Below are 72,089 nucleotides of genomic sequence, written 5' to 3'. Positions count from 1 at the left end.
TTAGTGACTACTTTACTGTGTTGCAAGCAAGTAGTACCTCCTCCATTTGTTCAGGTGCATCCTTTGGAACTACTCCTTTCTTCCACAGGTTCAAGAAGAATGTTTAATGGTGATTTCCTCTTTTGGCGACCAGGTGTCACAATTTTAGGCAAAATTCCCGCCCAGGCAAGATTTGGCACGACCAGGTGTCACAATTTTAGGTAAAATTCCCAGGTGTTTCAACTACTTGGAATGTAGTCCGTAAAATAAACAAGTTTTAATAATAAGTGAAGTTCCTAGCCTCTTGCACCTGTTTCTTGGCGAGATTCTCGCACAGGCAAGATTTGTCATGTCCAGGCAAGATTAGGCAGGTACAGGCAAGATTCGACATGTCTAGCCAAGATTTCAAGGACGCACCCTTTTCCCTGTTACTAGGGAAAATTGTGTTTCTAGGCAAAATCATGTCTATACATGTTCCCAGGTGGCAAAACTCCCCGGCATTGTTTTTAGACAAAGTTCCCAGGTTGCCGAAATCCCCCGCAAGCTTTTCTATTAAAAGCCATAGAGAACTTCCACCCTTCAAAATATGCTATATATGTTTTTGATGGTTATGTTGATTATGTTATGTTATGCTGTTTCATGGATATGTTATGTTGGATAGTTATGTTGTTATTTTGATGGTAATGTGGTTTGATCTTATGTTTTATTGATGTTATTTTATGCTGTTATGCTATGTTGATGTTGTTTGATGGTTATTGTTGGTTATGTTATGTTGATGTTGTTTCATGGTTATAGTGTTTCTTGGTTTTGTTTTTATGTTGATGGTTATGTGGTTTGATGTTATGTTATGTTGATGTTATGTTATGTTGTTAGATGGTTATGTTGATGTTGTCGGATGGTTATTGTTGGTTATGTTATGTTGATGTTGTTTCATGGTCATGTTGTTTCTTGGTTATGTTTGTTGGTTATGTTTTTATGTTGATGGTTATGTTTTTAGATGTTATGTTATGTTGATTTTGTTTCATGGCTATGTTGTTTCTTGGTTGTGTTATGTTTGTTGGTTATGATGTTTGATGGCTATGTTGTTATGTTGTTGTTATATTATGTTGCAATGTTATGCTGATGGTGTTTCTTGGTTATGTTATGTTGATGTTGTTTAAAGGTTATGCTGTTCGATGGTTGTGTTGTTATGTTGATATTTGTTATGTTTGCAGGATATATTTGAAATAAATTGTGTTACTAGACTAGATTTCTAGCGCCATGTCATGTTTCTAGACAAAAAATGTCTCCCACCTGCCTGAACTCCCCTGCGTTGTTTCTAGACAAATCCCCAGTTGGCTGAAATTCCCTACAACGCTTTTCCAGACTGAATTCCTAGGTGACTGAAACCCCCCGCGATGTTTTCTAGGCAAAAACATACCTCCCCAAGGCTTACTGAATATAGCAATGTCACGCTGCAGGAGCCTTCTGATAATAACTTTAGCTATTAACTTCATGATTTTCATTAACTCTCTATTAACGTTTTCTAAAAAAATTCTAAAAATTATTTCAAAGCATTTTTTATTTTCAAAAATGCTATAATATTAATAACGAGGTTTTCTAAATATTTTTACATAATGATTCAAATTGCTGTCGCTAATATATTTCACAGTTTCCTTTAAAAGTTCTTGTAGTGTACGTATATCTGTACTCAGACTGTATACTTGCTCAAGATTATCCTTAATATACGAGTAGAATTCAATAAAGCGAAGTGGGAAAGGCAAACTCCTCTCTGTGTAAGAAGGTTCACCAAATTCTAGCAAAAAGGTTGGACTATTTTCTTCCTGAAATGTAGATTGAACCATGATTTCCAATAATTCTATCAATGTTTTCTGTACAATTTAAAAAAAGTAATCCGCAAATGATTTAGACATTAGATAGTTCTGAATGTAACTCACAAACCCCCTCCCCCTGTCAGTGTTACATAAGAGACCTTTTTTAATACCCGACACTGATTGAAGGGCAAGTAACCCCCCTCTCACGCTCACCTTAGGTTCATTTAACACATCATAGCCATGAGCATGTGGTTAGAAGCTAAAGTTAACAGTTAAAAAAAAGTTTCTTAGTTTAGTTTTTACGGAAATGACTCTGTTTTTTGATCAAAAACTAGGGTTTTTACTAACCAAAGATTCCTATTTGAAAAAGAGAAATGTATTTTCTATAATTTTCTTACAAAAGCTCGAGTTCACAGTTTTAAAAATAGCTTTATTATTTCAGTTTTACGGAAATGGCTCAGTTTCGCTCCAAAGCTAGGCTTTTTCTAGCCAAAGATTCACATTTGATCCAGAGAAATGTATTTTCTATAATTTTGTTACAAAAGTTGAATTCACAGCCAAAAAAAGGCTTTATTAGCTCGGTTTTACGGAAATGGCCCAGTTTAGATCCAAAGCTAGGTTTTTTCTAGCCAAAGATTCACATTTGACCCAGAGAAATGTATTTTATATAATTTTGCTACAAAAGTGTAGTTCACAGTTTAAAAAAGAGCTTTATTAGTTAAGTTTTACGGAAATGGCTCAGTTTCGATCCAAAGCTAGGCTTTTTCTAGCCAAAGATTCACATTTGATCCAGAGAAATGTATTTTCTATAATTTTGTTACAAAAGTGGAATTCACAGCCAAAAAAAGGCTTTATTAGCTCGGTTTTACGGAAATGGCCCAGTTTAGATCCAAAGCTAGGTTTTTTCTAGCCAAAGATTCACATTTGACCCAGAGAAATGTATTTTATATAATTTTGCTACAAAAGTGGAGTTCACAGTTTAAAAAAGAGCTTTATTTGATAAGTTTTAAGGAAATGGCTCAGTTTCGATCCAAAGATAGGCTTTTTCTAGCCAAAGATTCACATTTGTTCCAGAGAAATGTATTTTCTATAATTTTGTTACCAATGCGATTTTTTTTTATCCAATGCGATCGAATCATAAAATTTTAATTTGTTGTCCCGTATTCTACAGTTTCTTTGCAAAAAATTGGAGATTACAATGAAATGTTCGCTTAGAAGCTAGTTGAATTTGTCACGGAAATAGGTCGTTTCTAATCAATAACATCTATAGAGAAAACCACGAATCATAAAATTCTATTTTTTTTCCTGTATTCTACAGTTTCTGTTCAAAAATTGGAGATTACAATGAAATTTTCGCCTAGAAGCTAGTTTTCTGAATTTTTCATGGAAATAGGTCGTTTATGTTCAACAACATCTATAGAGAAAACCTCAAATCATAAAATTCTATTTTTCCCCCATATTCTACAGTTTCTTTGCAAAAAATTGGAGATTGCAGTGAAATGTCCACTTAGAAGCTAGTTTTCTGAATTTTTCATGGAAATAGGTCGTTTCTGTTCAACAACATCTATAGAGAAAACCACGAATCATAAAACTCTATTTTTTCCCGTATTCTACAGTTTCCTTACAAAAATTGGAGGTTACAATGAAATGTGCACTTAGAAGCTAGTTTTCTGAATTTTTCATGGAAATAGGTCGCTTCTGATCAACAACATATATAGAGAAGAAATATTATCATAAAAATCTATTTTTACCCGTATTCTACAGTTTTTTTTTGCAAAAACTTGGAGATTACAATGAAATGTTTACTTAGAAGCTAGTTTTCTGAATTTTTCATGGAAATAGGTTAGATATGACTCATCAAATACAAAAGTAGATAAAACCTAGAGTTTACAGTTAAAAAGTTTATTAGTTTAGTTTTTACGGAAATGACTCCGTTTTTGATCCAAAACTAGATTTTTTTTCTAGCCAAAGATACACATTTGAACCAGAGAAATGTATTTTCTATAATTTTGTTACAAAAGTGGAATTCAGAGTTGAAAAAAAATTATTAGTTCAGTTTTTACGGAAATGACTCATTTTTAATCTAAAATTAAGCTTCGGTTTGAAATATAAAACATGTCAATTGCGAGGGGTTATTATAAAACCTCTTATTCACTAGATATGACTCTTTAAATACAAAAAGTAGATAAAACCTATAAAAAGTTTATTAGTTCAATTTCTACAGAAATAGATTATTTTTCGATCCAAAGCTAGGCTTTTCTAGCCAAAGATTCAAATTTGATCCAGAGAAATGTATTTTCTATAATTTTGTCACAAAAGTGGAATTCACAGTTTAAAAAAGGCTTTATTAGTTAACTTTTACGGAAATAGCTCAGTTTCGATTCAAAGCTAGGCTTTTTCTAGCCAAAGATTAACACATGATCCAGCGAAGTGTATTCTCTATAATTTTGCTACAAAAGTCAAATTCACAGCCAAAAAAAGCTTTATTAGTTCAGTTTTACGGAAATGGCTCAGTTTAGATCCAAAGCTAGGCTTTCTCTAGCCAAAGATTCACATTTGATCCAGAGAAATGTATTTTCTATAATTTTGTTATAAAAATTGAATTCACAGTTTAAAAAAAGCATTATTAATTAAGTTTTACGGAAATGGCTCAGTTTCGATCCAAAGCTAAGCTTTTTCTAGCCAAAAATTCACATTTGATCCACAGAAATGTATTTTCTATAATTTAGTTACAAAAGTGGAATTCACAGTTTAAAAAAGAGCTTTATTAGTTCAGTTTTACGGAAAAGGCTCAGTTTCGATCCGATGCTAGGCTTTTTCTACCCCAAGATTCACATTGGATCCAGAGAAATGCATTTTCTATAATTTTGTTACAGAGTGGAATTCACAGTTAAAAAAAAGCTTTAATAGTTAAGTTTTATGGAAATGGGTCAGTTTTGATCCAAAGCCAGGCTTTTTCTAACCAAAGATTCACATTTGATCCAGGGAAATTTATTTTATATAATTGTTTTTTTTAAGTGGAATTCACAGTTTAAAACAAACAACTTTATTAGTTAAGTTTTACGGAAAAGGCTCAGTTTCCATCCAAAACTAGGCTTTTTCTCGCCAAAGATTCACATTTTATCCAGAGAAATGTAGTTGCCCTCTAATCACTTTCGACTATTAAAAAGGGTACTAGTCCTTTGAATTTCCAATCGAATGAGCCTGTTTTGAAGTTTCTACGACAACGCCTTCTATTAAAACCTTATATGCCCCCGGGGTATAAATTAAAACGCTTGCCCTGAGGGTTGTGAGAGAGTGTCCTCCTCAAAAACACATTTTCTATCTGGAAATCAGCTACTCTGAACGAAATGGCTATCTCGAAATTTTGATTGGATGTGTTTGGGGGAATGATGGGCGTGAGCGGGCCTAGGTGCCCTCCAATCACTTTCGACTATTAAAAAGGGCACTAAAACTCTCGATTTCCCATCTAATGAGCCCATTTTGAAGTCTCTAGGACGACCCCTTTCATATGAAGTGCCCTGCTCTAAAGAAAAAAATTATATGATACATTGTGCCAACATTGTTCTTATATGCCCTCAGGGCATAACTTAAAAGCCTTGCCCTGAGGGTTGTGGGGGAGTGTCCTCCTCAGAAATATATTTCCTCTTTGTAAATCAATTACGTTGAAAAAATGGCTATCTAAAAATTTTGATTGGATGTGTTTGGGGTATTGATGGGCGTCGGGGGGGGGGGGCTAGTTACCCTCAAAACACTTTTGACTATTCAAAAGGGCAATATACCTTTGAATTTCCAATCGAATGAGCCTTTTTTGAAGTTTCTACGACAACGCGTTCTACAAAAACCTTATATGCCCCCAGGTCATAACTTAAAACCCTTGCCCTGATGGTAGTGAGGGAGTGTCCTCCTTAAAAACATATTTTCTATATGGAAATCAACTACGCTGAATAAAATGGCTATCTCAAAATTCTGATTGGATGTGTTTGGGGGAATAATGGGCGTGGGGGGGGGGCTATTTGCCCTCCAGTCCATTTCGACAATTCAAAAGGGCACCAGCCCTTTGAATTTCCAATCGAATGAGCCTTTTTTGAAGTTTCTACGACAACGCCTTATATAAAAACCTTATATGCCCCTAGGGCATAACTTAAAAGCCTTGCCTTGAGGGTTTTGGGGGAGTTTCTTTCTAGTCCTTCGAATTTCCAATCGAATTAGCCTGTTTTGAAGTGTCTACAACAACGCATTCTATTAAGACCTTATATGCCCCCAGGGCATAACTTAAAACCCTTGCCCTGAGGGTTGTGGGAGAGTGTCCTCCTCAAAAACACATTTTCTATCATGAAATCAGTTACGCTGAACAAAATGGCTATCTCAAAATTTTGATTGGATGTGTTTGGGGGAATGATGGGCGTGGGACGGGGCTAGCTGCCCTCCAATCATTTTCGACTATTAAAAAGGGCCCTACAACACTCAATTTCCAATCGAATGAGCCCCTTTTGAAGTCTCGACGACGACCCCTTCCATATAAAGTGCCCTGCTTTAAAGTAAAAAAATAATATATTGTACGTTGTGCCAACATTGTTCTTATATGCCCTCAGGGCATAACTTAGAACCCTTGCCCCGAGGGTTGTGGGGGAGTGTCCTCCTCAAAAAGATACTTTCTATCTGGAAATTAACTACGCTGAACAAAATGGCTGTCTTGGAATTTTGATTGGATGTGTTTGGGGTAATGATTGGCGTGGGGGGACTAGTTGCCCCCCAATTCTTTTCGACTGTTAAAAAGGGCACTACCCACCTCATTTTCCAATTGAATGAGCCCTTTTCGAAGTTTCTACGACAAATCCTTCAATACGAAGTGCCTTTCGAAGAAAGAAGATAAAAACACATTGTGGACGCATCGTTTATTACTTAGGCAGCACTAGCGCGCTGCCTATGATAGTAAAAGTCACGACTAACATATCCACATCATTCTCATATTGTATTTCGAATTTATTAAATGCGATTTTTTTTGTTTTAAGTATATTTCATGTCATTCTAAGACATGTAAGAAAAAGTTAAAAAAATTTTCTATGTTTAAAATTTTTTTTAAATAAAATAAAAGTTTAAAAAGTTTAAACAAAATCAAACTTTCAAAAAAGTAAAAAAATGGGAGATGGGGCCAAAAAGTGGGAAGGAGGAGTATTGAGACCCTTAGAGGTTGGGGCATGGACGACTAATGGCTGGCGTATCCTTGCCTAAAATGAATACAGTTTATTAATATCAACTTTATGTAAATTCCCACTACTATACAATATTTTATATTAACGACACTCCTCATTTGCTACTTGTGTATTATACCGACCACAGTTTTGCATTTAAAATTCACGCGTTAAATGTATTCGGAAATTTAAAGTAATTATTCTCAAGACATCCTTCCAAAATAAAAAATAATATGTATCCCTTAATGGAGTTACCATTCCCTGAGATTTATCCCTTAGTTGACAAACAATTAATATTCAAACCTTTCTCTGTTTAAATAATTGTTTTTGTGATATCCATGTGCATGCAAGAATCTCGTGTCAATTTCCAGAAGAAACAATTTGATGTTCACCCATTGTCACAGACTATTTTTAGATCTAGTTCTCTTGTACGAGTATCTGTAATCTGACAATTTAATTCTAACGGATTTATCCCTAAAATAGGTCAAATTCCTTCTCTTGGTGTTCTGGCTGGAGTCCAATTGTCTTCCATATCTGGTATTCCAGTCGGACCTTTAACCTTTTTACTACTAACACTATCCAAAGTATTATTTAATTCTTTACCTTTGTAAAGAACTTCTCTGTTTATACTATCGGAGCCAATTGTTGCCGAGTTGCTTGAGGAAATCCCACAATTTGTATTAAAATTACCGAACTATGGGATTAATCACTTCTGGTTGAGTAGTACCCCCTCCATTGGTTCAAGCGCATCCCTAGAGATTGCTCTTTTCTTCCATAGGTTCAAGAACAATGTTTAACGGTGATTACCTCTTTTGGCCCAGGCAAGATTTGGCACGAATAGGTGTCACGATTTTAGGTAAAATTCTCAGGTGTTTCAACTACTTGGAATGTAGTCCGTATAATACACAAAATTTAATGTGAAGCTCCTATCCACTTGCACCTGTTTCTAAACGAGATTATCGCCCAGGAAAGATTGGGCATGTCCAGGCAAGATTAGGCAGGTTCAGGCAAGTTTCGGCATGTCTAGCCAAGATTTCAAGGACAAACCCTTTTCCCTGTTACTAGGCAAAATTGTGTTTCTATGTAAAATCATGTCTAGACCTGTTACCAGGTGGCCGAACTCCCCGGTGTTGTTTTTAGACAAAATTCCCAGGTGGCCGAAATCCCTAGCAAGCTTTGTTATTAAAAGCCATAGAGAACTTCCCAACTTCAAAATATGCTATATATGATTTTTGATGGTTATGTTGATTATGTTATGCTATGCTGTTTCTTGGTTATGTTATGTTTGTTGGTTATCTTGTTTGAATGTTCTGTTGTTATGTTGATGATAGAATTGTTTAATGTTACGCTATCTTCATATTATTTTATGTTGTAATGTAATGCTGATGTTGTTTCAGGGCTATTGTTGGTTATGTTGTGTTGATGTCGTTACATGGTCATGTTGTTTCTTCGTTATGTTTTTATGATGATTTTTATCTTGTTATGTTGATGGTTATATGGTTTGATATTATGTTATGTTAAAGTTGTGTTATGTAGTTTGATGGTTATGTTGATGTTGCTTGCTGATTATTGGTGGTTATGTTATTTTGTTGTTGTTTCATGGTTATGTTGTTTCTTGGTTATGTTTGTTGTATATATTTTTATGTTTATGGTTATGCTGTTAGATGTTATTTTATGTTGATGTTGTTTCATTGTTATGTTGTTTCTTGGTTATGTTATGTTTGTTGGTTATGATGTTTGATGGCTATGTTGTTATGTTGTTCGATGTTTTGTTGATGTTTTGTTATGTTGCTATGTTATGTTGATTCTGTTTTTTAGTTATGTTATGTTGATGATGTTTAATGGTTATATTGTTTGATGGTTACGTTGTTATGTTGATGTTTTTTATGTTTGCAGGACATATTTGAAATAAATTGTGTTACTAGACTAGATTTCTAGCGCATGTCAAGTTTTTTTACAAATACATGTCTCCCATCTGCTTGAACTCCCCTGCGTTGTTTCTAGACACACCCCCAGGTGGCTGAAATAACCTACGATGCTTTTCCAGACTGAATTCCCAGGTGACTGAAACCCCCCGTGATGTTTTTCTAGGCAAAAACATACCTCCCTAAGGATTACTGAATATAGCAGTGTCACGCTGCAGGAGCCTTCTGGTGTTAACTTTAGCTATTAACTTCATGATTTTATTAACTGTCTATTAGCTTTTTCTATAAAAATTTTTAAAAATTACTTCAAGACATTTTTTATTTTCAAAAATACAGTAACATTAATAACCGGGTTTTCTCACTATTTTTACATAATGATTCAAATCATTATTGCTAATATATTTCACAGTTTCCTTAAAAAGTTCTTGTAGTGTACGTATATCTGTACTCACACTATATACTTGGTCAAGATTATCCTTAATACACTTGTAGAATTCAATGAAATGAAGAGGGGAGGAAAAACTCCTCTCGATGTAAGAAGGTTCACCAAATTCTAGCCAAAATGTTGGACTATTTTCTTCCTGAAATATAGATTAAATCATCATTTCCATTAACTCTATGAATGTTTTCTATAAAATTAAAAAAAAGTAATCCGCAAATGAATTAGACATTATAGAGCTCTGAATGTAACTTCAGAACCCCCCCCCCCATGTCAGGGTTACATCAGAGACCTTTTTTAAAACCCGACACTGACTGAAGGACAAGTAACCCCTCTCTCACGCTCAAGGTTCATTTAACATATTACACCCGTGAGCCTGTGGTTAGAACCTAAGGTTTGCAGTTAAAAACAAGTTTATTAGTTTAGTTTAGCCCCCCCATGCCCATCATTTCCCAAATACATCCAATCAAATTTTAAGATAGCCATTTTGTTCAGCATAGTTGATTTTTATATAGAAAATATGTTTTTGAGGAGGACGATCCCCCACTACCCTCAGGGCAAGGGTTTTAAGTTATGCCCTGGGGGCATATAAGGTTTTTATAGAACGCGTTGTCGTAAAAACTTCAAAAAAGGCTCATTCGATTGGAAATTCAAAAGGCTAGTGCCCTTTTTAATAGCCGAAAGTGACTGGAGGGCAACTAACCCCCCTCTCATGCCCACTGTTTCCCCAAACACATCCCATAAAAATTTTGAGATAGCCATTTTATTCAACGTAGTTTTAAGTTCTGTAAATTAGGTTTTTGAGGATGACAACCACCTCACAGCCCTCAGGGCAAGGGTTGTAAGTTATGCACTGGGGGCATATAAGGTTTTTATAGAACGCGTTATCGTAGAAACTTCAAAAAGGGCTTATTCGATTAGAAATTGAAATGGCTATTGCCCTTTTTTATAGTCGAAAGTAATTGGAAGGCAACTAACAACCATTCCACACCCACCATTTTCCCAAATATATCCAATCAAAATTTTGAGATAGGTATTTTGTTCAAAGCAGTTTAAAGTTCAGGAAATTAAACCTTTGAGCAGGGCACTCCCCCCACAGTCTTCAACACAAGGGTTATAAATTATGCCCTGAGGGCATATAAGTTTTTATTGAAATCTTTGTCGTAGAAACTTGAAAAAGGGATCTTTCGATTGGAAATTCAAAGGTCTAGTGTCCTTTTTAATAGTCGAATGTGATTTGAAAGCAACTATACTCCCTCTCTCGCCCACCCTTTCTCCAAACACATCCAATCAAAATTTTTAGATAGCCATTTTGTTCAGCGTTGTTGATTTCCAGATAGAAATTATGTTTTTGAGGAGTACACTCCCCCACAGCCCTCAGGGCAGGGGTTATAAGTTATGCCCTGGGGGTATATAAGGTTTATATAGAACGCGTTGTCGTAGACACTTCAAAAATGGTTCATTAAATTGGAAATTGAAATGACTAGTGTCCTTTTTAATAGTCGAAAGTGATTAAAAGCCAACTAACACCCTTTCCACGTCCACCATTTCCCCAAACTCATCCAATCAAAATTTTGAGATAGCCATTTTGTTCCAAGCAGCTTATAGTTCAGGAAATAATAATTTTGAGCAGGACACTCCCCCCACAGTTTTCAGGGCAACCGTTATAAGTTATGCCCTGAAACATATAAGGTTTTTATTGAAATCTTTGTCGTACAAACTTGAAAAAAGGCTCATTCGATTGAAAATTCAAAGGGCTAGTGCCCTTTTGATAGTCAAAAGTTTTGGAAACTAGGTTTTTAAGAGCAACGTCCATTGACTCAGTGAAAGACTGGGTATGGCTTCTGTACGAACTTGCCAAAGATCCTGAATCAATTGGACATTTCTTTCCAATTCCATATATTAGCAGGGTTTTAAGTCGGGGTTCAAAACCAAACAACGTGCTATTACTGCCCAATTGGTCTTTCTAGATTTTATACCGAATTAAAATTAAAAAATCACTTGAGACACTGCAAGCGTCATCGGTACCAGTCTGTGGAAACCGTTTCAGGGGAAAATGCAACCTTGCAGTTCGAAAGCTTTCAGCAAACGATTTTGCACAGCAACAAGGTGTCATTGGACATTGAGGATGCTCTCATGGATGTGTCGAATCCGTCAAATTTGAATCATGTGAAAAAACATGAAGCCATTGCGGTCTCTCCTGCGCGCGCGCGGAGAGATTCAAGTAATACCATGCAATTGTTAGATTTTTGTGAGATGTTGGGTGTAAAAGATTGTGTTGGCACAGCTATGGTCGCTCTCATTAAAACAGCAAATGAGGCAATTTCACGGCTGTGTCATATGCTCTAACCAATGAATCTGTCACCAGAAGACGAGCTAGCTATAAAAAATCAAGACTTTTGTTTGGTTTGCAAGAAAAAATAAATGAGGGGGATGCGAAAACCCGCAGTCATGATCATTTATACCAAGATATTTCATCCAGTGGAATTAACTTGCGGGGGGCTGCGCATAAATCGTGTAATTTAAATGTTAGGTAACAATAATTTTTAACGGTTCACATGCACGATTCCAACTATGATTTGAAGTTTATATTACCAGCGTTGGCACGACTGCAGAAAGGTGAATTTGTAGATGGCGCATGTGCAGATGGTTCTTTTTTATATAACATCATACCGAAATCATCTGAAAAGCTGCTAGTCTCAGAATTTAAATTGCAAGCAATTGCTAATGGTAATACTTGCTTAAATAAAATCCGTTTCCTTGATTCTTTTAGTTTCTTCCCTAAATCGTAAAGTCAATTAATTCAAGTACAGAAAAGTGACGATTTTAATAGTTTCTCCCTCCTCAAATCGCACTTTCCAGATGAGGAACTGTATGATTTATTAAAGTGTAAGGGCATATAACAGTACGTGTACTACAGCTCCGCCTCGAAGCCAAGTGAGAAAAATCTCCACCCATCGCACAGTTTCATGATTCGCTTCACGATCGTCAATGTAACACTGCAGATTAGCAATTGACCAAGAGGGTTTGGGCCAAGGGAGGTTGTAAAAGTGGGTGGGATGATTGTAAAGTGCACCTGGCGAGTGATGTATTGACGCAGTTGGATATTGTCTGTAAAAACACGGGTAAAATTCATGAAGAATTCGGGTTGGATTTGGGTTATTATTTTTCCTCTCCTCCTTTGGTGATGGATTTAATTCTTAAAATTATTGGAGCAAAAATAGGTCTGATCACCGACATGGATCAGCACCTGTTTGTAGAGAGATTAATGCAGGGAGGGTATGTTTTTCAGGGTGACCGTATCCTTGAAATCGACCCGACTGGACAACGCACCGGTGAAAAGTCGGATGCCGTTTTCTTGGATATGAATTCCCTTTATTTTTCGGCAATGTCTCATTTTATTTGCTGTGTGGCAATTACAAGTGGCTTGACAGACCTTCTGCTCCAGATTTATCCAATGTTCACACTGTTGAGGGAAATGGACCAAAAGGATGTTTTTTTGAAATTGATGGTGAAATTCCTCTGGATCTTCATGGCTCGAAAAAAGATTTTGTTTTTCTGTGCATAGACCGGTGCATAGGGACTCACTAAGTGCCTACAATTTATCATTAGTAGAGAATAAAGGCATGGATTGGACACCTTCAAAACAAAAGCTTATTGCCGACCTGGAGCCAAAACGGAATATTGTTGCACACCACGTTCATTTGCGGTGGATGTTTGCCAACGGTTTCAATGTCACACGGATTCATAGAGTTCTCCAATTCGACCAAAAACCTTACTTGAAGACGTTTGTTGACACTTTTGTCAACAACTGGTCTCAAGCAAGAACGAAAGTCGAAAAAGAGATCTTTAAACTCATTTTGAATTCGGCCTTTGGTAAGATGTGTGAGATTGTACGAAACAGGAGTCGTTGTGACGTTGTGACCGACCCAAAAAAATGTGCCTGAATCATTGCGGATCCAAAATTCACATAATTCATGATCATAGACTCCAATATTGTCCTCTTAGATAGGAAAAAAAGAAATATAGTTTTAAATAAAAACATTGCCACTGGCAGTGCCATTCTAGAAATATCTAAGAAACTCTTGTTGGAGTTTTATTACGATGTATGTAAGCGCCAATGGCCGAGGGAGGGACAAGTTCATGTTTATTATGGGTATACAGATTCTTTATTAGTAAAAGTAAAAACAGATAATTTATTGGAAGATTTGGAAAATGGAGAGTACATGAGCTCTCGAATGGACTCCGCTATACGGGGCTGGTGAAACGCAAGGCCCCAAATCTATTATTAAAATTAAAATCAGAAACAGGAAGTGATTTTGTATCGCATGGTGTATTTGCCGGTCCAAAGCTGTACTGCGTGGAAACGCACAATAAGACTACCAAAAAAGTCTGCAAAAGGGTGCCTACATACTATATAAAGGAAAATTTCAACATGAGTATTTGTAGGAATCATATAGAAAAAAATTTAGTTCCAAGAACGAGTGTCATGGCCATTCGCTCTTTAAAATATAAAAACTATACAGTTCGAGTCGAAAAAAATGCCACGTCCACCATATCAGACAAAGTCTATGCACTCGAGGGTGGTGTGAGAGTACTACCACATGGCCATTATCTTACTTCAGATCGAGTTGAAGGTGTAGGTAATAAAAGAAACTTGGCCTGGAAAAAGCTCTATAATTGTGAGAAGGGGGAGGGGGCCATTTTTCTGTCACCAGCCCAGCACTGCCTTTTTTATATATCTAGTCGTTTTTCCGTCACAAGCTCGGCACTACCTAATTTGTTTTAAATTTCATTGCGCAAAGCGGTAATTTTCAAGTGTTTATCTTGTTGCTAACCCGCCCGCACTCAGTGCGGGTGCCAGTCCGGTCGCCGTTATCGTTGGTCACCCGATCGTCGTGTGTTTTAAAATGTTTATGTTGTAAATATATTTTTATATTGATGTATATATGTGAATTAAAGAAACTATTTATATATCCTTTGAATATTTATTCAACAGATTGAGGTTGGGATGGGTTAGTTGAATTTTGGCATTGGAAGAGTATGTATCCATTTATAACACCTTTAAGATCGTTTCTTTGCGGGCCGTCCATGTCTGGCAAAACGGCACTTTTAACAAAATTCATTCTAAACCGTGATAAAATGTTTTTAGAGAACCCGAAAAATATCTATTATTGCTATAGTATATGGCAAGAATCCTATGATAAAATCAAGAAGATTGATCGAAGCATAAAATTTATTGAAGGACTTGACGTTTTTACTAGTATTGCGCCAAACTCGTGGTTGATTATTGACGAGCTAGCTGAATCTATTGAAGAATGGTCCCGGGAAATGTTACAACTGTTTACTGTCCTGTTGCTCTTTCACCCAAAGAGTACTTTGAAGATAATCTTGATAAATTTATTAACAATGAAACAATTGCTGATATTGAAAAATTAATCTTTCTGCAAAATGCTCTTCATCGCGTGGACAAAGTAACAAGATTACCTAAAATTTTCTGTCTGTCCACTTTATTCATTTTAATCCTGACAGTCCTCTCTCACCACTAAACAGAAACTGATCCTCAATAAACATTGGATTCTACCACCTGGGGATGAATGTTCGGACACAATTTTGCCTAGTGACAAGATGTGTCCTTGAAATCTTGGCTAGACATGCCTAATCTTGCTTGGACATGCCTAATCTTGCCTGGACATGCCAAATCTTGCCTGGGAGGAACTTTCGTCTAGAAACAGGTGCGAGGGGGTAGGAGCTTCACATATGATTAAAACTTGTGTATTATATAGACCTCATTCCGAGCATTTATCTTTGAAAAACTTGCCAAGGGTGGGAATTTTACACCTGATCGTGCCAAATCTGTCCTTGGTGGGAATTTCACCTAAAACTGCGACACCTTTCACCAAAAGAAACAATTGCCGTTAAACATTCTTCTTGAACCTATAGAAGAAAGGAGTAGTCCCTATGGATGCGCTTGGACCAATGGAGGGTTTACTACTAAGGTGGGCATGCATTTTTGTAATTGACAATGTAATGATTTGTTCTAGAGTTTTTATTTTCCCGGCCTGGCGGAGAGGAAGGTCTGATAATTTACATGTGGTATCATTAGCATCAATAATGTGAAAATCGAGGGATAAGAGGCTTCCTAAGAATCGTGGTTTCTAGAGGAACCAACCGTTAGAAATGGGAACTTTTCAGGCGACTGAAAGTATGTAAAGTATGATATGCTAAGATATACCGTAGCCACTGTTTCCGCCCCTATCTTATGATTTTTGATGATTTGAAGGTGCTAAATAGTATATTTAGCTCTGAGGAACCATCCGGAACAACTTGAGCTTGGGGTTTCCATTGTCAATTGTAAAATACTATACATTTTGTAGCTAAATTATTAAATTTCCTGTAGCTACAATTAGTAAAATTGACTAAGTTCATAAACCAATTTGTTTTCCCTAGAGTTGAAGTGGATGAATCTACATCCTGTGCACCAAAAACAGCGGGAGATGAGCTCTCTGCAATCATGGAAAAACTAAGTTCACACCCAATTTCAGTGTCACAAGATGTTTAATTTTGCTATTTTTACATATGATACTTCTGACCTGGATGACCTGCCAAGTGGGGATGATGACCCATCTTATCCACAATGTGTCCACCTGATGAAGTTTTAGAAGAACTATTGGGAGCTGATTTAAAAACCAATGAGATGACAAGACATTGCTTAGAAAAGAGAAGATTTTATCTCACCATACACTCTCTGGAAAGATCAGTCCTTTCGTTTACAGGAATAGTGAAAATACCCTCCTATCGCAGCTACTGCTCAAACGAACTTTGTTACTCCATGATAGCCGATGCTATATCACGTGACAGATTTGAACTGATAAAGAAGTATTTGCATTTCAATGAAAATGTATCGCAGTAATATTCCGGAGACCCTAGTTATGACTTGAGTGGTGAGGAAATTTTGAATTCCATGAGGCCCATAGGGGGTATACCAAGGGCACTGGAAGAAAATTTGCCAGGGGGGGGGCAGACGCAAAAATAGCAGTGGGGGTTGGGTGAAAGCTTAGGCGGTTTAGAGCACCAAACTGCGACTTTACCCGGAAGAGGACGAATTTAAAATCAATTTAAAATCCTGAGAAGCTAATTGATTTAAAAGTATCAATAACCATACTTTAGGCCTCTGAGTTGCAAAAGAAGTACTGCCACATGGTGGTAGTGCTTGACTTAACCAAGTTGATTCGCTTTATTTGTAACAAAATTAGGCTACGTTTGGTGATATGTAATTGTTATTCAGCTGTATTGAGGGGGGAGTGAGCCATTGTTTAGGTGGGGGGAGGGTAGATTCCTACAAAAGTGCATTTTAATGGACAAACTGCTTAGTCTTCATGAGGCTTTAGATAAACGTTAAAAGAGGAAGAGGGGAGTAGGAATTAATTAGAATGTTTTTCTGTACAGTTAATATGTTACATTCCCATATCTACCAGCACAGAAGTTGAAAAGGCAAGGAAGGTCATCATCAGCCCCGCCATGAAATTTCCTTGGGGTAGCAAATACTGCTACGAACTTAGTTTCCAGCAATTTTAAATGGCAATATATTTCTTTTTCTATTTATATGAGGTACTTCAATGTATTTAAAAAATGTATGTAATGCTTTTATCGATAAGAAAATCCTATTGTAGAGGTTGTGATGGCTCCAGCTAGTCGGATGATTGAATTAAGTCGAGTTAATCAAAGCTATTGAGGCTTTAGCCTGAATCTGCAATGTACGCAGGTTGAGCCTCACCCCTGTTCGAAATCTTAATTTTTTCGAATGTCTGGGTACTTCTTATTCAAATTATCAAAATGAAAATTATGTTATCCCCCCTCCCTGAAAATTAATGTTTCGTACAGTAAATTTAATAGCGCAGAATAGTGCAATAAGACGAAGCTGTTAATCCCTAATTGATAATCGAAAACCCAACGATGTCAGAAAGATAAGTTTTTTTCGTTTCAATTGTTGTTGCAAAAGCATTTATTCTACTTCTTCTGAAAAGGAATTGCCTTGTTTACAGACAGATAATATTTTGAATAAATAGTTTTAGGTGAGTGAATAAAACCTCGACTCTAGGAACTAGGATTCAAGCCAACCTGTCACAAGGCACTCATTGAGTGATTGTCCATAGGGAAACTTAGTTAATAAATTGACATAGCTTTGCGATGCTGTCTTAGCCTTATGTGGCTTTGTAGGGCAATGATTTTTCTTGGAGCATTTAATCAGTTTAAGCGTTACCTTCTTTAAAGTATCAATAAATCGTGGTAATCACTAATTTCCCTTTTGAAACATCGCTAGAAAGAGTATAAATGCTGAGAAATATTTTTTTTTTAGAAAATTGTCAGTAATTAAATTTTTTTTTTAATTTAAAATAGAATTGAAAAATTTTCCAGAAAATAAACTTAAAAGATAAGTTGAATTAAAACCTATGACTAACAGAAATGAAATCATATAGTAAAGTCCACTTACAACGATAAGCAATTATATATATATTATAAGCATATATATATATATATATATATATATATATATATATATATATATATATATATATATATATATATATATATATATATATATATATATATATATATATATATATATATATATATATATATATATATATATATATATATATATATATATATATATATATATATATATATATATACTTATGTATAGGTAAATTTTCTTCCAGTGCCCTTGGTATACCCCCTATGGGCCTCATGGAATTCAAAATTTCCTCACCACTCAAGTCATAACTAGGGTCTCCGAAATACTATTACGATGCATTTTTGTTGAAGTGCAAATACTTCTTTATCAGTTCAAATCTGTCACGTGATACAGCATAGGCTATCATGGAGTAACGAAGTTCGTTTGACCAGTAGCTGCGATAGGGGGGTATTTTCACCATTCCTGTAAACGAAAGGACTGATCTTGCCAGAGGGTGTATGGTAAGATAAAATCTTCTCTTTTCTAAGCAATGTCTCGTCATCTCATTGGCTTGAAAGTAAGAATACTTGAGGCTTGCGCTCAGATTTCACCACCCCCATTAGCTTGAGATTCATCCTGACTGTCACAGTCGTTGACTTCAATTTGGCTGGTTTCTATTTCAGCTCCAAGTATTTCTTTTAAAACTTCATCAGGTGGACACACTGTGGATAAGATGGATCATCATCCTCACTTGGCAGGTCTTCCAGGTCAGAAGTATCATATGTAAAAATAGCAAAATTAAACAGCCTGTGACACTGAAATTGGGTGTGAACTTAGTTTTTCCATGATTGCAGAGAGCTCATCTCCCGCTGTTTTTGGTGCACAGGATGTAGATTCATCCACTTCAACTCTAGGGAAAACAAACTGGTTTATGAACTTAGTCAATTTTACTAATTGTAGCTACAGGAAATTTAGTAATTCAGCTACAAAATGTATAGTATTTTACAATTGACAATGGAAACCCCAAGCTCAAGTTGTTCCGGATGGTTCCTCAGAGCTAAATATACTATTTAGCACCTAAATACATTCTTAGACCACACTAGCTATACATGACAAATGAAACTCAGAGAGGAAAGAAAATAACAAAATGAAAAATAAAAAGTGTGAGTGTCTGAACACAGAGTGTCTGTTCTGTCTATGTCAGGTAAACTTCGAAAGGTTAGATTTTCGTTTTCTTTTTCTGTTTTGTTTGGCACTGAGAACGACTTGGCGGAAGTCCTTGTCAAAATATTTGCTTATTTCTTCTTCTTCATGGTTTTCCACTGGCTGACAAAATCTTCGTTTTTTCACCTTTTTTGATTTTATTTTTCATTTTGTTATTTTATTTCCTCTCTGAGTTTCATTTATTTAGCACCTTCAAATCATCAAAAATTATAAGACAGTGGCGGAAACAGTGGCTACGGGATATCTTAGCATATCATACTTTACATGCTTTCAGTCGCCTGAAAAGTTCCCATTTCTAACGGTTGGTTCCTCTAGAAACCACGATTCTTAGGGAGCCTCTTATCCCTCTATTTTCACATTATTGATGCTAATGACACCACATGTAAATTGTCAGACCTTCCTCTCTGCCAGGCCAGGAAAATAAAAACTCTAGAACAAATCATTACATTGTCAATTACAAAAATACATACCCACATAAGTAGTAACCCCTCCATTGGTTCAAGCACATCCCAAGGGACTACTCCTTTCTTCTATAGGTTCAAGAAGAATGTTTAACGGCGATTTCCTCTTTTGGCGAAAGGTGTCGCAATTTTAGGTGAAATTCCCGCCCAGGACAGATTTGGCACGATATGGTGTAAAATTTCCACCCTTGGCAAGTTTTTCAAAGATAAATGCTCGGAATGTGGTCCATATAATACACAAGTTTTAATCATAAGTGAAGCTCCTACCCCCTCGCACCTGATTCTAGATGAAATTTCCGCCCAGGCAAGATTAGGCATGTCCAAGCAAGATTAGGCATGTCTAGCCAAGATTTCAAGGACACATCTTGTCACTAGGCAAAATTGTGTCCAAACATGCATCCCCAGGTGGTAGAAGCCATTTTATTGAGGATCAGTTTCTGTTTAGTGGTGAGAGAGGACTGTCAGGATTAAAATGAATAAAGTGGACAGACAGAAAATTTTAGGTAATCTTGTTATTTTGGAGAAATGGTTAATTTTAGATGATAATTTTCAAAAATTATCAGTACAGAAGAAAATCTTCACTACGCAGTTGATTGATAATATAATGAGATATGAGTCTCCATCGCTGGACTCTTGCCTGAGACTTATGTTTCGTGGACCCCAGGTTTTTATTCCATTTATAGAGATATATTGATTGAGACAAAACAAAATGATATTGCACATCTGTCTGAAGATTACACAGAGTTTCAGTTACTCCTCCCATTCCTTTAATGATTCGATAACTTAAAACTGATAGCAAAGAACATTCATTGACCCCAAGTTGTTTGTTTTTGGAAGTGGACCAGTCAACATCAAAAAATGTTTTACACATGCCCATTATGCTTGTACACTTTGGGCAGCTGGTCATCCTGTGACAATTTTACTTTTGCTGATGACTGTAGTGAAAACTGTAAATTATGCAAATTATGGCCTGACTGCAAAAAACCCTAAACGTGAGTTCAGTTTATTTTTAAGAGACTGGTACTGTCGTGGCTTTAAATTATTTTGGGAAGAAGAACTTTGTCTACATTTCAATTGCTGAAATAATAAAAGAGTCTGGTTCTCAAGAAATCGCTGTGAAGAGACTGGCTAATTTGATTATAAACCAACGGGCTTTTATTCGGCTGTTACAGAAAGTGATTCTCCATATGAAAATTTTGTATGTGACATTGCTTCAAATAAGCAATTGACACACGTGAATTTTATCGTATGAATCAGGGTATTATTATTGACTTTACCACGAGATTTAATAAAAATGAAGGTACACTATATTGTAGAAAATGTGACCCCGACTTTGCACATCAAGACGAATAAGAGTTGAATCCTGACGAGCTACCTCCACTTATCGTTTCGGATGATTACCAATACGTAGGAGAAGAAATCTAAAGGACGCAGTGTTTTGTACAAAATTTGATTAATAAACAAATTTACATACATTTTTAAAGAATTGCCCTTTTAGGGTACCGAAATTTATATTATAGAGGTAAGAAAGAGTATTTTCAGCTAGAAAGTCGTTCAATCAAGGATTCTCGCCATAAAATTTAATAAATTCCATGTTAGTATGTCCACGACTTCGAAAAATAAAGTATAATAGGGCTTCAAAACCACAGCTATTTGTCGATAGATCTTGTACCCGCTTCCGATTTTGAATGATAGATTTCCCACTCTGCTCAAGAACATTTCTAATATGAGGTGTGTAGAATGTATATGATAGGCCAAGAGGATCCAAAAATTCTATATTCTTCGCTGCATGAATGATGCATAACCAATGCCCCGTCTTTACACTCGATGGACTGCTATTAAAAATGATTAGGGTATTGTCAATACTTGGAATTTTTCAAGAAAGTCCGATGGTATTCAGTAAAATTTGTATTTTGACTTGCATTGATCCATATTAAATACGCTGATTATTTGATTTGTTTTCATGGTGCTAGGTCTAGTAGAACACTGCCATCAAGGGTGATTTCTCAATAAGTTTCAAATTGATTTAGCGAGATTAATGCGATGCTTTCCTCCAACGGTTTGGCAAAGGTACACTCTAAACATACATTCTCTGTCCGTACAATACTCATATTGAGTGCCAGACAAATCAAATGCAATAATACCATGCGTTTTCGCAAACATTTCTTCACTTATACCATTTTCAAATAATTGAGAATCTCGATCAAGTGATTGCATAGTCAATTCTTAGAGGGCCCTGTAGGATTTATCAAAGGATAAATTGTAGAGTGGGATTCCATTTACTTTACATACAAACGAAGAAAGCCCAAATAATTCAAATTTATGCGTGGAATCTGTCCATGATCCAACAGCGCTAGCACTTTTTACAAAAGTTAATGCCAATTTTAAAGGAATTTCGCCATTGATAAATCACGAATCGGTATAGGTACGCGTACCTGTAGCAATATGACGTTGATTCGTGATTGTATGAAGTATGAGCAATTTGATATTGTTACCACTGGCTCTTAATTTTTCAGATAGCGGTGTTGAACATTTTCGGATAGCGGTTGTTGCGGGTAAAATTGTTCATAGTATCCATGTTTTACACTAGCATCTACATTTTCTGCGTTGTAAAGATTTAGAGATGAGGTGACTGAAGCGTGAGAATCTTTATGTGGTAGATATGCCATCTTAGGAAAAAAAATCCTTCTTGGATCTTTTTACTTTCTTTGATGCTTTACGCTTCGCGGTTGACTTGAGACTGATGAGTGATAAGGTCTTTCTCCTCCTTTTTAAACCTTTTCCGCGATGTTTCAGTTGCTCACCGAGGGATCGTGCCCTCGACCCGAGATTTTGCGAAACACTTTCTTGAATATCTTTCCCAGAGCCCCAATCATGTAAATTTTCTAGCCAAGGGTAGTGCAAAGTGAAAAAGCTTAGCAAACCAACTGCCGAGACCGTACCCAGACATTGAAGAACGACCCCTATAATAGTTCATTCCATGTTCCAACTGGCGTGGTCAAAGAGTAGCAACATAACAATCAATATTAGGATATAAAAACTGAGTTCTGTTAGCCATTTCACTGAATGAGTCGAAAATGAAATGTAATTATAGCCAAACCTTTTGTTATTGCGAGAGGATCACGCAATTCACTTCTTAATGTTGATTACCAGAGCTCCAATTACGAAGTGTTGACTGGAACGTATTGAAGGTGCTTTATATTAAAGTGGTGAATATGGTTATCAGAGGTTTTTCGTTCAAGAACACGTAGGAGGTATTACCTACTCTTCATCTCTCGACAAAGGATGCATAAAGAAATTTACAACTGTTCGAAGAGAAGGTAGAAGGATTCTCTGTGAAAATAACACGATTCATGCCACTAACACTTCCTGCGCTTTTACTGTTGATTACATTATGTTTAAAACCAAGCACTTCTCTTAGATTATCATTGAGAATAACCTTTTCATTGTCAATGGGCGAAGTAATGTAAATTTTCCCCTCTTCCTTTGAATAATTTAATTGAAAGGCACCATTTTTACGAGCGGTAATTTTTGTTGATTGCAAGACACAATTCATTTTACTCCGAAACTCCTTATATGATAATTTGGCAAAGGGGTTTTCAAATGAATTCATATTTTGAATCACATATTGATCGTCAACAATTGGCCAATCATGGGGTCTAATTTTTATCTTACATGTACGATCCTTTCTTAGGATATCATATCTGTTTTTAAGAATGCAATCTAAAAGAGGCACTTAATACCTTCCCTTAAATTTGTTGGCCGGAGAAAGTTTTGTTCAAAAATTGCTCGTTTTATTCAAATCGTTATAAAGAGGATCAAAAACATTGGACATGAATGTCACATAAAAACCTTCAGACGTTATGAATATCTTCAGTGGGTATCCACGAATGAAAATCCGAGTTCTATCCTAGCCAGCGAACAAGCAACTATTGCTTACCCTGATGAGTGCGAGTCTTTAATACCTTTTTAATTTGACACATTCCAGTGTTTTTAACTTTTTGTAATTCATAATCATAAAAACCACCAAGAATCTCTTCATCTTTCATATCACAAACACGATATGCTATAGGTTTAGTGACTAAGATTTTTGACACTTTAAAAAGTGCAGTAGACCTCAAGTAATTTCCCTTTTCAAAAATATTTCTTGTACGATCGATTCGAACAGTAACAACAACATTAAATTTTTTCTGTCCTGCCTTTTCATTAGAATATAGTTCAAAGAAATATGTACTCTGACTATAATGAACTGCATGAGGACTAGTATTGAACAAGGATCGGTGAGGATGTTGGTTGTATATTTGCATAATTTTATCTAAATCATGAAAAAATGCAGCCGTATTTTTAAACGTGCAATATCTTGAAATTAAAAGTCGAATGATTCGTATTAAACGTTCAGCCAATGCTGCCTTTATAGGACTATGACTATGATAGAGCATTCTTTTATATTTCAATAAAATTTTGATTAAATGGGGATTAACCAATTCAGTTCACGGTCTGTTGGAATTTTTGTATATGAATCTCGTTCAAAGATGCATTCAAGGGCTTTAGCAGCTTCATTGCCTCTCTTTGACTGCAATGGAATGCATGTGCAAACAGACTAAAAACACTTATTGCGAGTAAAATATACTAGTAGGGTTTATTATGATGTCTTTGAATCGCGTCTAGAGTCAAAAGATGAGCTTGTAATGTATGCAGAGGGTAAAAGCCTTTAGTTTTTTTTATAGTGATTACCCCTAGTCCTCTGATTTCGATGAAGAGTATAACTGGATTCCTTTTGTAAATACTCTTTTGCCAGCTTCTTTCTAATTCAGGTAACTTTAGAAAGTGTAGTTGGAGAACTACCAGGCAAATCAATACGTCTTCGCTTTTGTCTAGTTAGCGGTGTCAAATCGCCAGTAGGTGTGCTTTCCAACAAAGATTTAAAATTATCTTCTACCTTTAATGGACTATGTTCTCTTAGTTTCTTTCGAATTTTCTTATTACCGATAAGACTTTTAGGAAAATTTGACGACTTTAAAAAATTATATAAATGTCCGCCAAATGATTCGACTCTCTTACGATTTGCAATCAGATCCGATAATAAATCAATTAAATTGTAAGGCTTGCCATGGATTATAACATCATTCTTTTTCTCATCAATTTGTTCATTTGTCAGCGATATGCGTCAAGAGTCTTTTACATTGTTAACGATAGGATTGAGGCATCAAGTCTACAAAAATTTCTATTAAATCTTCCTTTTTCGGTGTTTCACTGTTATCAGAAGGTTGATCAATGACATTGACTTTGAACGGGTTTTCACGATAAGGTTTATGTTTGTCCACGCGACGAAGAGCATTTTGAAGCAAAATTAATTTTTCATCATCAGCAGTTGTTTCAATGGTAATAAATTTATCAAGATTATCTTCAAAGTGCTCTTTGGATGACAGGGAAAGTTCAATTAGTGTAAATTTATAAGGTTTAGCTATTTCTAGAGAACAGTCTTTACAAGTCTGATGATTATCGGTAGTAACACTGAAAAGAAATTACCACCCGCTTGAACAAGACGTTCTCTTTTACAGTTTGCTTTCCTTTTGCAAGCTAGAGCACGTACAAGTGATCGATGTTGCATTCTCTGTTGCTTAACAGGATATAACAGTTGAATATTACCCTCCGTTAAATTTGAAAAAAAGTTCCGACAAGACATTAATAAATTCCTTGTCAACATCATGCTTGAGAATTGCTTTTCTAAGTCGTGGTTTTGAATTAGCTAGCATGGAAAATAAATGTCAGTTTTCATGTAGCTTCTTCAATTTCATGATTGCGTCTAATGACCTTTTTAGCTATTCACAAGTAGATATACAGTAATTTCATTATCAAAAATATCAGCGACTACCCACAACCCTTCGGGTGCGTTTTGATTCAGGTCTATTAATATGTAACCATAAGGATTATTAGTTGCTTGATTGTTTGCAAAAAGTAAAAATTTAGGTTCACCAGGATAAATTTGTTTGTTTAGAGTTATAAAAGAGATTGAATCGCGAACAACTCCATAGGTGATGTAGTAAGTACAATTTAAACCAAGAGTTCGCATACATTTACTCCTGTAAAAAAGATTATAAGGAACAATAGTTACAGAGATTTCTTCGTGATGGGACAGGACAGTAAACAGTTGTAACATTTCCCGTGACCATTCTTCAATAGATTCAGCTAAATCGTCAATAATCAACCACGAGTTTGGCGCAATACTAGTAAACACGTCAAGTCTTTCAATAAATTTTTTGCTTCGATCAATCTTCTTGATTTTATCATAGGATTCTTGCCATATACTATAGCAATAACAGATATTTTTCGGATTCTATAAAAACATTTTATCACGGTTTGCAATGAATTTTGTTAAAAGTGCCGTTTTGCCAGACATGGACAGCCCGCAAAGAAGCGATCTGAAGGGTGTTTTAAATTGATACATACCACTCCAATGCCAAAATTCAACTTACCTATCTTAACCTCAATCAGTTGAATAGATATTCAAAGGATATATACATGGTTTCTTTAATTCATATATATACATCAGTATAGAAATATATTTAGAACATAAACATTTTGAAAAACAGGACGATCGGGCGACCAACGATAACGGCGGCCAGACTGGCACCCGTACTGAGCATGGGCGGGTTAGCAACAAGATAAACACTTGAAAATTACCGCTTTGCGCAATGAAATTTAAAAAAATTAGGTAGTGCCGAGCTTTTGACGGAGAAACGACTAGATATATAAAAAAGACAGTGTTGAGCTGGTGACGGAAAAATGGCCCCCTCCCCCTCCCACAACTATAGATATTTTTCCAGACCGAGTTGCTTTTATAATCTACAAAACAAGAAACAAAAGTAGCAGGACTGAGGAATTTATTTGCAAGTGTTACATGTAAAAAAGATGAAGTTAGTTTAGAGACAGCTGTGCACCTAAAAGCAGATAATGAGGCCTATATAAGGACAATAGTGTACATAGTATCACTTTTTTTGTTATTGCACGTGGAAGCGAAAAGGAAATCAGAAGGAAGGTTATGATGTGCTAAATCGCGTGGAAACAAAGTGGAAAAGGATTATGAAGTGTAAGGAAAGTAAGGACGTGTTTCATATAAAATAGAAGGGAATGGTATTTATGTCTTGGTGGGCTAGGATGTGTTTTAAAAAAGGCTTTTGTAAATATAAATTTATTGATAAAAAAAACGCTATAGAATGATGAAATCACAGAAAAAGCACTTAAACTCAACAAATGGAAAAAACAAATGATTGAATATATTTTTAGGGAATGTAGAAATAGTATAGGATTTTTATGAATTTTTAGATTATGGATGATAGATTTGATGTAATTTTTTTAATGATTGTTTATAATTTATTTTAAATTAGTGAATTTTTTTATATGTTGAGGGGGATACGATTCGCTTGGATTGTGAAATATTTGATTTTTGGAAATTTTTCGAAGATTGTTGTAGCTACCCAAAAACGCAAGGCCCATCGAGAGTAGATTGTGTTGAAATGTGATGTATTAAAAAAAGAAGAAAATAGGGTTATATTTTTTTTATTGATGTAAATTTAGGGAAAAGTTTGTTAAAGTGTTCTAAGAAAAGTGAATGTATTTAAAAGTTCAAAAACGTATATGCATTGTAAATTTGTATTTTACTGTTATATGTCATAGGCCTAATGAATGGGAGCAGCCCCTTGCCACCGTTGGTAGCTAGAATGAGAATTTTGAAATTGTTGTATGGTAAATTAACGGGTGGAGAATCGTTTGAATGAAAAAAAGTTTTTAGGGAAAAGGTAGATAAAATGTATTAGGAGAGAAAAAATTATGTATGTGAGGTATTATAAAAATGGAAAGCTATGGAATGTCAAGTAAAAGGTAAGATAGATAAGTAGTAAAGTGAAGAAATAATAGAGAAATGGGGATGAATTAGATTACAAATAAGCAGGGAGTCTTAGATAAAAAATTTATATATACATATATTCACCAGTTTATTTTCTTTACATTTGAAATGCATCTATTAAAAGGAAAGGATTGTTTTTGAAAAATTACTGCACATAAGACTAATGGAATCTATCGTTTAGAATATAATGATGTACAGAAAAAACAGTTTCTGGAAGTTGGAGCAATTTTTGATTTTTCAATTCTACAGTAGTAGGAAGGGCCAGAAGGCGCGACGGGGCACCTCTGCAGCCATCTATAACCAGCGTAACTGTACAAGATCACGTGTCTCTTTCTATGCCTGTTTAGTGGTTATATTGTTTGTTGGTTATGAGTGTTATGTTATGTTGATGTTGTTTCATGGTTATGTTATGTTTGTTGGTTATGAGTGTTATGTTGATGTTGCTTCATGGTTCAGTTTTGTTGATGGTTATGTGGTTTGATGTTATGTTATATTGATGTTATGTTATGTTGCTATGTTATATTGTTATGTTATGTTATGTTTTGTTGCTGGTTATGTTGTTTCTTGGTTATGTTATGTTTGTTGGTTATGAGTGTTATGTTGATGTTGTTTCATGGTTATGTTTTGTTGATGGTTATGCTTTTTGTTGGTTATGTTGTTTGATGGTTATGTTATCATGTTGATGGTTATGTGGTTTAATGTTATGTTATGTGACGGTTATGTTATGTTATATTATGTTATGTTAATGCTGTTTCTTAGTCATGTTGTTTCTTGGTTCTGTTATGTTTGTTGGTTATGTTATTTTGTTTGTTTTTTTTATGCCTATTGAATACAGACGGGAGTTTACATCATTGCCAGATAAGAGAGAGTCTAACGGGATAGGATCACGTTTATTTTCTAGGCCAATAGAAATTACATTTAGGGGATTATTTGGGCGAAACAAATTAATCGACATTTTAGGGATTATTTTGGCGAAACAGTTTGAGACATTTTAGAGGATGATTTGGGGTGAAACTCTGTGGTCGTTGTGATACACAAGTTCCATTTGAACAGTGTTGTAAGGTCCCCTACCCCGACCCTCAAGGGCCCACCCTCCAATCTTTTTGCCTCCCCCCATTTTTTGTAATACTTTTTTTGCGCGCTTGAGACACAGAAGGGTCCCCCTCCCACCAACTTTTGGCACAGTCACATTCCTTAACGCTTTTTTTGCGCGTTGATGCACAGAAGGCCCCCCCCCACCACCCAACTTTTTGCCCCCCCCCATTTTTTAGACTTTTTTTTGTCCGCTTGAGACACAGAAGGGCCCCCTCCCCCTAACTCTTGCCCCCCCCCCCCAATTTTTTTTAATAATTGTTTTTGCGCACTTGACACACGGAAGGCCCCCCCCCTCTTCCCAACTTTTTGGGACCCATCCCCACATTTCTTAATACTTTTTTTTGCGTGCTTGTGACACAGAAATTAACAAACAGGAAAGATTTTTCAGCTAAAGCAGGGAAAAAGTTTAAAACTTTTCCATTAACACACATACAGCATGAGAAGAAACCTAGCAAAGGAAGCAAGAAACAACAGACTTTCACACAAGTAAAGTCATGAACCAGCATAAGTGAAATACCAAATCAGAAGTTTCCAGCAACACACACACAACATGAGAAGAAACCTAGCAAGGGAAGCAAGAAACAATAGTCTTTCACACAAGTAAGATCAAGAACCAGCATAAGTAAAAATACCAAATAATAAGTTTCAAACAACACACACACAAGACTTGAGAAGAAACCTAGCAAGGGAAGCGAGAAACAACAGACTTGCACACATGTAAAATCATTAACTAGCATAAGTAAAAATACCACATCATAAGTTTCCAACAACACACAGACGACATGAGAAGAAAATTAGCAAGGGAAATAAGAAACAACAGACTTTCACACAAGTAAAATCATGAACCAGCATTAGTAAAATACCAAATCATAAGTTTCCAACAACACACACACAACATGAGAAGAAACCTAGCAAGGGAAGCAAGAAACAACAGACTTTCAAACAAGTAAAATCATCAACCAGCATAAGTCAGTTACGCGCGCGTAACCTAGCCTAATTTAGCCTTAAAAATGAATAAAACCCAACTATATTAGAAAAATATGCAAAAAAAACCCTTAAAAATCAATAAATGTTGTTGGAAACTTATGATTTGGTATTTATATATATATATGCTGGTTCATGGTTTTACTTGTGTGAAAGTCTTCGTCTCTTGCTTCCTGTGCTATGTTTCTTCTCATGTCATGTGTGTATTGTTGGAAACTTATGCAGTGTTATTTTTACTTGGTTGGGGAGTTAAATTTCTTTGGGGATACCCAAGAATTTACAACATTCACATTATTTTAGGATACGTTAGCATGTCAAACGCTTAGAATGTTTATTAAAAAGTCGGAGATTTTTTATTTTCTTTGGAAAAAATTAGAATTGGACTAAATTTTTTTTCTTTTCTTTGAGATAATTCAGATGGTCCATGATTTTACTTGTCTGAATGTCTGTTGTTTCTTGCTTCCCTTGCTAGGTTTCTTCTCATGTTGTCTGTGTGTTGTTGAAAACTTATGATTTGGTATTTTTACTTATGCTGGTTCATGATTTTACTTGTGTGAAAGTCTGTTGTTTCTTGCTTCCCATGCTAGGTTTCTTCTCATTTTATGTGTGTGTTGTTGGAAACTTATGATTTGGTATTTTTACTAAGGCTGGTTCATGATTTTACTTGTGTGAAAGTCTGTTGTTTCTTGCTTCCCTTGCTAGGTTTCTTCTCATGTTGGGTGTGCGTTGTTGGGAACTTAAGATTCGGTATTTTTACTTATGCTGAATCATGATTTTACTTGTGTGAAAGTCTGTTGTTTTACCTTCCCTTGCTAGGTTTCTTCTCATGTTGTGTGTGTGTGTTGTTGGAAACTTATGATTTGGTATATTTACTTATGCTGGTTCATGATTTTACTTGTGTGAAAGTCTGTTGTTTCTTGCTTCCCTTGCTAGGTTTCTTCTCATGTTGTATGTGTGTTGTTGGAAACTTATGATTTGGTATAATTACTTATGCTGGTTCATGATTTTACTTGTGTGAAAGGCTGTTGTTTCTTGCTTCCCTTGCTAGGTTTCTTATCATGTTGTGTGTGTGTGTGTTGTTGGAAAGTTATGATCTGGAATTTTTACTTATGCTGGTTCATGATTTGACTTGTGTGAAAGTCTGTTGTTTCTTGCTTCCCTTGCTAGGTTTCTTCTCATGTTGTGTGTGTGTTGTTGGGACTAATGATTTTGTATTTTTACTTATGCTGGTTCATGATTTTACTTGTGTGAAAGTCTGTTGTTTCTTGCTTCCTTTTCTAGGTTTTTTCTCGAGTTGTGTGTGTTGTTGGAAACTTATGATTTGGTATTTTTACTTATAATGGTTCATGATTTTACTTGTGTGAAAGTTTGTTGTTTCTTGCTTCCCTTGCTAAGTTTCTTCTCATGTTGTGTGTGTGTTGTTGGAAACTTATGATTTGGTATTTTTACTTATCTTTGTTCATGATTTTACTTGTTTGAAAGTCTGTTGTTTTTTGCTTCCCTTGCTAAGTTTCTTCTCAGGTTGTGTTTGTGTTGTTGGAAACTTATGATTTGGTATTTTACTAATGCTGGTTCTTGATTTTACTTGTGTGAAAGTCTGTTGTTTCTTGCTTTCCTTGCTAGGTTTCTTCTAATGTTGTATGTTTGTTGTTGGAAACTTATGATATGGTATTTTTACTTATGCTGGTTCATGATTTTATTTGTGTGAAAGTCTGTTGTTTCTTGCTTACCTTGCTAGGTTTCTTTTCATGTCGTGTGTTTGTTGTTGGAAACTTATGATTTGGTATTTTTACTTATGCTGGTTCTTGATTTTACTTGTGTGAAAGTCTGTTGTTTCTTGCTTCCCTTGCTAGGTTACTTCTAATGTTGTGTGTGTGTTTTTGGAAACTTATGATTTTGTTTTTTGACTTATGCTGTTTCATGATTTTACTTGCTTGAATGTCTGTTGTTTCTTGATTCCCTTGATATTTTTCTTCTCATGTTGTGTGTGTGTTGTTTGAAACTTATGATATGGTATTTTTACTTATGCTTGTTCAGGATTTTACTTGTTTGAAAGTCTGTTGTTTCTTGCTTCCCTTGCTAGGTTTCTTCTAATGTTGTGTGTGTGTTGTTGGAAACTTATGATTTGGTATTTTTTCTTATTATGGTTATTGATTTTACTTGATTGAATGTCTGTTGTTTCTTGATTCCCTTGCTATGTTTCTTCTCATGTTGTGTGTGTGTTGTTGGAAACTTATGATTTGGTATTTTTGCTTATCTTGGTTCATGATTTTACTTGTTTGAAAGTCTGTTGTTTCTTGCTTCCCTTGCTAGGTTTCTTCTCATGTTGTGTTTGTGTTGTTGGAAAATTATGATGTGGTATTTTTACTTATGCTGGTTTTTTATTTTACTTGTGTGAAAGTCAGTTGTTTCTTGCTTCCCTTGCTAGGTTTCTTCTAATGTTGTGTGTGTGTTGTTGGAAACTTATGATTTTGTATTTTTACTTATGCTGGTTCATGATTTTACTTGCTTGAAAGTCTGTTGTTTCTTGCTTAACTTGCTAGGTTTCTTCTCCTGTTGTTTGTGTGTTGTTTGAAACTTATGATTTGGTATTTTAGATTATCAGTGTTCATGATTTTACTTGTGTGAAAGTCTGTTGTTTATTGCTTCCCTTGATATGTTTCTTCTCAAGTCTTGTATGTGTGTTGTTGAAAACTTATGATTTGTTATTTTACTCATGCTAGTTCTTGATTTTACTTGTGTAAAATTCTGTTGTTTCTTGCTTTCCTTGCTAGGTTTCTTCTCATGTTGTATGTTTGGTGTTGGAAACTTATGATTTGGTATTTTTTATTATGCTGGTTCATGATTTTATTTGTGTGAAAGTCTGTTGTTTCTTGCTTCCCTTGCTAGGTTTCTTCTCATGTTGTATGTGCGTTGTTGGAAATTTATGATTTGGTATTTTTGCTTATCCTGGTTCAAGATTTTACTTGTTTAAAAGTCTGTTGTTTCTTGCTTCCCTTGCTAGGTTTCTTCTCATGTTGTGTGTTTGTTGCTGGAAACTTATGATTTGGTATTTTACTTATGCTGGTTCATGATTTTACTTGTGTGAAAGTCTGTTGTTTCTTGCTTTCCTTGCTAGGTTTCTTCTCATCTTGTGTGTTTGTTGTTTGAAACTTGTTATTTGGTATTTTTACTTATGCTGGTTCTTGATTTTACTTGTGTGAAAGTCTGTTGTTTCTTGCTTCCCTTGCTAGGTTTCTTCTCATGTTGTGTGTGTGTTGCTGGAAACTTATGATTTGATATTTTTACTTATGTTGGTTCATAATTTTACTTGTGTGAAAGTCTGTTGTGTTTTGCTTCCTTTGCTAGGTTTCTTCTCATGTCGTGTGCGTGTTGTTGGAATAGTTTTAAACTTGTTCCCTGCTTTAGCTGAAAAACCTTTTCTGTTTGTTAATTTCTGTGTCTCAAGCACGCAAAAAAAGTATTAAAAATTTGGGGAGGGGCCTAAAAAGCTGGGGGAAGGGGGGGGGCTTTCCGTATTTCAAGCACGCAAAAAAAAGTATTAAAAAATGGGGGGGGGGCAAAAAGTCGGAGGAGGGAGGGGGGCCTTCTGTATCTCAAGCAAGCAAAAAAAGTGTAAAAAAAGGGGGGTGGCAAAATGTTGGGTGGAGGGGGGTCCTTCTGTTTCTCAAGCGCGCAAAAAAGTACTATAAAAAATGGGGGGGGGGGCAAAAAAGTTGGGGCGGCCTTGGGGGTTGGGGTAGGGGACCTTACAACACTGTTCAAATGGAAATTGTGTATTATAACGACCACAGAGCTTCACCCCAATCATCCTCTAAAACGTCTCAAACTGTTTCGTTCAAATAATACCCTAAACGTAATTTCTATTGGCCTAGAAAAGACACGTGATCCTGTCCCGTTATACTCGCTCTTATCTGGCAATGATTTAAACTCCTGTCTGTATATAATAGGCATAGAAAACTCAAACAACATAACATGACCAACAAACATAACAGAACCAAGAAACAACATAACTAAGAAACAGCATCAACATAACATAATATAACACAACATAATATTAAACCAAATAACCATCAACATAACAACATAACCATCAAACAACGCAACCAACAAACAGCATAACCATATACAAAACATAACCATGAAATAACATCAACATAACAGTCATAACCAACAAACATAACATAACCAAGAAACAGCATAACCAGCAACATAACATAACATAACAACATAATATAGCAACATAACATAACCTCAATATAACATAATATCAAACCACATAACCATCAACAAAACATAACCATGAAACAACATCAACATAGTTAGACTGGTCATACAGTTAGACTGGTTATAGATGGCAGCAGAGGTGCCCCGTCGCGCCTCCTGACCCTTCCTACTTACAGTGACAAAAGAAAAATTGTTAAGGTACATATGCTTTTAGTAAAGAGCTAATAATACTATCCTTTAAAGTCTTTAAAGGTTCTATGGCCCTATTCTTATGAGTATTATTTTCTGTTTTTTTTTCCATTTTGAATAGATAATTCTTTTTAAACTCTGTTCGTTTTAGGTTTCATGTAATCATCCATTGTAATTTCTTATCGTTTTAAGTTTGACTTTAATATATGATTTCATTTCTGTTAGTCATAGGTTTTAATTTTACTTATCTTTTAAGTTTATTTTTTGGAAAAATTTTCCGTTTCATTATAATTTTTTAAAAGTTTTTTTTTAATTCCTAAAGCACATTTTTATAAAAAAAAAAAATATTTCTTAGCATTGACTACTCTTTCTAGCGACGTGTCAGAAGAAATATTAGTGTTTACCACGATTTATTTACACTTTAAAGAAGAAAACGCTTAAACTGGTTAAACGCTGCAAGATAAATCATTACACTAAAAAGCTACATAAGGCTAACACAGCATCGCAAAGCTATGTGAGTTTCTTAAATACGTTTCCCTATTGATAATCACTCATTGAGTGCTTTGTGACAGGTTGGCTTGAATCCTAGTTCCTAGAGTCGAGGCTTTATTCACTCACCCAAATCAATTTATTCGAAATATTATTTGTCTGTAAACAAGGCAATTCCTTTTCAGAAGAAGTAGAATAAAAGCTTTTGCAACGACAATTGAAACGAAAAAAACTTATCTTTCTGACATCGTTGGGTTTTCGACTATCAATTAGGGATTAAACGCTTCGTCTTATCGCTCTATTCTGGCTAGTACTGTACGAAAGATTATTTTTCAGGGAGGGGGGATAAAATAATTTTCATTTTGATAATTTGAATAAGAAGTACCCAGACATTCGAAAAAATTAAGATTTCGAATAGGGGCGTGGCTCAACCTGCGTACATTGAAGATTCAGGGTAAAGCCTCAATAGCTTTGATTAATTCGACTTAATTCAATCATCCGACTAGATGAAGCCATCAAAACCTCTATAATAGGATTTTCTTATTGATGAATACATTACATATATTTTTTTAAATACATTGAACACTCACATATAAATAGAAAAAGAAAAATATAACCATTTAAAATTGCTGAAAACTAAGTTCCTAGAAGTATTTGCCACCCCAAGGAAATTTCATGGCGGGGCTGATGATGACCTTCCTTGCCTTTTCAACTTTTGTGCTGGTAGATATGGGAATGTAACATATTAGCTGTATAGAGAAACATTTTCATTAATTCCTACTCCCCCTTCCTCTTTCAACGTTTATCTAAAGCCTCATGAAGACTAAGCAGTTTGTCCATTAAAATGCACTTTTGTAGGAATCTACCCTATTCCCACCTAAACAATGACTCACGCCCCCCTCAATATAGCTGATGCACACTTACAGATCACCAAACGTAGCATATTCGTTACAAATAAAGCAAATCAACTTGGGTGAATCCAGCAATACCACCATGTGGCATTACTTCTTTTGCAACTCAGAGGCCTAAAATATGGTTATTGATACTTTTAAATCAATTAGCTTCTCAGGATTTTAAATTGATTTTAAATTCGTCCTCTTCCGGGTAAAGTCGCAGTTTGGTGCTCTAAACCGCCTAAGCTTTCACCCAACCCCCACTGCTATTTTTGCGTCTGCCCCCCCCCCTGGAAAATTTTCTTCCAGTGTCCCTGGTATACCCCCTATGGGCCTCATGGAATCCAAAATTTCCTCACCACTCAAGTCATAACTAGGGTCTCCGGAATATTACTGCGATACATTTTCATTGAAATGCAAATACTTCTTTATCAGTTCAAATCTATCACGTGATATAGCATCGACTATCCTGGAGTAACGAGGCTCGTTTGACCAGTAGCTGCGATAGGAGGGTATTTTCACTATTCATGTAAACGAAAGGACTCCCAGGAAACGCTCAATGCCAGTGGAAGAAGCCCCTAACTGATTACCCTCTTTCTTATGTGCATATATATTCGTCTCACCGAAAATATGGTTTATTACTTCTTTGTCAAAAAACAACCTGCCATATTCCAATGGGGTCTTGCCACTCATTTCGTGGTTAAATCGAAGATGATCTTGCCAGAGAGTGTATGGTGAGATAAAATCTTCTCTTTTCTAAGCAATGTCTGGTCATCTCATTGGCTTGAAAGTAAGGATACTTGAGGCTTGCGCTTGGATTTCTCCACCTCCATTAGCTTGAGATTCATCCTGACTGTCACAGTCATTGACTTCAATTTGGCTGGTATCTATTTCAGCTTCAAGTAGTTCTTCTAAAACTTCATCAGGTAGACACACTGTGGATAAGATGGGTCTTCATCCTCACTTGGCAGGTCTACCAGGTCAGAAGTAGCATATGTAAAAATAGCAAAATTCACAGCTTGTGACACTGAAATTGGGTGTGAACTTAGATTGTTCATGATTGCAGAGAGCTCATTTCCTGCTGTTTTTGGTGCACTGGATGTAGAATGTTGAGCCGGCAATATACGCAGGCTCAACCTGCGTACATTGCAGATTCAGGCTAAAGCCTCAATAGCTTTGATTAATTCGACTTAATTCAATCATCCGACTATGCAGCTGCATGGCCACTTTCAATTCAAACCTACACGTATGAGAAAAGCAAATTTTAAATCAAAAACCAATTTTTTGAATTGGATGAATAAGTAACATTAAATATTTCTGTTAAAAAATTGCCCCCTCCCCATAAAGGGTAATTAACTCCTCTTAAGTCTTTCTGCAATGAAGCAAATCAATGTCGATTTGAATTAAACACTTAATAATGCTCCACGGAAAAACAAGATTTGATTCCTAAACCCGTGCAACTACTACCACATACATACTAACCGTTTCTGTTATCACTGAAAGCCAAAATGCCCTTCCTTATTTCTGTCTATCTGGTAGACTGAAGACTAATTTATGCGTGTTGGGACATACCCAGAGGCGCCATGGGGACCGCGTTCTCCAGAAAATCTAACTTTTTTAATATCTGTACGTTTCTTATTCACTTTATTACGTATTTTTTTTCATTTTGCCGTTTCGTATTAAATCAGGAGTTAAGCAGGGTTGTGTTCTATCTTTATATGGATCATTTTAATGGACTTTGTCTTAAGGAGCTCAGGAAAGGCAATGGGAGACCACGGAGTCAAATGGAGAGGAAAAACTCTCCTTGACTTAGATTATGCTGATGATTTAAGTATCCTTGATGAAAGTGTGAGCAAAATGAATGAACTTTTAGAGGTTTTACGAGTTCAGGGTGCTAGTATTGGTTTGAAAATTAATGTTAGAAAGACTAAGTCATTAAGGCTAGGAATAAGTGAAGATGAAAAGGTGACGTTGGGTAATGAAAAGATTGATCTGGTGGGCAGCTTCACTTATCTTGGTAGTATTATTAGTAAAGACGGTGGGAGCAGTGAAGATGTTAAAAGTAGAATAGCCAAGGCTCAGGGTGTTTTTTCACAGTTAAAAAAAAGTTTGGAAGAATAGGAAGATAAGTCTTCAAACCAAGAATAGAATATTGGAAGCTACAGAGATGACAGTGGTCAAATATCGTTCTGAAGCATGGGTGCTCCAAAAAGCGGATGAAGATATGCTAGATGTTTTCCTAAAAAATTGCCTTCGGATTGCTCTGGGTACCCGGCTGACTGACCGTATTTCAAACTGTAGGCTGTACGAAAAGTGGGGTTCAATCCCGCTTTCTAGGGCTATAATGCAGAAAGGTTGATGGCTAAGGCACGTTCTGCAGATGAAGGATGACAGATTGCCGAAGACTGTCCTTTTCGGCCGACCGTCTAGGGCTAAACAAAAAGCCGGTCGTCCACGATTGGGGTGGGAGGATGTCATAAAGAAAGATTTAAAGGAATTGGGACTTCCAGGGAGGGTGTAAAACTCTGATTAGATTGAAATGTAGGATGAGCGTGAGTAGCTGTGTTGACCTCGGACGGCTTGATGCTGTGGTGAGTTAATGGTAGTAGTAGGTGATGGTGTTCCCTCTTCCAACATTTTTCATTATTTTCCGTACCCAAAAGAAAATCCTGGGTACGTGCCTACATGTGTGTTTTGATTTACAGCTGGAAGGTCAAGCGACCTTTGTTTTCTAGGCTCATCATAAACACCTATTAGAGCTATTCTAGCCGAATCACAACTGCGACCGAGATCCAACTTTAAACTCGATTTGGGAGTATAACAAAGACTGTAACTTCAATTTTTGTCATTGTTTTCAGCCTTAACATATCATATATGAAACAAATGACATATTTCATGTTAATTATCTTTTAACGTTTGTTTGCTGTTCTTTGTTTTTTTTTATTATTTTGTGTTTTTCTTTATTTGACATAAGAAGCGAGTTTGGCTCTATAACAACGAACAATACACTATGAGAAATATAATTTCATCTTTTATATATGTACAGATGTCTACTGAAAAAGTTCATATCTGTTTCCCTAGGATAATAACAACCCCGGCGTTAAACTAACAAACATAAAAACAAAGAACAAAATAAATTTAGAAACAGGTTTATTTAACAGCTTATGGTACATTTTTTGAGCGTGTCTGTGTATATAGATCACGAAAAAATCCATTTTCATAGCAGCCATAGTTCAAGCATTTTCTTTTGTAATACACAGACTTTAACCTAGTTGCATGCATAAGCTGTGCCAACTATAGCAAACTATGGATAGCAATAGCTTTTAAGAAATTTACTAAAATTAAAAAGTAAGATTATTAATAAATAAAATAAATTAAAGTTTTTTCCTTCACTGTCTACAGCATCACTATGCTGCAGAGCCTGTACTGGAAGCTGCAGGGTAGACAGATGGGTTGCACAAACACCCGCTGACCCCTGACAAGGGTATACATGGGAGGATATTTGTCACTGTTCTTCCTGCCGTGTGTGTCTGTGTAGTCTGAAAAAAGAGGGTTGGTAACTTTTATAACATCTGATAATAGAAAAACTACCATTTAAAGCAAATAAACGTTAAAAAAATAGCTACTGAAGCATAGCTTAAGTAAAACGGGGGGGGGGAGGGGGGGGGGGGTGAAACTGCGGGAGTATCTTAGACAGTGAAAATAGCAACCAAGAAAATAATCCAAAAAATACCTAATAACTATCCAAAGAAAAAAAGAGATACCAATAATGGAAAAGAAAACAGATTAAGAATTGTGAGTTAGAGAGAATAGTCTTTCTTAAATAATGTGTGGCAAAACCCTCCCTTTGTTTTCGAGAACGCCATTTAACCAAATAAAAGTAAAATTAATATGCAATTTTTTTTTTAATTATTCATGTACGGTGAGCCAAAATCAAAACCTGCATTAATTCAAAAATGCTCAAAACTTAAATAAAAAAAACAAGTTTTCTTTAACTGAAAGCAAGGAGGGACGTTAAAACTACAAACGAATAGAAATTAATCTGTATATGAACGGGGCTATCCCCTCCTCAACGCCTTGCTCTTTACGCTAAAGTTTGACTTTCTCACAACTCTATTTTTTTTTAACAATAAAAAACTTTAGCGTAAAGAGCGAGGCGTTGAAGAGGGGGACAGCCCCTTTCATACACGGAATAATTTCTGTTCGTTTTAGGTTTTAATGTCGCTGCTTAGTTTCAGTTAAAACAAACTCGTTTTTTATATTTAACTAGCATGTGAAGGAGAATCGAGTTTGCAGCGAAACAATAGTCCAAACAGAAGCTTTGCTTTGTAGCTGACGTAAAGGAAGCCAAACTCTACAAAATTCGTATTCAATTCCGTTAATTATCGCCCTATACTTATTTGCTTAATCTGTTAAACATTCCGTTAATCCTTGATTATTTTCGATAATAAATAAATTTGTTATACAAAAATTTTTCGGTGATAATTTTACGTATATTTTTTATCTTTATCACTGAAATTTCTTGTACGTTAAATTAAACTCAATTATTATTATGAGTGAAAAAGCCATTTAAAAAAACGAAAACTTGCCCTGACGAGCATATTGTTTGGCCGTCCTTAGGACGGCCCAACAAAGTGACAACTAGATAAATACAACCAGTCCTGAAAAAAAAAACGATAATGAAACACAAAAAACGTATCCATTCAGGAGAAAAATACAGAAATTCCCAGCATTCCGTCCAGGAGAATTATTTCTGATTACACTGGCTTCATATATCAGCTCATGGGTACTCTTACAATGCAAGGAAAAGTTGACGGCATATTTTTACCGAAATTGCTCTGTTTCGTTCCTTGTGTTGTTTTCCTTGTGTTTTCTATAAATATACGGACTTTCTTGTGTACTAATAACTGTACTAATTACTAATAAACAAATACATATTTATGATCACCATAAAGAGCTGATTCTTTGATTGAATGTTATCAATAGTTAGACTCTTTATTAGAACATAGACACAAATTAGAAACTTATATATTTTCCTTATTAAGGGTCAAAATCTATTGCCAGGCAGCCAACAACGGGTCAAAACACATTTTTTCCATGGTTTTTCCTTATTCTGCTCTCTTTCCTTCGGTCTCGTTATAAATACTCTATAGCCCCAAATTTCCAGGAAGAGGGGCATGATCCCCTGCCCCCCCCTTTCCGACGCCCATGCCGTCCTAGCTCAGTTGTCCGTAAATTGTCCCGGGTTTTAAGGAGTTTCTGGATTTGGCTCCTATCGATTGCCTGTTTTTTGTAGCAAATCCCTTTATTCCACAACTAATTCCCTTAATTAATAGATACTTACGGTAGTTATGTGAGTTGAAACGATTGTTCTTTGTAGGAGAAATCTTCCCTCTGCCGGTGCAGGGGCCTTGATACTAGGTTGAATCGGTTCACTCTCCTCGTAATCTCGGTATCCTAGTGCTCCGTACGGACTGTAAGCTGGCTGATTAGTGAAAAGTTCAACAGGCCTAAAAAATTGTTTTTAAATCAAATTTTAAAAATATTGAATTCAATAATGAAATCAAGAGAGGTTTTTGCCGCCTTAAATTGTTAATATCGCACAATGTCTAGAAATGTGATACAGAAATATGCAGACAACAAGAGAGAGAAAAATATTTGATGTTGAAGATAATGGGAATGTGTGGTGAAATAAGCAAAAAAAGGAGAACATATTTAACTAAGCAAAATTAAAAATTCAAAGGACGAACATATACATTTTTGGAAAAAACTTCTTTTAAATCTCTCTAATTGACGTTTTCTTATCCCCGGGGAAGATACCATTTCATGATAAGTTGTAAGTAATTCGTTTTTCCAGTGAAGCATTGGTAACTTAGTACATTTAACAGACATATGTTGATTAGAATTCTATGAAAAACACTAGGCGAAAACTTGCCTTTGAACACTTAAAGCATAGAACACAATTAGAATAATGACACAAGGATACTCCGTTCAAATGTTTTTGGTAAATTTAAGATTTAATTTATGAACTGAATGCTTTGTTTAAGAAAGCTGTTTGGGAGAGGAGGGGAAAATCAAGGCTTTTGTAAGGTCCAGAGTTCTTACAAAACGTGGTAAAGATTTAGAATTTCAATTATTTCAAAATGATTGCTTTTCAGTTTGGGCATGCAGACTTTCTTACAGTCAAGAAAACGAAATGAGTTAAATTAGCCGAATTACGAATTCTACTGACGACCATGTACATTTTCATGTACCTTAGTTTAAATCTTTTCCATTGAGATTTTCTGTACCTGAAGCGAACACTTTGGGATTTCGTATTAAATTCTAAGAAATTTTTCAAACTGTTCGGTAACGAACTGTAAGATATATTGATGCTGATACACTCAATTCGTGACTTTAACTAAATTCTGAATTTAAACCACGTTGTACCTTTCACGATATTGTGATTTATTTAGAGATTACTGTTTTTTTTTGTTTTTTTTAGATCAAGTAAGGAGCAACCAGGCTCAATAGTAACTACAATAGTAACTCTAAAAAAAGAATTTTGATACCAATAGATACATCAAAAGAAAATTTTTTTATGCTGAATTTAAATATATAAGTTTCATTCAGTTTAGTCTTACTATTCAAAAGTTACGAGCCTGAGAAAATTGGCCTTATTTTCGAAAAAAGTGGAAAAAAACCATAAAAGTCATAGAATCTAAATGGAAATGACACCAACAGATCCAGCTTTATCAGAGAACCCTACTGTAGAGGTTTTAAGCTCTTATCTGCAAAAATACGGAATTTTGTATTTTTTTTGGCCATAAGAAAGATCACGAAAGCGTTTTTTTCCTAGGGGTAATCGTATCGACCCAGTGGTCCAAGAATGTCGCGAGAGGGCTCATTCGAACGGAAATTAAAAGTTCTATTGGCCTTTTTAAGTGACCAAAAAAATTGGTGGGCAACTAGGCTCTCTCTCACGCTCAATTGTTTCCCAAAGCCGCCGGATCAAAATTTTGAGATAGCCATTTTGTTCAGCAAAGTCGAAAAATCAAGTTACCATGTCTTTGAGGACGAATCAAAGACGTTTACACAGACATCTTCAGGGGGACTTTTTCTGATGGTGGGGGCTGGGGGGGGGGGGGTCAGGGGTCGGGGGTTACATGGGAGGATCTTTCCATGGATGAATTTTCCATGGTGGAAGAGAATTTTCCGTGAAAGGGGCACCGGACTTCCCAGCATTATTTAAAAAACGACCAGAAATCTAATAAAAAAATTTTCGACTGAAAATAAGGAGCAATATTAAAACTTACAACGGACAGAAATCATTGCGTATATGAGGGGGCTCACTCCATCTTCAATACCTGGCTCTATACGCTAAAGTTTGTTTAGTACTTTCAAAACAGCTATTTGTTCTAATTAAACGCCTTTTGTGATTCTGGGGTCATTCTTAAAGAATTGGAAAAAAATTCAAACTTTAGCGTAAAGAGCGAGGTATTGACGAGGGGGCAAACCCCCTCACATGCATAATAATTTCTGTTCGTTTTAAGTTTTAATGTTGTTTCTTACTTTCAGTAAAAAAAAACTTGTTTTTTTTTTATTTAATTTTCTACAGACGCATTTGTAATTGGATACATCAAACAAATGCATATCCTTGCACCGAAAGGAAAACAAATGCACCTTGTTCAAGGGGTTTTGCACCAATAAGAACAAGTCATAGAAAATAGTTAGAGCATAGACCTTTTACAAAACTTTCTGTTTTTTTTTATTTTTTTATTCCTTGTTAGCAGATTTGATTTGTTTACAAAAATCAAACACAAAAAAGACAGAAAGCTGGATGAATATATAGATGTACTATGTTAAACATACATTTAAGTCAGACAATTTTGTATATTAATACGTCTATGGTTGAAAATCAACCATATTTACCATTGACTACTAGGTGAAGTAAAATGAGACTTAGTGCTGCTGCATCTGTTAACTGAATACCTTATTCTTTTTAATCATACATTTCTCTGAGTAATGAATAATATATTTCCAACTTATTTCTCTGGGTCGTGTAATGCTTCGCATCTAGCATATGCAGATAACCTCCTTGTTATCGGATAACTTTGATAACCTCCTTATAATATATTTCCAACTTATTTCTCTGGGTCGTGTAATGCTTCGCATCTAGCATATGCAGATAACCTCCTTGTTATTGGATAACTTTGATAACCTCCTTATAACATATTTCCAACTTATTTCTCTGGGTCGTGTAATGCTTCGCATCTAGCATATGCAGATCACCTCCTGGGTCGTGTAATGCTTTGCATCTAGCATATGCAGATAACCTCCATGTTATCGGATAAGATTGATAACCTCCTTATAACATATTTACAACTTATTTCTCTGGGTCGTGTAATGCTTTGCATCTAGCATATGCAGATCACCTCCTTGTTATCGGATAACTTTGATAACCTCCTTATAATATATCTCCAACTTATTTCTCTGGGTCGTGTAATGCTTTGCATCTAACACATGCAGATAACCTCCTTGTTATCGGATGACCTTGATAACCTCCTTGATATATATTTCCAACTTATTTCTCCGGGTCGTGTAATGCTTCGCATCTAGTATATGCAGATAACCTCCTTGTTATCGGCAGAAGTAAAGATTTCTTAGTTTGTAGTTGCATTTTTGAAGGATTTTTCTGATCGGTCTTAATTCAAATTGATAATAAGTGCGAGTACTTTAATTTCTGTTTTTCACCCCCTTTACCTTTCCCTCTGGCATGGAAATCGCTTTCTATCCCCTCTGTTACACTATTTAGGTGGTTGGGAATAAGTATTTTCAGCAATTTATAGTTGTTTGCGATTTTCACTTTGTTCTTTTCTGATATCTGATTCCAAGAGGAAGTTTGAGGTTGGTAACTTGATAACTGTAGCGATTGACAACAATGCATGGATTGAAAAAATAGCTCCAATAAGGGGGTTTAGACCATTTCACTTGCTGACACAAAGGGATCACGACTGTTTGGAATTGACCTTAATAGGATTTTGTGTGCCAAAGCAATTTCGCATCTATCACAGAGTATGTATTTTACCCTTATAATTGGATAATTATAATAGATTTCCTATGTGTTCTTCACATACAAAACCCCTTCCCATAAGTTATAAGCCCCCCTTAATAAGTTATGCCCCAGGGCATAACTTTAAACGCCTACCCCTGGGCCCTGATGGGTTGTGTCGACACCGGAGTTTTTTTTTTATCAGAACTTTGAACTATTTTAACAAAATGTCTATCTCAAAATTTTTATCTGATAGGAGGGGGGCTAGTTACCCTCCAATCTCTTTTGACTCTTAAAAAGTGAACAAGGACTTTCAATTTTAAGTCAAATGAGCCCTCTCTATAGTTTATACGAGCATCCCTTCCATAAGGAATAATGGGAAGGATTCGGAGAATCCTTAAATTACAACCCTTGCCCTGAGGACTGTGGGGGAGTTGTCCTCCTCAAAGACCTAATTTCCAGAACTTAAAACTACGTTTAATAAAATGGCTGTCTCAAAATTTTGATTGGATGTGTTTGGGGAAAAGGTGGGCATGAGAGGGGGGTTAGTTGTCCCCAAATCACTTTCGACTATTAAAAAGGGCACTAGCCCTTTGAAATTCCAATCGAATGAGCCTTTTTTGAAGTTTCTACGACACCGTCTTCTATAAAAACCTTATATGCCCCAGGGTATAACTTAAAACCCTTGCCCTGAGGGTTGTGGGGGAGTTTCCCCTCCCCTGGATCCGCCACTGCCTTACACTCTCTGTGTCTTTCTTTGTTAGGGAGGAGAGTTGATGCCTAATAAGTGTGTGTTAAACAGAATTAGAATATAAACAGAATTAGTTCAAAGGAAGGGGTGGGGAAAAAGGGCGTGTGGGGGGTTATTTGCCCTTCGATCAATTTTGACTCTTAAGACCTGGACTAGAGCTTCCAATTTCCAATCAAATGAGCCCTCTCTGAAGTTTTTACGAGAATCCCTTCCTGCCCCCGGGCCGTGGGGGGTTTTGTCGACGCCAGAGTTTTGTTACTTAACCTCTCAACTATTTTTCACAAAATGGTATTTTTAACCCTTGCATATAAAGCAGCTCTGGGGGGAAATTAATAAAAAATATTGAAGCTATATAAGATTTATTCATTTATTTATGTTTACACCGGTTATCTTTACGTTTGTGAGATAGTTAATTTTAATTTCTGTTCGTTCGAGGTTTTGTTTATTCTTTAACAGTAATTTCTGGTCTTTTTGAGTTTTAACTATAATAGGAATTAATTTCTGCTGGTCCTGAGCTCAATATGGCTCTTTACTCTTCTTAGAAAACTTATTTTTATGAAGGGTTTTTTTAAAATTAATAATAATAAAACATTAAAGCCTTATGGCCTTTGCTATAGACAGCTTAATTTACAAGCCTCTGAAAAATCAAACCTGATTTTTTCACCAACGCCTTCTATAAAAACCTTATATGCCCCCAGGGATTAACTTAAAATCCTTGCCCTGAGGGTTGTGGGGGATTGTCCTCCTCAAAAATATATTTTCTATCTGGAAATCAACTATGCTGAACGTAATGGCCATCTCAAAATTTTGATTGGATGTGTTTGGGGGAATGATTAGCGTGGGGGAGGGGGGGGCTAGTTGCCCTCCAATCAATTTCGACTATTAGAGAGGGGACTATCCCTTTGAATTTTCAATCGAATGAGACTTTTTTGAAGTTTCTACGACAACGCCTTCTATAAAAACCTTATAAGCCCCCAGGGCATAACTTAAAACCCTTGCCCTGAGGGTTTTGGGGGATTAACCTCCACAAAAATATATTTTCTAGGTGTAAATCAACTACGCAGAACAAAATCACTATCTAACAATTTTGATTTCATGTGTTTGGGGGACTGATGGGCGCGGGGGGGGCATGCTAGTTGCCCTCCAATCACTTTCGACTATTAAAAAGGGCATTGTCCCTTTGAATTTCAAATCGAATGAGCCTTTTTTGAAGTTTCTGTGACAACGCCTTCTATAAAAACCTTATATGCCCCCAGGGCATAACTTAAAACCCTTGCCCTGAGGGTTGTGGGGGATTGTCCTCCTCAAAAACATGTTTTCTATGTGAAAATCAACTACGCTGAACAAAATGGCTATCTCAAAATTTTGATTGGATGTGTTTGGGGGAATGATGGGCGTGGGGGGGGCTAGTTGCCCTCTAATCAATTTCGACTATTAAAAAGGGAACTAGCCCTTTAATTTCCAATCGAATGAGCCTGTTTTGAAGTTTTTACGACAACGCCTTCTATAAAAACCTTATATGCCCTCAGGGTATAACTTAAAACCCTTGCCGTGAGGGTTGTGGGGGAGTGTCCTCCTCAAAAATATGTTGTCTATCAGGAGATCAACTACGCTGAACAAAATGACTCTCAAAATTTTTATTGGAGGAGTTTGGGGGAATTATGGGCGTGGAAGAGGGGGCTACTTGCCCTCCAATCACTTTCGACTATCAAACAGGGCATTAGTTTTTTGAATTTCCAACCAAATGAGACTTTTTTGAAGTTTCTAGAACAACATCTTGTATAAAAACCTTATATACCCCAAGGGTATCACTTAAAACCCTTGCTCTTTGGGTTGTGGGGGAGTGTCCTACTCAAAAATATATTTTCTATCTGGAAATCAACTACGCTGAACAAAATGGCTATCTCAAAATTTTGATTGGATGTGTTTGGGGAAATGATGGGCGTGGGGGGGAGGGGGGGGGGCTAGTTACACTCCAATCACTTTCGACTATTAAAAAGGTTACTAGCCCTTTAATTTCCAATCGATTGAACCTGTTTTAAAGTTTCTACGACAACGCCTTCTATAAAAACCTGATATGCCCCTAGGGCATAACTTAAAACCCTTGCCCTGAGAGTTGTGGGGGTGTTTCCTCCTCTAAAAGATATTTTCTATCTGGAAATCAACTACGCTGAACAAAATGGTTAACTCCACATGGTGATGGGCTTGGGTTGGGGGAATAATGGGCGTGGGGGGGCTAGTTGCCCTCTAATCACTTTCAACTATTAAAAAGGGCACTAGCTTTTTGAAGTTCCAATCGAATGAGCCTTTTTTGAAGTTTCTACGACAGTGCCTTCAATAAAAACATTATATGCCACCAGGGCATAACTTAAAACCCTTGCCCTGAGGGTGGTGGGGCAGTGTCCTCCTAAAACATATATTTTCTATCTGGAAATCAACTACGCTGAACAAAATGGCTATCTCAAAATTTTGAGTGGATGGTGTTTGAGGAAAGGCGGGGCGTGGGGGCGGGGGGGCTAATTGCACTCCAATCACTTTTGACTATTAAAAAGGGCACTAGCCCTTTAATTTCCAATCGAATGAGCTTGTTTTGAAGTTTCTACGACACCGCCTTCTATAAAAACCTTATATGCCCCAGGGTATAACTTAAAACCCTTGCCTTGAGGGTTGTGGGGGAGTGTCCCCTCCCCTGGATCCGCCACTGCCTTACACTCTCTGTTTCTTTCCTTGTTAGGGAGGAGAGCAGATGCCTATTAGGTGTGTGTTAATATCAAAACATTTTAACTCTCAGTGGACCTTCAGGTATAAACAGAATTAGTTCAAAGGACGGGGTGGGGAAAAAGGGCGTGTGTGTGTGTGGGGGGGTTATTTGCCCTTCGATCAATTTTGACTCTTAAGAGCTGGACTAGAGCTTCCATTTTTCAATCAAATGAGCCATCTCTGAGGTTTATACGAGAATCCCTTCCTGCCCCCGGGCCGCAGGGTGTTTTGTCGACGCCAGAGTTCTGTTACTTAACCTCTCAACTATTTTTAACAAAATGGTATTTTTAACCCTTGCATATAAAGCAGCTCTGGGGGGAAATTAATAAAAAATATTGAAGCTATATAAGATTTATTCATTTATTTATGTTTACACCGGTTATCTTTACGTTTGTAAGATAGTTAATTTTAATTTCTGTTCGTTCGAGGATTTGTTTATTCTTTAACAGTAATTTCTGGTCTTTCTGAGTATTAACTATAATAGGAATTAATTTCTGCTGGTCCTGAGCTCAATATGGCTCTTTACTCTTCTTAGAAAACTTATTTTTATGAAGGGTTTTTTTAAAATTAATAATAATAAAACATTGAAGCCTTATGGCCTTTGCTATAGGACAGCTTAATTTACATGCCTCTGAAAAATCAAACCTGATTTTTTCACCAACGCCTTCTTTAAAAACCTTATATGCCCCAAGGGATTAACTTAAAACCCTTGCCCTGAGGGTTGAGGGGGATTGTCCTCCTAAAAATATATATTTTCTATCTGGAAATCAACTATGCTGAACGTAATGGCCATCTCAAAATTTTGATTGGATGTGTTTGGGGGAATGATTAGCGTGGGGGAGGGGGGGGCTAGTTGCCCTCCAATCAATTTCGACTATTAGAGAGGGGACTATCCCTTTGAATTTCAAATCTAATGAGACTTTTTGGAATTTTCCAAGACGCCTTCTTGAGAAACCTTATACGCTCCCAGGGCATAACTTACAACCCTTGCCCTGAGGGTTTCGGGTGATTGTCCTCATCGAAAAAATATTTTATATCTGGAAATCAACTACGCTGAACAAAATGGCTATCTAAAAATTTTGATTTTATGTGTTTGGGGGAATGATGGGCGTGGAGGGGGGCGCGTGCTAGTTGCCCTCCAATCACTTTCGAATATTAAAAAGGGCATTGTCCCTTTGAATTTCAAATCGAATGAGCCTTTTTTGAAGTTTCTGTGACAACGCCTTCTATAAAAACCTTATATGCCCCCAGGGCATAACTTAAAACCCTTGCCCTGAGGGTAGTGGGGGATTCTCATCCTCAAAAACATGTTTTCTATGTGAAAATCAACTACGCTGAAAAAAATGCCTATCTCAAAATTTTGATTGGATGTGTTTGGGGGATTGATGGGCGTGGGGGGGGGGGCTAGTTGCCCTTTAATCATTTTCAACTATTAAAAAGGGCACCAGCCCTTTAATTTCCAATCGAATGAGCCTGTTTTGAAGTTTTTACGACAACGCCTTCTATAAAAACCTTATATGCCCCCAGGGTATAACTTAAAACCCTTGCCTTGAGGGTTGTAGGGGAGTGTCTTCCTCAAAAAAATATTTTCTATCTTGAGATCAACTACGCTGAACAAAATGGCTATCTCAAAATTTTGATTGGATGTGTTTGGGGGAATAATGGGCGTGGGAGGGGGGCTAGTTGCCCTCCAATCACTTTCGACTATTAAAAAGGGCACTAGCTTTTTGAATTTCCAATCAAATGAGCCTTTTTGGAAGTTTCTACGACATCGCCTTCTATAAAAACCTTATATGCCCCCAGGGTATAACTTAAAACCCTTGCCCTGAGGGTTGTGGGGGAGTGTCCTCCTCAAAAATATATTTTCTGTCTGCAAATCAACTACGCTGAACAAAATGGCTATCTCAAAATCTTGATTGGATGTATTTGGGGCAATGACAGACGTGGGGGGGGGGGAGGCTAGTTACACTCCAATCAATTTTGACTATTAAAAAGGTTACTAGCCCTTTAATTTCCAATCGAATGAGCCTGTTTTAAAGTTTCTACGACAACGCTTTCTATAAAATCCTTATGTTCCCCCAGGGCATAACTTAAAACCCTTGCCCTGAGGGTTGTGGGGGAGTATCCTCCTCAAAATATATTTTCTATCTGGAAATCAATTACGCTGAACAAAATCGTTATCTCAAAATTTTGATTGGATGTGTTTGGGGGAATAATGGGCGTGGGGGGGGGGGGGCTAGTTGCCCTCCAATCACTTTCGACTATTAAAAAGCGCACTAGCTTTTTGAATTTCCAATCGAATGAGCCTGTTTTGAAGTTTCTACAACAACGCCTTCTATAAAAGCCTTATATGCCCCCAGGGTACAACTTAAAACCCTTGCCCTGAGGGTTGTGGGGGAGTATCCACCTCAAACATATATTTTATATCTGGAAATCAACTACGCTGAACAAAATGGCTATCTCAAAATTTTGATTGGATGGTGTTTGAGGAAATGATGGGCGTGGGGGGGGGGGGGGGCAAATTGCACTCCAATCACTTTTGACTATTAAAAAGGGCACTAGCCCTTTAATTTCCAATCGAATGAGCTTGTTTTGAAGTTTCTACGATAACGCCTTCTGTAACAACCTTATAGGCCCCTATAGGCATAACTTAAAACCCTTGCCCTGAGGGTTGTGGGGGAGTTTCCTCCTCAAAAATATATTTTATATCTTTAAATCAACTACGCATAAAAAAATGTCTAACTAAAAATTTCGATGGGATTTGTTTTGGGGACTACGGGGGGTGGGGGGGGGGCTAGTTGCCCTCCAATCACTTTCGACTATTAAAAAGGGCATTAGCTTTTTGAATTTCCAATCGAATGAGCCTTTTTTGAAGTTTCTACGACAACGCCTTCTATATATATGCCCCCAGGGTATAACTTAAAACCCTTGCCCTGAGGGTTGTGGGGGAGTGTCCTCCTCAAAAATATATTTTTTATCTGGAAATCAACTACGCTTAACAAAATGGCTTTCTCAAAATTTGTATTGGATGTGTTTGGGGAAATGTGGGGCGTGGGGGGGGGCGGGGGCTAGTTACACTCCAATCACTTTCGATTATTAAAAAGGGCACTAGCCCTTTAATTTCCAATAGATAGAGGCTGTTTTGAATTTTCTATGACAACGCCTTCAATAAAAACCGTATATGCCCCCAGGGTATAACTTAATACCCTTTCCCTGAGGGTTTTATGGGATTGTCCTCCTCCAAAACATATATTTTATGAGGAAATAAACTACGCTAATCAAAACGGCTATCTCAAAATTTTGCTTAGATGTATTTGGGGAAATGAAGGGCGTGGGGGGGGGGGGGCTAGTTGCTCTCCAATCATTTTCGACTATTAAAAAGGGCACTAGAGCTCTCGATTTCCAATCGAATGAGCCCATTTTGAAGTTTCTACGACGACCCCTTCCGTATGAAGTGCCTCTGGGAAAAAAAAATAATAATAATAAAACATTGGAGCCGTATGGCCATTACTATAGGCAACGCTACAGCGTTGGCTCTGATTTCCATACACTGTTTATTAAAAAGGATTTTATCCCTATTTTGAACTTTTATTTTATCGTCATGGAATAGCAGTGTGGTCTCCGAAATTATCTATGTATGATAATTTTAATTTCTGGTATTCTCGCCAATCCAAAATTCAAGATTTTATTGAAAAGAAAATAATCTTTTTTTCAATTTGATAGTTATAAAACAAAATTAAGAAATTTTATTTCAGTAAATTGAAAGTGACATAATAGCCTTTAGAAGGTTTAAGCATCGAGGGGGGCAATAGTGAAAGTCTTGTTTGTGATAGTTTCTGTTTGTTTTAGTTTAGACTTGAGTATTCATTTGAATTTCTACTCGTTTTAGGATTTGTTAATTCATCTTTTTCAGTATCCGTTATTTTCATGTTCGATGGGATTATTTTTTCAATTTTTGTTGATTTTAGGTTTCCTTTATTCTTTAATAGTAATTTCTTGTTGGTATCCTCTACACCAAATAAAATGGGGTTTTAAGCTTTGATAATATTTGGTACAAACCTGAAATATTGAACTGCATATGGTTGAGGCATGGCGTGGAGCTCGGCAGGCTCTGCCATAAACGGAGAATTTCTTGCTTGTGGGATGTCATCCCAGAAATATTGTCTCTTCTTTCTGTGACAAACTGGCAACGAAGATGACAAAAGCTGATAACAGGTAGGATGCACTGTTGTAGTAGTATATGCAGTCAGAGAGGAGAGGAGAATTTTTGTGTATCTTTTTAATTCACCTACAGGCACAGGAACTTGTACATGCCCTATTCCAAAGTTGAACAGTTTATGTAGTAGGAATCGTGGTTGCTTCACTGGGAAATAGCCTTCGGTTATGACAAGCAATAAAAGTGGAAAGAAAACATAGGCAGAACGTAACCTGAAAAAGGTAATAATTGCTCAATTGTGATATTTACTCAGCTGTGAAATGAGGGCACACATGGGAGGTGGAGGGGGGGGGGGGTTTAAGGTCAGTAAATCAGGAAAAAATTGGATTTAGAGCGAGAGAGTGAGAGAGTGAGAGAGATTGAGAGAGAGAGAGAGCGCGAGAGAGAGAGAGAGAGAGAGAGAGAGAGAGAGAGATGAAAAGCACATTTAAAAACCAATTTTTAATATTGGAACAGAACAAAAGCGTCCTGATTTGAAATTTTATGGGCACATACACTTTTGTCACTTAAAACTACAAAGGGGGGAGGATTGAGGGCGTGATGGAAAATTTTGAGCACTTTTGCATATACCTGTCATACAGCAAAGTATGTACAGAGACTTGAAGTTGAACCAATAATTATTGAGTCTCATTTTCAATATTTACTAAGTGAGAAACACAGCCTTCTAGAACTTTTATTCTCGGGTTCCCAGCCCCCCTCCCATTCTGGCTTTGAAACAGTTCGTGATAACGAAATGTTAGTATGGATCAACATGTTTTTTTAAGGAAACTGAAATTAGAAGAAACAGAACTTTAATAACTGTAAATATAATAAAAAATCTCATTTTCACGATGATTCCAAATGAACAAAATTTTCTGAAGTTCAAATTTACCGACAAGTTTTATGTGGAATAAACGAAATTTGGTACTTTTCCAATAAATTCGATATGAGCTGCATGGTTATTTGTTCGTTTGTTTCTTTCCCCATGGGTTATCATATAGAAACAGTCATTGTAGACGATCGGGAGAGGGCTCGTTCGGAGAGAATTCAGTACTTCGCACTTCCAAGACAGCATTATTGTCTGTTGTTTGCTCTGCAAATAAAATATTCTGACCCAAACAAGGCCAAAATACTATCGAGTGTAAAGTTCTGAGATTGCCTACATAGATATAGCTTACATGTCTTAGACCTTACCGCTACAAAGTACTGATTTCTGCCAGTTTGTGGCCCAAAACATAAATTTTGGCCAGAACAGGGCCAAAAATATTATCATGTGAAATTCTGAGAGAGTCAATCGGCTTAGAACTATAAAAAGGCTATATAAATACCCTTCCAGTTTCAAAAGTAATACTGCCACAAAGTGTCAAATTCGACCCTGAGCTCATGCATAGTTTAAAACAAAATGAAAATATAGAACGTACATACAGTAGGCCTACTACTATCAGTTATACAGTTCTTCAATAGATTCAAATGCCACTGGGCCTTTTGTATGTCGAGGGGGGATGGGCTGTTCAAGCCCATCCCAAATATATGAGGACATAGCCTTTAGAGGCCCGAACCCGTAGCCCCCTGTGTACCTCACTGCAAAACTTCTACAAAGTGAAATGTTACGGCCAAATTATTCAACTTTCTACGAGAAGTCCTTCTGGTCAATATGGGGAGAGGGTTTAACCTCCAGTATCTCCTCATTTGGAATAGTATGCTTGGATTAAGCTTTAAATTTGGATTTAAAACGGGGGATAGGCCTCCCTATTATTGCGGGATTATTTACGGTGTGAAGTAAAATTTATATTAATATGGTACTAATAGGCGGCTTATGAGGCTCCTCAAGATAAGTAAAGAGCACAGTGAAAATTGAAGGGCATGGTAGCTATTTATTATGTAAATCTATTTTTGTTGATAATATTTTCATTCATTAATTATTTATTGTTAATTTATTTGCTTCTATAGTTCAGTGGCTGGCTTTTGTAATAGAAACCACATCATTTGCTTGCCTGCACAAAGGTTGAAAAAAAGGGGGGATTCCTCTGAAAAAATAATCAAATTTACATTACACAAAATATTATGCGAATATAAATTCACTCAAATTTACATTACACAAAATATTATAATAAGGTGAACAGTAATTAAATACGAAACATGTTTTTTAAAAAAAATAAGAGCAACTTTACAGCTCAAAGCGAACAGAAATTATTCTGTATACAGTGAGGGCTGCCGTCTCCTCAACCTCTCACTGCTAACGCAAAAATTAGAATTTTTTAACCTAATGCACAAAGAACGAATGCGCTAATAGAAGAGTAATACGATAAATTTTCTTCATATTATATCAGTCTATTTATTTGTATTGCTTCAGGGAATGAAACTTTTGGTTTAAACATTTTGAAACGCAATTGGTGACTAGAACACTTACAATCACCAATGGCTATGTTTTTTTCACTCTAAAATGTTTTCAATTAAGCACTGGTCAAACTTTTGCCTAAGGAGTGAGGAGTCGGGGCTGCAGTCATCCTCATATATAAGATAGTTTCAGTTCGCGTGGAATTTTAATGTTGCTCTTTACTTTTCTTTGAAAAGCTTTTTTTGGTTTAGTTTCTTACAAGCATCAGGAATTTTAGGTTTTCTCATCGTAAACTACTTTTTCGGTGTAAATATTATTCTGCCGGTCTGTGAAGGTATTCTGCGGATTATTTTGATACATGTGTTTAATTTTTTTTCACCAGATTTGCCCCTTTTGCTACAACTTTGTTGCGAGGTCAGTCTTGCTATGTATCAAGTCTCGCACTAATATAAAAAAACCTTTTACAAAGGCCGTACCTAGGATTTTTTTTTCGAGGAGAGGGGGTTTACTCAAAGATTTTTTTTTTTGGGGGGGGGGGGGTACACAAAAAAACCTCAAAAGACACATACAAAATTTTTTTATATCCATTTTTGTGACGTTTTTACGAGTCAAACAAACATTTAGGGGGAAGGGGGGGGGGTCAAACCCCCTACCCCCCCCCGGGATACGACCTTGCTTTTTACTTTTTCAAATGAAAGAGTGTAACCCTAAAACATTAAATTAAAAATATACTATGTATTATATACCATGTATTGTATTGGTTAGTTATAGGCCTACTATGTATTGGACGAATGCTGCCTACTCAACCCCTGGCTTTTCAGACAAAAATTTAACTAATGCTTTTCTGTGAAATTTTGGAATTAAACAAGCAGGGAGACTGGGGTAATGGCGGTCACCTAAGGCAAAATGAGGATAAAAATTAAAAGAAAGATAAAATTCAAACCTAAACACGTTAAATCTCTAGCATAGTATATTTTACCTATTGCATACTTGAATTGAGCCTTAATCAAGTTTATATACAGGCATTAAGCATTGTTTTGCCAAACCAGCTTTGACCGGTATTACCCCCTATCCTAGGGGTAATGGCAGTCGGTAAGGTCATGTTCTACTAAAGGGCTGTAAATAAAAAAATGTGGGAAATTTAAATTACATAAACACTTTAATTTTAAATAATAATTTTTTTTTTTTTAAATATTTCCGTATTTATTAAATTAAAAAAATTAAATTGAATTTATGGCAATAATTATAAACAATTTATTTTAAAAAAAACACAAAAAAAAAAAAAACATCTTTCCATAGCAAAAACGGCTTAAAGAATTAAATCGCCAAAAAAAAAAAATATTCATATAAATTATGAGCTTGCAAAACTTTAAGTCAATTTTACTTTCTTGAGCACATGTCACATAAATAGCCCTCAGGAGTGTCCCATCCGGAACATTCTTGATGTGCCCATAATGCACAAGAAGTGCACCGATACCACATTTCTCCATCTTTCCCGGTGTCTTCGCAATAGAAACAGGTTTCTTTGCCGATCTCTGTCAAACATAGCTCACTTTCTGATTCGTCTTCACAAATGTTTTCCTCGTCAATTGAAGTGTCGGAGTCAGATTCAAAAATTTTCCTGCTCATTTTCTTTTGCTCCACTTTTTGTGTTTTCTTTCAGGAACAGCAGGCTTTTTCTTTTCTCCTTTAAATTCTTTTTTTACTCGCTTAGTTCTTTAGTTCTTTTTTTATTTCATGTTTAGTTTTCCTTGATCTTTGTTTCTTTTTCTTCTCGCTTTCTTTTTTTTTCTTGAAGACTTATTTTAATATATTTTGAACCTAAGATATGAGAATGTTTCTTTGGTCTCGCTCCTTTTCTTGGCTTATCAGCCCAATTACTGCATCCAGGTAGAGGAGAAATCTCTTGTATAGACACATTAATTTGTGTGTTAGGCTGAATATGTACTTCATCATGTAGGACAGAGGATTCCAAGTTTTGTTTAGTCGTGACCTCGTATCGGTCTACTTCTGCGATGACTTCATTTGCAGTGGCTTTCAAGGAAACGTCCACACAAACAGGCGTTAAGTCTTGATTCTTCTGGAGGATGTCCTCTACCAAAAAATCCTCATGTGTGAAAACTCCTGGATTAAGAGGATGGATCCCTTTGTTTTTGAACCCACTTGTTGCCTTTGCAATCGTAGCAACTGGTGAATATGCCTTATTGAATATCTCTGCTACATCGTAAGGGGTTATTTTTACTAAATTCCTGGATTTCATGAACAAATCACATTCCCTTTTGTAAGCAGTCTTCAAAGGCGAGTAAAATACTACATCCAGAGGCTGAAGTCTATGTGATGTATGGGGCGATAGTGATACCATAACAATCCCTTTCTCCCTACAAATATCATATACTTCAGATGAGCAATGAGTGGAATGGTTGTCCAGAATAAGAAGCATTTTGTTGTCATTACTAGCATGAGTAAACTGAGCAAAGTGTTTTAACCAAACAACGAACAGTTCTTCATTGATCCAGCCTGTCTTAGAGCATGAGTAATCTGATCCAGGTGGCCCATTTTTTTCTAAGAGTGGGGACATACGAGCTCGAGGAAATATGAAAATTGGTGGAGCATAAAGCCCTCCCGAACTCATTGCACACACAACTGTAATGTTTTTTCTCCTTTCCCAACTTGTTATAGAACCCACACGCTTTTGGTCCCGTTCTCCCAGTATTAGACCAGAGTCCTGCACCCTGGTGATCCTTGTTCCATCTTCGTTCCAATAATTGGTATCTTTAAACTTGTATTTATCCACAACCTGTTTTAAATTTTGGAAAAAACGATTTACTTCCTCTTTGTTAAACCCACTGGCTCTTCCGATGCTTGTGGCTTCAGGTTTACGCACGCTAATTTTGTTTCTGTCCATGAATCCGTACATCCAATCCAAGCCAGCCATTTTTGTTTCTTTATCAAATCTATGGCTTAATAGGTTTCTTTCTGCATATTCAAATGCAATTTTTCTTAATTTCAGTGCAATGATGCCGTAGAAAATCTTTGATAAAGTTTTTACATGGTCAGCTAGAGCTGCTTCGTGAACAGGAGGGAAGACACACTTCCTGCCTAAGCTTGGATCAGAATCAATCCCACTCTTCATTCGTTCTTGCAACGTGCTGAATGGTATTTTGAATTGATCAGCAGCCTTTCGAATCGATAATCCTCTAGAAATGGCTGTCTTTGCATTCTTTAAGTCCTCTGCAGTCCATGCAGCTTTATCTGTTTTCCTTATGTATTTTTTGGGCATCTGAAACATAGAAAAAAAAAATGAGTAGTAATGGGGTAATGCCGGTCATGACTGCCATTACCCCTAGCACGGTGATCACCATTACCCCAACCGCATGGTTATTATTTAACGACTAAAAATCAGAATATCAGGACTTAAACCTTAATAAAATGCTACATGATACAACAATATGACTTACCTTGTTATTGCGAGACAAGTCTCGTTCCGTGAAATGTAAACAGAAAGAGCTGATAGTGGATTAAACTATTGTCTGTCTTAGAAGGTGAAACTTCAAAACAGTCTTTCTTACACAACAGACAAACTAAGGCTGGCAAGATGCCGAGCACTCTAGTAGTATTTCCATAAACTGTCTCGAGATGGCAGCACCCATCGGTGTGAATCTGCGTTATCCACTTTACGAGAGATCATAGTGACCGCCGTTACCCGCTGACCGCCATTACCCCAGTCTCCCCCATATCCAGTCGTAATCTATGGTGGTAATATACCGATTGCCTTTCAAAGCACTTGATCTGAGAATTGTGTTCTTTAATGCAACTAAATGAGCTCTTTCTTTTTAGAAACATTATGAAGCAAATTTAAACGTTAAATTACCTTACCCTCGAGTAAGGGTATTAATTCTTGAACCATCAAGATAAAATACTCGATAATTTCCTTTCGTTTTAAATTTTGCCTTTGCTCTATACTTTCTCTGAAAAGCTTATATTTCTATATTTTGAGTTTTGTTCGTTTTCAAAAATATATTCAGAGTGTTATCAAAATTTTCAATATTAAAAACTACCATTTTCTGGTGAACAGTATAATTTCCACCATATGAACGTAGATGATTTTCTAAACGATTTTTGGTTCATGTTAGCACTTTCGATTCAAATCTTCAATTTATATTAGAGCTGGAGGATTAAGGGGAGCTTCCTTTCTTTGATGTTTTACTTCTAAAAAATAATCCTAATCTTGAAATTTCTATCTACATAATATTTACCCACACTGATTGTTATCTGCATTTCTTCTGAAACTACCCTCCTACTGTGAAAAGAGGTGTGGTAATCTCTTTAGTTGTCTGAGTTCTAAATCCTATTCACTCAATCACGTTGCCTCGTAATTAAATTATGCTAAAGATATTTTATTCTGTAATGGTTACCCCATTCAACGTTTTGAGAATATTACAGGTAGAAGATTAAAAAGGTAAAACAAGAAAATAATGAACCCATCCCCTTTTCTTTAGTTGTTCTGACAATTGAAAACAAAACCATTACCGCTTTACAATATATACCGAGACTCAGTGACAACCTTGGAACAAATTTAAAGAAACATAATCTCGCCAATTCTTTCAAAATGAACTAAAGGTTGAACTTTTTTTCCAATTATGGAAAGGATAAAACAGATTCTATACTATATAGTGGTGTTTAGACTATCGTGTTCTTGTGGAACGACTGTATGGACACCAAATTTCAATAGATAAATTTCTGAGATGTGAAAATAAGTATGACAATTCCGATTCTGTTTTGGCCCTCCACATTTCTTAAAATCCTGACCATTTAGTTCTTTTTGATGAGGTAACTTTAATATCCACTGCAAATGCATACCACGATTTTTAGGGGGGTAATCGAAATTAAAAAAACAAAACAACCTGAATAGAGACCTTGCTTTAAATACAGATACTGGAGATATTCCCATAAACCCAATTTACAATAGCTTAATATTGAAAGATTAAAATAAAAATCTTCCTCGGTTTAAATTAAGATCATCTGACCACACTTTTAATAAAATTCGGGTCTGTGGGCAAGCTACGTCAGAATTCTTGCCCATTCGTAATTGATGATTGGTCTCTCATTTATTCCGGCTTTTTTTTTTTGTTTTTTTTTTTGTTTTTTTTTTAGCTTGTTCGATTCAGTTTTTCTTCCGCTCTGTTTGCGTTTACTTCAATTAAATAAAAAAACAAGTTTTTTAAACTGAAAGTAAGGAGCGACATTAAAACTTAAAACGAACAGAAATTAATCCGTATATGAAAGGGGCTGTCCCCTCCTCAACGCCTCGCTCTTTACGCTAAAGTTTTTTATTGTTTTAAAAAATAAAGTTGTGAGACAGAGTCAAACTTTAGCGTAAAGAGCGAGGCGTTGAGGAGGGGACAGCCCCTTTCATATACGGATTAATTTCTGTTCGTTTTAAGTTTTAATGTCGCTCCTTACTTTCAGTTTAAAAAACAAGTTTTTTTTATTTAATTTCTGATCGTTTTTTAGTTAATGCAGCTTTTATTTGCATAAAAATTTTACTTTTCTTTTGCTAAATGGATGTCTTTACAAATTAACTTACGTAACTAACTTCTATATTCGTATATTTTTCTTCTGTCAAAAAATACAAAGTTGAAGATTTTTGAAGATATGAGCTTGAAACGTATATAGTAGGGTTTTCTGATACGCTGAATCTGACGGTGTGAGTTTTATTAAAATTCTTTCACTTATGCTTGATGTGCCCCCCCTTTTTAAATATCTAGTAAATTTGCACAGGCCCGTAGCCTTTGAAGAGTAATGCTAAAATTAATAAAGTTTATATATCCACGATCACTATTATAAGCCCACTCGTTTGATACATTTATTGACATCAAAATTCCGTTTTTAAAAGTTTCGATTACTATTGAGCCGTATCGCTTGTTTTTTTATTGTTTTTTTTTATTACGTATATGTTATTACGTATATGAGGGGGTTGTCCCCGGTGGCAATACCACGCTCTTTAAGTTAAAATTTAAAAAAAAATTTGATTCACAAAACCCAGAATAACAAAGGCGGGTTTATTATAAAGCAATTTTTAAAGCACTTAAAAAAAACTGTAGCGTAAAGAGCGAGGTATTGCCTTGGGGGAGAACCCCCTCACATACGTTATAATTTCTGTTCGTTTTAAGTTCTAATATTCCTTCTTATATTTCAGTTGAAAAAAATTGTTTGTTTTTTTTAATTTAATTTCTGATCGTTTTTTAAATAATGCTTGGAAATCCGGCGCCCCCTTCATAGAAATGTCCCTTACCCCAAAGAAACATCCTCAACGGAAATATTCTCCAGAGTAACCCCCTCGTCAAGCCCCCCCCCGCCAGAAAAAATCCTTCCTGAAAATGGTTGTATACTTCCCAATAACCAATAAATAATGCTGGCAAGTCTGGCGCCCCCTTCATAGCAATTTCCCTTCCCTCATGAAAACTTCCTTCATGAACAGATCCTCCAACATAACCCCCGACCCACCCGTCCCTCCCACAACCAGAAAAAAACCTCCTGAAAACTTCTGTATACTTCCCAATAACCACTACTATATGTTAACATTGGGTAAAGTTCATAACCTTTAGGCCTCCCTCTGGGAACTTCGGGGGATTAAGTCATCCTAAAAGACATATTTATCATATTTTCGACCATGCTGAACAAAATGGCTATCTCAAAATATTGATCGGGTGACTTTGGGAAAAACATAAGCGTGGGAGGGGCCCTAGTTGCCCTCCATTTTTGTGTCACTTAAAAAGGGCACTAGAACTTTTAATTTCTGTTCGAATGAGCCCTCCCACGATATTCTAGGACCATTGGGTCGATACGATCACCCCTGGGAAAAAAAAAAACAAAAAAAAACAAAAAACAAATAAACACGCATCCGTGATTTTGCTTCTGGCAAAAACTGTAAAATTCCGCATTTTTGTATATAGGAGCTTGAAACCTCTACAGTAGGGTTCTCTGATACTCTGAATCTGATGGTGCGATTTTCATCAAGGTTCTATAGCTTTTAGGGGGTCTTTCCCCCTTTTTTTGAAAATCAGCCAAATTTTATCAGGCCCGTAACATTTGATGGGTAGGACTAAACTTGATGAAAGTTATATATTTGAAATCAGCATTGAAATCAGATTCTTTTGATATATCTATTGGTATCAAAAACCCGTTTTCTAGAGTTTCGGTTACCATTGAGCCGGGTCGCTCCTTACTTACAGTTCGTTACCACGAACTGTTTGAAAGGCTAGTTTTTTCTCCTTTTTTGAGCACTAAAATCGGCTTGACGGAGGTCCTTGCCGAATTACTTGCTTTTGTCCTTTTTGCTTCTTTTCTGTCCACTGGCTGATATTACCCTCGTTTTCTCGGATATGTAATTATTTTATTTATTTTTTTCTTGTTTATCATACATTATCTTTCATCTGCAAGCCCAGTCCAAATGGTTCCCTTCAAATCAATCTGGGGCTATGACTCCCCCTCCAGGTTTACCTGAACAGACCCTCATACTCTTTGAAATTTTGAAAAATTGCTCCTATAAACTCACTTTTTACAGAATCAGCCTCCCCCCATAAAAAGGCTTTCCCGTCCTTCCTTCAATACTTGATGTGAGAAAATATAATGTAATAAAATCTTTGGTAATACTGTATAATGATTTATAATAGCTGTTTATTTTGGATAGACAGCATACATGTTCAGGGACAAATGGCCCAGAACATGGGAGTCATAGCCCCATAGCCCCTGAATACTTTACATAAAACAAATAGTTTTTTGATAGATCTAAATAGATTGGGTAAATGAGAACTTTCGCTCAACACCACATTGACTCTATTCAGGACAATGTTGGTGTTTCCAGCCCAATATGGCAGAACTATGCTTAATTTTGTGGCATAGCCTCTATTGAAAATTTAAATAGACACAAGAAATCTGGATTCCCTCGGTATTCTATGAGCACCGAGCTGCCCTGGAAAAAAAAGAGAAAAAAGAGTCACACATCTGTGACCATGCTTCTGCGGAAAATAAGAAAATGCATATTTTGGCAGACATGGGATTACGAATTCCACCATAGAGTCCTTATAAATACTGAACTTGATAATGTAACTTTCATTAAGATGAAACCTTTTTTGGGGGTTTCCGTCTTTTCCTAAAATTAATCAAACTTTGTCTTGCTAGTAAATAGTGATTGGAAATTTAAAAATTAATACATTTTACCTGGTTGGAATCAGAATAAAAAGTAAAATTCCTTGGTAAATAAGTTGCTATCAAAATCTAGACTTCAGTTTAATTTGACGAGGACCACTTTTTACTTACTATTTAAATTTTTCAGTCGCCAAAAATTTTCAGAGAGGTACAACACCAATTAAAAAGTAACTGTGAAAGACAGAATCAAACAGTTCGTGTCTTTTCAATTCATTTCTTATGTCTGTTTTATACTCTGTGAAATGCCCTATACCTTTTTACTGATGACTGTATTATACCCAGCGGATAAATTTTGGCAGTGATTTTTGCATTCGCTTAATCAAACAGTTCGTGGTAACGAACTGTAAATAAGCAGCGCCCCGGCTCAATAGTAGCCAAAACTCTAAAAAATTTTGATATCAATAGATACATCAAAAGAATTAGATTTCAATGCTGATTTCAAATATATAAGTTTCATCAAGTTTAGTCCTATTCATCAAAAGTTACGCGTTTGAGAAAATTTGGCTGATTTTGAAAAAAGGGGGAATGACTCCCTAAAAGTTATAGAACCTTAATGAAAATCATATCATCAGATTCAGCGTATCAGAGAACCTGTGGAGGTTTCAAGCTCCTATCTACAAAAATGTGGAATTTTGTATTTTTTGCCGGAAGAAAGATCACGGAGGCGTGTTTATTTGTTGTTGTTTTTTTTCCCCAGGGGTGATCGCATCGACCCAGTGATCCTAGAATATCGGGGAGGGGGGCTCATTGGAACGGAAATTAAAAGTTCTAGTGCCGTTTTTAAGTGACCAAAAAATGGAGGGCAACTAGGACCCTCCCACTCTCATTTTTTTCCCACAGTCACCCGATCAAAATTTTGAGATAGCCATTTTGTTCAACATTGTAGAAAATATGATAACTATGTCTTTTAGGAAAACTAAATCCCCCGAATTCCCCGGGGGGAAGGCTGAAAGTTATGAACTTTACCCAATGTTAACATATAGTATTGGTTATTGGGAAGCATACAGACGTGTTAAGGGGAGGGGGAGATTTGTTCTGGTAGTGGGGGGGGGGGGATGGGTGGATCGTGGGTTTATGTGGGAGTATCTTTCCATGAAGGAAGTTTTCATGGGGGAAGAGACATTTCTATGAAGGGGGCGTCGGATTTCCCAGCATTATTTAAAAAAAAGATCAGAAATTAAATTAAAAAAAAACAAGTTTTTCAGCTGAAAGTTACGAGCAACATCAAAACTTAAAACGAATAGAAAATATTACGTATATGATTGAATTTACCCCCTAGTCAATACCTAGCTCTTTAAGCCAAAGATTTTTAGTACTTTCATAAGAGCTATGTATCAAACAGTTCGTGGTAACGAACTGTAAGTAAGGAGCGACCCGGCTCAATGGTAACCGAAACTCTAGAAAACGGGTTTTTGATACCAATAGATACATCAAAAGAATCAGATTTCAATGCTGATTTCAAATATAAAACTTTCATCAAGTTTAGGGCTACCCATCAAAAGTTACGTGCCTGAGAAAATTTGGCTGATTTTCAAAAAAAGGGGGAAAGACCCCCTAAAAACTATAGAAACTTAATGAAAATCATACCATCATATTCAGCGTATCAGAGAACTCTACTGTAGAGGTTTCAAGCTCCTATCTACAAAAATGTGGAATTTTACATTTTTTGCCAGAAGAAAGATCACGGATGCGTGTTAATTTTTTTGTTTTTTTTTCCCCAGGGGTGATCGTATCGACCCAGTGGTCCTAGAATATTTTGGGAGGGCTCATTGGAACGGAAATTAAAAGTTCTAGTTCCCTTTTTAAGTGACCAAAAAAAATGGAGGGCAACTAGGCCCCCTCCCACGCTTATTTTTTCCCCAAAGTCACCCGATCAAAATTTTGAGATAGCCATTTTGTTCAAAAGTTTCAAAAATAGTATAGATAATTCAATAAGGATGATTTGATTCCACAACTTATCACGAAATAAGGACAAAGTTTATGAGCTTAGCACCCAGATAACCGATTGTATATTCTCTTCGGACGCCTACATAATGGTTAAGGAGTTTCTTTTTCTTTGAGGGGGAGGAAGGGTGGGTAGGGGGTGATGGTGGAGGATCTGTTAGTGTAGGAATTTTTCATGGGGGAAGGGAAATTGCCATGAAGGGGGCGCCGGACTTTTCAGGAAGGATTTTTTCTGGAGGGGGGGGGCTAGAGGAGGGGGTTACTCTGGAGAATTTTTCCATGGAGGATTTTTCTTTGGGGTAAGGGACATTTCTATGAAGGGGGCGCCGGATCAATAATTATTTAAGAAACGATCAGTAGATAAATAAAAAAAAACAAGTTTTTTCAACTAAAATGTAAGAAGAAATATTAGAACTTAAACGAACAGAAATTATAACTTATGTGAGGGGGTTCTCCCCCAAGTCAATACCTCGCTCGTTACGCTACAGTTTTTTTTAGTGCTTTCAAAAGAGCTATCTATTCTAATTAAACGGCCTTTGTGATTCTGGGTTTTTTTAATCAAATTTTTTTCTAAATTTTAAATTATAGTAGTTGTTTTTGACTCAGGGTAGAACCCCCTCATATACGTAATAACATATGCGTAATAAAAAAAAACAATAAAAACAAGCGATACGGCTGAATAGTAATCAAAACTTTTAAAAACGGAATTTTGATGTCAATAAATGTCAATAAAAAAGAATGTGTTTATAATGCTGATCCTAAATATATAAAATTTGTTAAGTTTAGTATTTCTCATCAAAGGCTACGAGCCTGAGGAAATGTACTCAATTTTTTAAAGAGGGGGGAAACATCCCCTACAAGTGACAAAATTTTAATCAAAATCCCATCGTCAGATTCAGCCTATCAGAAAACCCTATTACATAGCTTTCAAGCTCATATCTGCAAAAATCTGCAACTTTGTATTTTTTGCCAGAAGAAAAATACACGAATATAGAAGTTAGTTACGTAAGTTAATTTGTAAAAACATTCATTTAGCAAAAGAAAAGTAAAATTTTTATGCTAATAAAAGCTGCATTAACTAAAAAAAGATCAGAAATTAAATAAAAAGAACAAGTTTTTTAAACTGAAAGTAAGGAGCGACCTTAAAACTTAAAACTAACATAATTTATTCAGTATATAAAAGGGACGTTCCCCGACTCAACACCTCGATATTTTATAAGAAGTTTTTATCTTTCAAACACATTTTTTTTTTAAAACAAAAAAAAAAAATTTCGTAAATTTCTTATAGTTTATTAGCGGAAAGTCCATTTAATATAATGAATAATTTCTGTTAGTTTTAATTTTTAATGTCGCTCCTTACTTTCAGTTTAAAAAACTTGTTTTTTTTTATTTTCTAATTAACGGCCATTGTGATTGAGGGGTCATTTTTAAAGAATTGAAACAAAATTTGAACTTTAGCTTAAAGAGCAAGGTATTGACTAGGGGGTGAACCCCCTAATATACGTATTAAAAATATATGAATATAGAAGTTCGTTACGTAAGTTAGTTCGTAAGTTACTTACATTTATTACTAATAAAAACCTTCGTAAATAAAATTAAACAAGTTTCAAGAAAGCCATTTAACCAAGTACAAGTAAAATTAATATGCAAATTTTTTTTTAATTATTCATTTACGGTGAGCCAAAATCAAAACCTGTATTAATTCGAAAACGTTCAAAAATTAAATAAAAAAACAAGTTTTTTAAACTGAAAGTAAGGAACGAAGTTAAAACTTAAAACGAACAGAAATTATTCCGTATATGAAATGGGCTGTCCCCTCCTCAACGCCTCGCTCTTTACGCCTCGCTTTAAAGTTTGTCTTTCTCACAACTCTATTTTTTTAAACAATAAAAAACTTTAGCGGAAAGAGCGAGGCGTTAAGGAGGGGACACAACCCCTTTCATATACGGAATAAATTTCTGTTCGTTTTAAGTTTTAACGTCGTTCCTTACTTTCAGTTTAAAAAACTTTTTTTTTTTTTTTTTAATAGTGATAAAAAGAGACATCAAAGATAAGTAATAAACATTGCCGTATCAAACAGTTCGTGGTAACGAACTGTAAGCAAGGAGCGACCTGGCTAAATAATAACCGAAACTCTAAAAAACGGAATTTTCATAACAGTAGATACATCAAAGGAATCAGATTTTTATGCTGATTTCAAATATATAAGTTTAGTCCTACCCATCAAAATTTACGAGCCTGAAAAAATTTGCTTTATTTCAAAAAAAGGGGGAACACCCCCTATAAGTGATAGAATCTTAATGAAAATCCCACCATCAGATTCAGTATATCAGAAAACCCTACTGTAGAGGTTTCAAGCTCCTATCTGCAAAAATGTGGAATTTTGTATTTTTTTTGCCAGAAGAAAGATCACGGATGTGTGTTGATTTTTTATTTTTTCCCCAGGGGTAAACGTATCGATCCAGTAGTCGTAGAATATCGTGATAGGGCTCATTCGAACTGAGATTAAAAGTTCTAGTGCCTATTTTAAGAGACCCAAAAAGTTGGAGGGCAACTAAGCCCCCTCCCACGCTCAATTTTTCCCGAAGTTACCTGATCAAAATTTTGAGATATCCATTTTGTTAAGCATAGTCGAAAATTTAATAAATATGTCTTTGAGGAGGATTTCCTCCCCCATAGTTCCCGGGGGAAGGGCTTCAAGTTATGAACTTTGTCCATTGTTTTCTTATAGTAGTGTTTCTTGGGAAGTATACGGACATTTTGCGGCGGGACTTTTTGGGTGGGGGGGGGGGTCGGAGGAAGGGTTTACGTGAGAGGATCTTTCCATCAAGGATGTTTTCATGGGGGAAGGGACATTTCTATGACGGGGGCACCGGATTTCCCAGCCCTATATAAAAAACGATCAGAAATTAAATAAAAAAAAAAAAAAACAGTTTTTTAAAATTAAGTTAAGGAGCAACATTAAAAACTAAAACTAACGGAAATTATTACATATATGAGGGGGTTAACCCCCTAGTTAAAACCACGCTCTTTACGCTAAAGTTTTTTTTAGTACTTACAAAAGAGCTATCTATTCTAATTAAACGGCTTTTGTGATTCAGGGGTTTGTGATTAAAACAAAATTCGATCGCACCGTATATATGGTATCTATCGCATCGTACGAAAAATCTTGAAAAAATAGTAAAATTAGTATGCAAATATCATTTTAATTATTGAGCTACTTTTAGAGAAAATAAATACCAGTGTAGGGCAAACATAGTTTTATATCAATAAAAAAAGGGATGGTCAACATCTTTACAGCTCTGAGGTAAAGAAGCCAAAATTTTCTTTCGGACCCTATACATTTATACTTATTTTCAGCTTAAAGCTATAATTAAAAAGTAAATCTAACATAAAAAATAGTTTGAATATAGCGTCTAAATAAGCTTTGGGTGCTGCTACCCTCAGGAGGAATACAATTATTTTGTGATGTGCATGCACATGAAGTAGATCTGTTTTTCTTTTTCCAAATTATGTAAGCTGCCTTGTGATTCTTTTGCAAAAAAGAGTAACACAAACAGATCGAGTGTAAAAGTCATAAGGAGCATTCTGAAAAAGCAAAATTCTGCGGAGAATATTGTTCACTGAAGACTGCTAGAGTTTTTGGCAATACGCGTAATACATGAAACCCAACATTTGCAGACATTTTTTAAGATGTCTAATCCAAGTAGAGCGGAATCATGGACATTACGCCTTAGTTGTGCATAATCTATTAAAAAAACAATCTCCCTTAATGGGAGAAAAATGTTTGTTCGCCTTTTAAAAACGTAATAAATATGTATAAATACACATTTTGATGGTTCTTTTAAAGTTTTTGTACCCCCCCCCCCCCCAAGGAAAAGTATATTTCCCCCGATCAAAAATACTAGATATGGCCCTGGCACCAAGAAACATTCTATTTTCACTTCAAAGTACAAGAAGACTAAATTCTTCGCAGACACTGAGTTGAACTGCAGACAAAAGAAAATTCTTCCAAAAAGAAATAACGAAAGACTGATGTCCCTTAACTGTCTTTGTAAAGCAAGGTATATTTTATTTCTAAGTTCGCTCAAATTATGGAGGCAACAAAATTCTGAATTTGGGTATTAGTTTGTGTACCTAGATACGCCTAGATTAAGGCAGATAGTATTAATAATCTAAAATACTGTTAAAACTGCCTTATATACCATTCAAACTAACACACAGATTCCCATAAATCAGTTTTGTTGCAAAATACTCTATTTCAGAAATGGGAGTTATATAACAAACCAAACCTACTCACATTATAACTCTTCAACCACAATTCCACTTTTGATTACCAATTTACGTCCGGGACCTTATATATATATAGGCCCTGAGTTATTTTACTTAACTCCGCCCAGACACAATTACTAGCGAGAATTTAACAAATAAAGGAGACATGCATCTTATGGTAAAATCGTGAGGAGCTTATTTCCCTAGTCAGTAATGCCTTGACTTGACACTCTTTAATTAGAATAAACCTGTAAATTTGGTGGTCATTACCCGTTAAGGCATATCTAAACAAATTATGCTAATAAATATTACACAATCCTAGGGTTTTCCTCAGAGCCACTCAGAAACATATAAAGCAAACGATAAGACGAGAACTATAAAAATATTCAAAACAGTGGCGGCCACTAACCGGCCAAGGTATTATGGCCTACACCAGAGGAATAAGCTTTAATCTATAGAACCACAATAACTTAGAAACCAAAAACGGAGGGGTAGAAAGAGTATGAATTTTTTAGCAATTCATGAATGGCGTTTCAACTTTTCTTCATTTTTGGGGGGAGGGGGGGGGGGGTGAGACCTGCTACTTGTCCGGGACGGGGGCGAACTAAGGTTTGTGGAAACCCAGTTTTCATTCTTTGCAGAAACTGTCCCTTTTTGGTGCAAATCTTACTTAATTTTACCCTTAGCGGAGCTATGTGCCTCTACCCATCTATGATGAGTAGTGTCAAGCTTGCCCCAAGAAATGATGCCTCTGGAGGAATTGTACAGGAGAAAAAATTGAACATAATTTTACATATAATTCCTTCGACGATATGTTTACTTCATAAAGAAGCCTATGTTTTGGTATTGGAAATAGCATATACTTTATGCAAATGCTTAGCCAGTTAAAAATAAGGTTTCCAAAACTGTTGGAATTCTAGCCCTTTTTGGACCAGGATGATCTTAAAAAAAGGAAACTCAATTTGAAATATTTTCATTTGAAGAAAAAATAGCCAATATTGTCTTTTTGAAAAATTAAATACGACCTAGATACATTAACAATGTAGTTTCAAAAATAATTTTTAAGTTTTAGCATATGAGAAAATTAAAGAGGTAAACTGAGTGGTTTTTTATCTGCTACATTAATCCGGGAAAAAAGAAAATAGCACCGGAAAAGTATGGAAAAATGTTGTTTCTGAAAATTCTCTTATTTGTCGAAAAGAATACCGCATATTCTTAGAACAAAATCATTGTTCAGAATAAACGGCATGCGGGCTTGAAAGTAAAGAATGCAGGGTCAAAAGCAATGGGATTGGCCAGGGGAGCCATTTCACGAAAATGTAGAGGAAGGCAAGGACTTCTATTTTCCTGTTTTTTCTTGTTTTTTTTTTAAATGGTAATAATCCAAAAAATATGAATTTTGCCAAGTGTAGGGAGGGAACACTTTTTTTTAATTTCAAAATAAATCTCTGCTGAATTTGGCTTTAAAAGTAAATGAAAAATGACAATGAGTAAAATGGTAAAGTTAGCTCTACCAGTGATAAAACTCCTTAAGGCTCGAGGATATTCATTCCAGTTTTACATTTTTGCTGACTTTATTTATCTTGGAAAAACGAAGCATGAGTAAAAATATGTTTGCTAAGAATAAGACGGTGATTTCAAACCTACTATAGAAAACATTTTTTCACAAAAACACCTGAATCCCCTTGAGTTCACCGTAGATGCAAACAATAGCGTTAAAATCTTGACCTTGAATAAATCCAATCTGAGATTTTTCGAAAGTTCTAAATTTACTGCTGGATCTTTTGTCAGAATTTAAGCCCTTCTATCTATTTATGAAAATAACAAAAATATTCTTTTGAAAATAGCTTTAGTGAACAGCTTTCGCCTTGTTGAAAGCCAAACATTTGGAGTCACAGCAGGAATATACTCACACTATTACTCGAAGATATTTTTTCCAAGGGGCCACATCCGGAAGAAAATATTTTCTGTGATGAACAAAGATTTGACAATAAAACCTTTTAGACAGGACGATGTATTCTTCTATTGAATATTATAATATTTTGCAGTATATGTTTATTTTCTGTGTTTAAGACGGGAGGGTGGCGAAGGAGGGAACGGGAAGTCACCTGTATTCTTTCACTTTACTGAGAACACCGCTGCATATTACCATAGTAGTCATCTTTCATAGTAGGAGGCTCGATGGGCACCATGATTTCTCATTATTGGCAGCGCAATAGCGCTGCCTAAGTAAAGAGCAATATGGGCGCAATGTATTATTTTTTTTCTTTTCACCAAGGCACTTGGTAAATAAGGACTTGTCATAGAAACTTCAGAAGGAGCTCGTTCGACTGGAAATTACAAGTTCTGGTGCCCATTTCAAGAGTCAAAAGCGATCGGAGAGGAACCAGCCCCCTCCCAAGCCCCTTAATTCCCCAAATATATCCAATCAAAATTTTTAGATAGCCGTATTGTTCAGCAAAGTTGAAAGGTCCCAAATCTGTGTCTCTGTGGATATGAAACCCCCACAGCCCTCACTGCAATTCACCCATTGCTTATATATTGTATTTGTTATTGGGAAAGAGGGCATGTATGACGATTAGTGTTCAAAAAGACCCAAGGCGTTAAGGTTAAGCTTCTAGGTAATGTTGATGGAAGTGTTGAACTACATCTAAACAAATTATGTGCATACAGATTGTCAAAAGGGCGTAACTAAGGAATGACAGAAGGTATTAAGTTGGAGCTTCTGGGGAATGACGAGGGGTATGATCAATTGATTATTAATTAAATATTTGCACGCTACTACCACCACTACTGCTACTACTACTACTACTACTAATACTACTACTACAAATACTTCTACTACTGCTACTGCTTCAGTAGCGACTACTACTAAGGCTGAAGACATTGAGATGAAAACCTGTGAAAATGTTGAGGGGACAGTTAAACTGAATCAGAACATACTAAATACATGCATGTTGTCAAAAGAGTATATCAGCAATATCTTAGGAACAGCTTATCGTATCAAGGTGAAACTTCTAGGGCATGACGAGGGGGAAGTTAAACTGACCAAAGGCAATACGTGCATACTACTACCGCTACTAATGCTACTGCTACCACTTTTACTGCTACTGATAGTTCAACACAACTACTACTACTACTACTACTACTACTACTAACACTGCTAAGATGATAGTAGAGTACTACGTCAGAATTCTTGCCCATTCGTAATTGATGATTGGTCTCTCATTTATTCCGGCTTGTTTTTTTTTTTTTTTTTTTTTTTTTTTTTTTTTTTTTTTTTTTTAGCTTGTTCGATTCAGTTTTTCT

At 36.0% G+C, this 72,089-nt stretch overlaps 1 protein-coding gene across 1 annotated transcript; it reads right to left on the bottom strand.

The window, feature by feature from the left end:
- Nucleotides 1–38,411: 38,411 nt before the first annotated feature.
- Nucleotides 38,412–68,826, bottom strand: LOC148952337 (uncharacterized). Its single transcript, XM_089088936.1, has 4 exons — nucleotides 68,809–68,826; nucleotides 51,880–52,248; nucleotides 40,623–40,788; nucleotides 38,412–38,817 (listed from the first exon to the last, which is right to left on the bottom strand). Coding segments are annotated over exons 1-4 (669 nt in total). The 5' UTR covers nucleotides 68,811–68,826; the 3' UTR covers nucleotides 38,412–38,685.
- Nucleotides 68,827–72,089: the final 3,263 nt, after the last annotated feature.

The sequence above is a fragment of the Artemia sp. Qi Xiang Cuo genome, chromosome 5 (assembly GCF_049724085.1).
Source record: "Artemia sp. Qi Xiang Cuo chromosome 5, ASM4972408v1, whole genome shotgun sequence".
NCBI lineage: Eukaryota > Metazoa > Arthropoda > Branchiopoda > Anostraca > Artemiidae > Artemia > Artemia sp. Qi Xiang Cuo.
This window is presented reverse-complemented; position numbering and strand designations above follow the sequence as displayed.

What these genes read in the sequence shown, in the direction of transcription:
- LOC148952337 (XM_089088936.1), bottom strand. An exon ending in TATGCAGTTCAATATTTCAG is followed by an intron (nt 40,789 to 51,879) that starts GTTTGTACCAAA and finishes ACAATTTTTTAG; the next exon opens with GCCTGTTGAACTTTTCACTA. An exon ending in TTTCAACTCACATAACTACC is followed by an intron (nt 38,818 to 40,622) that starts GTAAGTATCTAT and finishes CTCTTTTTTCAG; the next exon opens with ACTACACAGACACACACGGC.